Source organism: Arachis hypogaea, chromosome 11 (genome assembly GCF_003086295.3).
Source record: "Arachis hypogaea cultivar Tifrunner chromosome 11, arahy.Tifrunner.gnm2.J5K5, whole genome shotgun sequence".
In the NCBI taxonomy this organism is placed as follows: domain Eukaryota; kingdom Viridiplantae; phylum Streptophyta; class Magnoliopsida; order Fabales; family Fabaceae; genus Arachis; species Arachis hypogaea.
Window position 1 is genome coordinate 103,999,550 of NC_092046.1, and position 72,089 is coordinate 104,071,638.

The window sequence follows — 72,089 nt, forward strand, 5'->3', positions numbered from 1 at the left end:
TGTGCTTGTGGCGTGGAGGTGTCAAGTGAAAACTTGAGACTGAGCGGTTAAAGTCAAGGTCCAAGCGAAAAAAAAAAAAGAGTGTGCTTAAGAACTCTGGACACCTCTAATTGGGACTTTAGCAAAGCTGAGTCACAATCTGAAAAGGTTCACCCAGTTATGTGTCTGTGGCATTTATGTATCCGGTGGTAATACTGGAAAACAAAGTGCTTAGGCCACGGCCAAGACTCATAAAGAAGCTGTGTTCAAGAATCATCACACTGAACTAAGAGAATCAATAACACTATCTGAATTCTGAGTTCCTATAGATGCCAATCACTCTGAGCTTCAATGGATAAAGTGAGATGCCAAAACTGTTCAGAAGCAAAAAGCTACTAGTCCCGCTCATCTAATTAGAATTTGAGCTTCATTCAAAACTCTGAGATATTATTGCTTCTCAACCTATTAGTCTTCTATTTTATTTGTCTAGTTGCTTGAGGACAAGCAACAGTTTAAGTTTGGTGTTGTGATGAGCGGATATTTTATACGCTTTTTGGGGATAATTTCATATAGTTTTGAGTATGTTTTAGTTAGTTTTTAGTCTATTTCTAGTAGTTTTTAGGAAAAATTCATATTTCTGGACTTTACTATGAGTTGTGTGTTTTTCTGTAATTTCAGGTATTTTTCTGGCTGAAATTGAAGGAGCTGAGCAAAAATCTGATTCAGGCTGAAAAAGGACTGCTGATGCTGTTGGATTCTGACCTCCCTGCACTCAAAGTGGATTTTCTGGAGCTACAGAACTCGAAATGGTGTGCTTCCAATTGCGTTGGAAAGTAGACATCCAGGACTTTCCAGCAATATATAATAGTCTATACTTTGCACAAGAATAGATGACGTAAACCAGCGTTCAACGCCAGTCCTCTGCCCAATTCTGGCGTCCAGCGCCAAAAAAGGATCAAAAACTGGAGTTGAACGCCCAAACTGGCACAAAAACTAGCGTTCAACTCCACAAATGGCCTCTGCACGTGGATTGCTCAAAGTCTCAGCCCCAGCACACACCAAGTGGGCCCCAGCACACCAAGTGGGCCCCAGAAGTAGATCTCTGCATCATCCATCATAGTCCACTCATATTTTGTAACCCTAGGCTACTAGTTTAGTATTTAAACAACTTTTAGAGACCTATTTTGTATCTCATAACATTTCAGATCTAAACTTTGTATTCTCTGACGGCATGAGTCTCTAAACCCCATTGTTGGGGTGAGGAGCTCTGCTGTGTCTCAATGAATTTATGCAAGTATTTCTGTTTCCCATTCAAACACGCTTGTTCCTATCTAAGATGTTCATTCGCGCTTAACTGTGATGAAGGTGATGACCCGTGACATTCATCACCTTCTTCAAACCATGAACGTGTGCCTGACAACCACCTCCGTTCTACATCCGACTGAATGAGTATCTCTTAGATTCCTTAATCAGAATCACCGTGGTATAAGCTAGAACTGCTGGCGGCATTCATGAGAATCCGGAAAGTCTAAACCTTGTCTGTGGTATTCCGAGTAGGATTCAATGATTGAATGACTGTGACGAGCTTCAAACTTCTGAAGGCTGGGCGTTAGTGACAGACGCAAAAGGATAGTAAATCCTATTCCAACCGGATCGAGAACCAACCGGTGATTAGCCGTGCTGTGACAGAGCGCGTGAGCGTAGTTTTCACTGGAAGGATGGAAGGTAGCCATTGACAACGGTGATCCACCAACACACAGCTTGCCATAGGAGGACGTGTGTGCGTGAATCAGAAGACAGAGGAAAGTAGAGATTCAGAGGACAAAGCATCTCCAAAACTCCAACATATTCTCCATTACTACACAACAAGTAACTTTTAATTTATGCTCTACTGGTTATTCACTATTCAACTGATAAACATAATTGACTTCCTGACTAAGATTTACAAGATAACCATAGATTGCTTTAAACCAACAATCTCCGTGGGATTCGACCCTTACTCACGTAAGGTATTACTTGGACGACCCAGTGCACTTGCTGGTTAGTTGTGCGAAGTTGTAAGAGAGTAATGTGAACATTAACATTACAATTTCGTGCACCAAAAAGTTAACTGAGCTCCCTTTATATTCCTTGTGTAGCGCTCCACCTTTGAGTGTGAGGTCTTGAGTTCGAACCTTCGTGGAAGCACTTTTGTGAGCCTTTTCCTTCTATTTTCTTGAGTGGGAGCCTGATAAAGCTCAGTTGGGAAAGTGAACTGATCTTTCATGGGCCTTGGCCTTCCAATTTTTTCTTTCCTTATGTCTCCCCCTTCGAGCCTTGTTGAAGCCACTTTGGTTTATTTTTTCTTGTTTTTGGTCCTTAAAGATGCCTTTCACTTGTGCCTCAATTTCATGCCAAATATGGACTATTATATATCGTTGGAAAGCTCTGAATGGCATCTTTCCAACGCAACTAAAAGCACATCAATTGAACGTATGTAGCTCAAGTTATGGTCCTTTGAAGGAGGCATGGTCATGCTGCGAGCGCCCAAGTTTAACTTAGCAAAAATTCTTGCTTCCAAGCCAAATTTTTTTTTTCATGATAAAGCTAGGTTCACTTAGTTAACCAAGCTTTGAGTGCTGATTGTCAAGCTTCCTTGATTTGGTCATGGGCCACACTTTTAAAAGCGTGGCCTAAGGCTGCAAAGTGTGCTCAAACTTCAAAGTGTGCCCCAAAACTCTTTTTTTCTCCTTTTTAGCTTATTTTGTGTTTCTTTGCTTCTTTTTCTTCTTATTTCCTACAAAGTTTATCAAATCAAAAGATCAAAAAAATATACCATTTTGAGCACCAAAGAATGCAATATTTAAGCACTAATCATCAATTTCTTGTATGAAAAAGCATAGAAAAAATGACATTGTGACATGTCATCACAACACCAAACTTGAACCTTGCTTGTCCCCAAGCAAGAAAAGAATCATGCAATTAAGATCGACAACCCAAGGTAAGAAGAATAGCAACTCAATGTTTATGGTTAGCTAGTTTTCTATGCATGTCACAATCACAAAAGAAATGTAAATGAGTGATGCTTCTATCTAGCTCAATTTATGAAATCTTTTTCTTATATTTCTTCCTTAAAGAAAGCTTTTGATTTTTTTTTTATTAACTTCTCCTTTTGGGTGATTTGCCCCATGAGTTGATAACAAAACTACGACTCTAAATGCTTTGTCTTCAAGTATTACCACTTGATACATAAGCACCACAAGCATTTAATTAGAGGACTTCATTAAGCTCATTTTTTTCTTTCCTTGACTCTCTAATCATTGATGCTCAGAGCCTTGAGCTTTAAGGGAGTGCATTTGCACTTTGAGCCTAACCTTGACTCTAAGTGTTTTGTTTTCAAGCTTTTTGCTTGATACATAAATACCACAAGTACTTAACAAATTAATTGTCATTGGTACTCAGAGCCTTCAGCTTTCTCATTCTTTCCCTTTTGCTTTTCTTGCCTTAATTGTATTTGCTTCTTCAAGGTTTTTATGATTTTCAAAAGATTTCACAAAATGTCCTAGATGAAAACTTCAATTAAATAAAATCCAATGCAATTGAGCAACAATTAACCATACTAGCCTTCTAATACTTGTATGGACATGCTAAACTCTTCTTTAATTCCTTGTTTGTTTATGATCATGATGTTTTATTGCTTTTGAACTCACAAAACTCAAGTTGGTAGTCATAATGCCACATCAAGATGTTACAAATCAAAATTTAGGCTATGCTTATTCATACACACATGTAAACAGAGAAGATAAAGACAATCATGCAATTTAAAGTGCTGGAAACAAAGGAGAGGAAAAAGAACTTTACAACCTTGTAATTCATCTTCTCTACTGTTGTCCTTTTCCTTCTATTCTTCTCCTTCCCATACCAAACTCAGAATGCTTGCTCATCCTCAAGCAACTATTAGAACCATGGCTATGGGGCTGATGAGCGGATAATTTATACGCTTTTTGACATTGTTTTTAGTATGTTTTTAGTAGGATCTAGTTACTTTTAGGGATGTTTTTAATAGATTTTGTGTTAAATTCACATTTCTGGACTTTACTATAAGTTTGTGTGTTTTTCTGTGATTTTAGGTATTTTCTGGCTGAAATTGAGGGACTTGAGCAGAAATCAGATTCAGAGGTTGAAAAAGGACTGCTGATGCTGTTGGATTCTGACCTCCCTGCACTCAAAGTGGATTTGCTGGAGCTACAGAACTCGAAATGGCGCGCTTCCAATTGCGTTGGAAAGTAGACATCCAGGGCTTTCCATCAATGTATAATAGTCCATACTTTGGCAAAGAATTGATGACGTAAATTGGCGTTTAACTCCAGCTTTCTACCCAAATCTGGCGTCCAGCGCCAGAAAAGGATCCAAAACCAGAGTTGAACGCCCAAACTGGCACAAAAACTGGCGTTCAACTCCACAAATGGCCTCTGCACGTGCCACACTTAAGCTCAGCCCAAACACACACCAAGTGGGCCCCGGAAGTGGATTTATGCATCAATTACTTACTCATGTAAACCCTAGTGACTAGTTTATTATAAATAGGACCTTTTACTATTGTATTAGGCATCTTTTGATCAGCTTAGGATCTTAGGATCATCTTTGGACGTCTGGTTCTTAGATCAGAGAGGCTGGCCATCTCGGCCATGCCTGGACCTTCACTTATGTATTTTCATACGGTAGAGTTTCTACACTCCATAGATTAAGGTGTGGAGCTCTGCTGTTCCTCAAAGATTAATGCAAAGTACTACTGTTTTCTATTCAATTCTTCTTATTTCTCTTCTAAGATATCCATTCGCACCCAAGAACGTGATGAAGGTGATGATTATGTGTGACGCTCATCATCCTTCTCCCTTATGAACGCGTGCCTGACAAACACTTCTGTTCTACATGAATTAAGCTAGAATGAGTATCTCTTAGATCTCCTAACCAGAATCTTCGTGGCGTAAGCTAGAATGATGGCGGCATTCAAGAGAATCCGGAAGGTCTAAACCTTGTCTGTGGTATTCTGAGTAGGATTCAATGATTGAATGACTGTGACGAGCTTCAAACTCGCGAGTGTTGGGCGTTAGTGACAGACGCAAAAGGAGGGTGAATCCTATTCCAGCATGATCGAGAACCGACAGATGAATAGCCGTGCCGTGACAGGGTGCGTGAGCATATGATTCACTGAGAGGAGGGGATGTAGCCACTGACAACGGTGATGCCCTTGCATACAGCCAGCCATGGAAAGGAGTAAGACTGATTGGATGAAGATAGCAGGAAAGCAGAGGTTCAGAGGAACGAAAAGCATCTCCATTCGCTTATCTGAAATCCCTACCAATGAATCTACATAAGTATCTCTATCCCTTTTATTGTTTATTTTAATCTAATAAAGTATCATGTTTAAATCCGCCTGACTGAGATTTACAAGGTGACCATAGCTTGCTTCAAGCCAACAATCTCTGTGGGATCGACCCTTACTCGCGTAAGGTTTATTACTTGGACGACCCAGTACACTTGCTGGTTAGTTGAACGGAGTTGTGTCCACACATAGTAAAGAGCCATAATAATGATTCCATACAATAACAAAGAGTACTATATTAATGTGATCACAATTTCGTGCACCAAGTTTTTGGCGCCGTTGCCGGGGATTGTTCGAGTTTTCGGCAAGCTTTTGGTCCGGTAACATCAGTGCCAAATTCTCTTTTGGTCCAGCAACAACAGTGCCCAGTTCCAAGTTTTGATCCGGCAACAACACCAAGTTTTTGGCGCCGTTGCCGGGGATTGTTCGAGTTTGGACAACTGACGGTTCATCTTGTTGCTCAGATTGGGTAACTTTCTTTTCGTTTTCTTTTCAAAAATTTTTCAAAAATCTTTCAAAAATTTTTCTTTTGTTTTCGAAAAAAAAAATTTTGTTTTCAAAAATAAATTATTCTATGGCTTCAGAATTTTTAAGAATGAATTCTAGTGTTTCATGAAGCATGATTGAAGCCTGGCTGGCTGTAAAGCCATGTCTCAATCCTTATACCCAAGAGAAGAGCTTCTTTATCTTTCTTAGCCAATTGGCTGTTGAATGTAAGGAATGTCAGGCGTGTCATGTCTGAGTTACATACTAAAGCTTGGCTGGCTATTAAGCCATGCCTGACCCTTTGATTGGAGCTTTAGAGCATAAGATTCCTGGAATTCACATTAAAAATTTTGAATCCTTATTTTTCTTTTTTTTTTAAATAATTTTCGAAAAATATAAGTTAAAAATCCAAAAAAATCATAAAATCATAAAAATAAAAAATATTTCATGTTTCTTGTTTGAGTCTTCAGTCATATCATAAGTTTGGTGTCACTTGCATATGCATCTTGCATTTTTTCGAAAATATCATGCATTCATAGTATTCTTCATGATCTTCAAGTTGTTCTTGGTAAGTCTTCTTGTTTGATCTTGATGATTTTTTGTTTTGTTTCTTTTCATGTTTATCATATGCATTCTTGAATTCTTAGTGCGTAAGCATTAAAGAATTCTAAGTTTGGTGTCTTGCATGTCTTCTTTGCATTAAAAATTTTTCAAAATTGTGTCTATGATGTTCATCTTGGCATTCAAAGTGTTCTTGGTGTTCATCTTGACATTCATAGCATTCTTACATGCATCACATGTTTTGATCTAAAAATTTCATGCATTGCATATTTTTCATGTTTTTCATAAAAATTTCAAAAATCAAAATATATATATATATATATATATATATATATATATATATATATATATATCTTTCCCTTTTTCTCTCATCAAATTCGAAAATTTGAGTTGACTTTTTCAAAAATTTTTAAAAATTAAGTTGTTGCCAATGAGGCAAATCAAATTTTCAATTTGAAAATCTTATCTTTTTCAAAATCTTTTTCAAAAATCAAATCTTTTTCAAAATCCTTAGTTATTTTCGAAAATTCTAAAAATATTTTTCAAAAATCTTTTTCTTATTTTTATATAAAATTTTCGAAAATAACTAATCAATTAATGTTTTGATTCAAAAATTTGAAGTTTGTTACTTGCTTGTTAAGAAAGATTCAAACTTTAAGTCCTAGAATCATATCTTGTGATTTCTTATGAATCAAGTCATTAATTGTGATTTTAAAAATTAAATCTTTTTCAAAAACTAATTTCTATCATATCTTTTTAAAAATATCTTCTTATCTTATCTTTTTCAAAAATATCTTTTCAAAATATCTTTTCTAACCTCCTAACTTCTTATCTTTTCAAAATTTGTTTCAACTAACTAACTAACTTTTTGTTTGTTTCTTAACTTTTTCAAAACTACCTAACTAACTCTCTCTCTCTAATTTTCAAAAATATCTCCCCTTTTTCAAAAATTTCTTTTTTATTAACTAATTATTTTTATTTTTTATTTTTATTTCAAAAATATTCGAAAAATACTAACAAATTTTCAAAAACCAATTTTCAAAAATCACTAACTCCTTTTCAAAATAATTTTCGAAAATTATACCTCCCACATCCTATTCTATTTATTCATTCATATCCTAACATCGCATCTCACATCTCTTCCATTCTCACAGTTGTGTTTCTTCCTTTACATCACATTCTTTATCTCCCCCTCTTCTTCCACTCACAAAGGGATCCCTATACTGTGGTATAAAGGATCCCTATCATTATTATCATTTTTCTGTCCATTCTTCCTTGTATTATGAGCAGGAGCAAGGATAAGAACATTCTTGTGGAAGCAGATCCAGAACCTGAAAGGACTCTAAAGAGAAAATTAAGAGAAGCTAAAATACAACAATCCAGAGATAATCTTTCAGAAATTTTCGAACAGGCAGAGGAGATGGCAGCCGAAAATAATAATAATGTAAGGAAGATGCTTGGTGACTTTACTGCACCTAATTCCAATTTACATGGAAGAAGCATCTCCATTCCTGCCATTGGAGCAAACAACTTTGAGCTGAAACCTCAATTAGTTTCTCTGATGCAGCAGAACTGCAAGTTTCATGGACTTCCATCTGAAGATCCTTTTCAGTTCTTAACTGAATTCTTGCAGATATGTGATACTGTTAAGACTAATGGAATAGATCCTGAAGTCTACAGGCTCATGCTTTTCCCTTTTGCTGTAAGAGACAGAGCTAGATTATGGTTGGATTCTCAACCTAAAGACAGCCTGAACTCTTGGGATAAGCTGGTCACGGCTTTCTTAGCCAAGTACTTTCCTCCTCAAAAGCTGAGCAAGCTTAGAGCTGATGTTCAAACCTTCAGACAGAAAGAAGGTGAATCACTCTATGAAGCTTGGGAAAGATACAAACAGTTGACCAAAAAGTGTCCTTCTGACATGCTTTCAGAATGGACCATCCTGGATATATTCTATGATGGTCTGTCTGAGTTATCTAAGATGTCATTGGACACTTCTGCAGGTGGATCCATTCACCTAAAGAAAACGCCTGCAGAAGCTCAAGAACTCATTGACATGGTTGCTAATAACCAGTTCATGTACACTTCTGAAAGGAATCCTGTGAATAATAGGACGCCTATGAAGAAGGGAGTTCTTGAAGTTGATACTCTGAATGCCATATTGGCTCAGAATAAAATATTGACTCAGCAAGTCAATATGATTTCTCAAAGTCTGCATGGAATGCAAGCTGCATCCAACAGTACTCAAGAGGCATCTTCTGAAGAAGAAGCTTATGATCCTGAGAACCCTGCAATAGCAGAGGTAAATTACTTAGGTGAACCTTATGGAAACACCTATAACTCAACATGGAGAAATCATCCAAATTTCTCATGGAAGGATCAGAAGCCCCAACAAGGCTTTAATAATGGTGGAAGAAACAGGTTTAGCAATAGCAAGCCTTTTCCATCATCAACTCAGCAACAGACAGAGAACTCTGAACAAAATGCTTCTAATTTAGCAAATCTAGTCTCTGATCTATCTAAAGCCACTGTAAGTTTCATGAATGAAACAAGATCTTCCATTAGAAATCTGGAAGCACAAGTGGGCCAGCTGAGTAAAAGGATCACTGAAATCCCTCCTAGTACTCTCCCAAGCAATACAGAAGAGAATCCAAAAGGAGAGTGCAAGGCCATTGACATAAGCGCCATGGCCGAACCTGAGAGGAGAGGAGAGGACGTGAATCCCAAGGAGGAAGACCTCCAGGGACGTCCAGTGATCAATAAGGAGCTTCCCTCTAGGGAACCAAAGGACTCTGAGGCTCATCTAGAGACCATGGAGATCCCATTGAACCTCCTTATGCCCTTCATGAGCTCTGATGAGTATTCCTCTTCTGAAGAGAATGAGGATGTTACTGAAGAGCAAACTGCCAAGTTTCTTGGTGCAATCATGAAGCTGAATGCCAAACTATTTGGCATTGATACTTGGGAAGCTGAGCCTCCCTTGTTCATCAATGAACTAAGTGATCTGGATCAACTGACATTGCCTCAGAAGAGACAGGATCCTGGAAAGTTCATAATACCCTGTACCATAGGTACCATGATCTTTAAGGCTCTATGTGACCTTGGTTCAGGAATAAACCTCATGCCCCTCTCTGTAATAGAGAAACTGGGAATCTATGGGGTGCAAGCTGCTAAAATCTCATTAGAGATGGCAGACAGCTCAAGAAGACAGGCTCATGGACAAGTAGAAGATGTATTAGTAAAGGTTGAGGGCCTTTACATACCTACTAATTTCATAGTCCTGGATACTGGAAAGGAAAAGGATGAATCCATCATCCTAGGAAGACCTTTCCTGGCCACAGCAAGAGCTGTGATTGATGTTGACAGAGGTGAAATAGTCCTTCAATGGAATGAGAACTCCCTTGTATTCAAAACTCAAGGATCTCCCTCTGCAACCATGGAGAGGAAGCTTGAAAAGCTTCTCTCAAAGCAGAGTCAACCAGAGCCCCCACAGTCAAACTCTAAGTTTGGTGTTGGGAGGCCACAACCAAACTCTAAGTTTGGTGTTGAACTCCCATTTCCAAACTCTAAGTTTGGTGTTGGAGAGTCTCAACAAAGCTCTGCACATCTGTGAGGCTCCATGAGAGCCCACTGTCAAGCTATTGACATTAAAGAAGCGCTTGTTGGGAGGCAACCCAATGTTTATCTAATTCTTATTTTTATTGTTTTTCATGTTTTCTTAGGTTCATGATCATGTGGAGTCACAAAATAAACAAAAAAATTCAAAAACGGAATCAAAAATAGCAGAAGAAAAATCACACCCTGGAGGAGCATCTGTCTGGCGCTGAACGCCCAGAATGGGAGCATCCTGGCGCTGAACGCCCAGAACAAGCATGGTTCTGGCGTTCAACGCCAGAAATGGCAGCAAAGGGGCGTTGAACGCCCAAAATGGGCACCAACCTGGCGCTGAACGCCCAGAGTTGTGTGCAAGGGCATTTTGCATGCCTAAATTGGTGCAGGGATGTAAATGCCTTGACACCTCAAGATCTGTGGACCTCACAGGATCACCCCAAGATCTGTGGACCCCACAGGATCCCCACCTACCTTCACTCACTCTCTTCTCTCTTCTCAATCATCCTCTATTCCCAATAAACACTCATCCCTTCTGTCTTCCATTTACCACTCACACCCATACACCCACTTACCTTCAAAAATTCAACATCTCTTCCCCACCCAATCCCACCCATATGGCCGAATACACACAGCCATCCATCTCCTCCATATCCTCTTCTTCTTCTATTCTTTCTTCTTTTGCTCGAGGGCGAGCAACATTCTAAGTTTGGTGTGGTAAAAAGCATAGCTTTTTGTTTTTTCCATAACCATTGATGGCACCTAAGGCCAGAGAAGCCTCTAGAAAGAGGAAAGGGAAGACAAAAGCTTCCATCAAGGGTCTATAGCTCAGTGGTAGAACATTTGACTGCAAATCAAGAGATCCCTGAGATACCTCAGGAGATACATTTGCTTCCACACAATTATTGGAAGCAACTAAAGGGTGGAACATCAAGAGCACTCCTTCATCCTTCATGAAATCAAAGCAATGAAGGAGGAGCAGCAAAGACAAGGAAGAAACATAGAAGAGCTCAAGGACATCACTAAGGTGGACTCATTCCTTGTTCTTACCTTTTCTGTTTTTTTTTCGTTTTATATGTTATATGCTTATCCATGTTTGTGTCTTCATTACATGATCATTAGTAGTTAGTAACTGTGTCTTAAAGTTATGAATGTTCTATGAATCCATCACCTCTCTTAAATAAAAACTGTTTTAATTCAAAAAGAACAAGAAGTACATGAGTTTCGAATTTATCCTTGAACTTAGCTTAATTATATTGATGTGGTGACAATGCTTCTTGTTTTCTGAATGTATGCTTGAACAGTGCATATGTCTTTTGAAGTCGTTGTTTAAGAATGTTAAATATGTTGGCTCTTGAAAGAATGATGACTAGGAGACATGTTATTTGATAATCTGAAAAATCATAAAAATGATTCTTGAAGCAAGAAAAAGCAGCAAAGAACAAAGCTTGCAGAAAAAAAAAATAGAAAAAAAATAGGCGAAAAAAAAATAAAGAAAAAGAAAAAGCAAGCAGAAAAAGCCAAAAGCTCTTAAAACCAAGAGGCAAGAGCAAAAAGCCAATAAAAAGGATCCCAAGGCTTTGAGCATCAGTGGTTAGGAGGGCCTAAAAGGAATAAAATCCTGGTCTAAGCGGCTAAACCAAGTTGTCCCTAACCATGTGCTTGTGGTGTGTAGGTGTCAAGTGAAAACTTGAGACTGAGCGGTTAAAGTCAAGGTCCAAAACAAAAAAAGAGTGTGCTTAAGAACCCTGGACACCTCTAATTGGGGACTTTAGCAAAGCTGAGTCACAATCTGAAAAGGTTCACCCAATTATGTGTCTGTGGCATTTATGTATCCGGTGGTAATACTGGAAAACAAAGTGCTTAGGGCCACGGCCAAGACTCATAAAGAAGCTGTGTTCAAGAATCATCATACTGAACTAAGAGAGTCAATAACACTATTCGAAATCTGAAGTTCCTATAGATGCCAATCATTCTGAACCTCAATGGATAAAGTGAGATGCCAAAACTATTCAAGAGGCAAAAAGCTATAAGTCCCGCTCATATGATTGAAGCTCTGTTTCATTGATAGTTTGGAATTTATAGTATATTCTATTCTTTTTATCCTATTTTGATTTTTAGTTGCTTGGGGACAAGCAACAATTTAAGTTTGGTGTTGTGATGAGCGGATAATTTATACGCTTTTTGACATTGTTTTTAGTATGTTTTTAGTAGGATCTAGTTACTTTTAGGGATGTTTTTAATAGATTTTGTGTTAAATTCACATTTCTGGACTTTACTATGAGTTTGTGTGTTTTTCTGTGATTTCAGGTATTTTCTGGCTGAAATTGAGGGACTTGAGCAGAAATCAGATTCAGAGGTTGAAAAAGGACTGCTGATGCTGTTGGATTCTGACCTCCCTGCACTCAAAGTGGATTTTCTGGAGCTACAGAACTCGAAATGGCGCGCTTCCAATTGCGTTGGAAAGTAGACATCCAGGGCTTTCCATCAATGTATAATAGTCCATATTTTGGCAAAGAATTGACGACGTAAACTGGCGTTCAACGCCAGCTTTCTACCCAAATCTGGCGTCCAGCGCCAGAAAAGGATCCAAAACCAGAGTTGAACGCCCAAACTGGCACAAAAACTGGCGTTCAACTCCACAAATGGCCTCTGCACGTGCCACACTTAAGCTCAGCCCAAACACACACCAAGTGGGCCCCGGAAGTGGATTTATGCATCAATTACTTACTCATGTAAACCCTAGTGACTAGTTTATTATAAATAGGACCTTTTACTATTGTATTAGGCATCTTTTGATCAGCTTAGGATCTTAGGATCATCTTTGGACGTCTGGTTCTTAGATCAGAGGGGCTGGCCATCTCGGCCATGCCTGGACCTTCACTTATGTATTTTCATACGGTAGAGTTTCTACACTCCATAGATTAAGGTGTGGAGCTCTGCTGTTCCTCAAAGATTAATGCAAAGTACTACTGTTTTCTATTCAATTCTTCTTATTTCTCTTCTAAGATATCCATTCGCACCCAAGAACGTGATGAAGGTGATGATTATGTGTGACGCTCATCATCCTTCTCCCTTATGAACGCGTGCCTGACAAACACTTCTGTTCTACATGAATTAAGCTAGAATGAGTATCTCTTAGATCTCCTAACCAGAATCTTCGTGGCGTAAGCTAGAATGATGGCGGCATTCAAGAGAATCCGGAAGTTCTAAACCTTGTCTGTGGTATTCTGAGTAGGATTCAATAATTGAATGACTGTGACGAGCTTCAAACTCGCGAGTGTTGGGCGTTAGTGACAGACGCAAAAGGAGGGTGAATCCTATTCCAGCATGATCGAGAACCGACAGATGAATAGCCGTGCCGTGACAGGGTGCGTGAGCATATGATTCACTGAGAGGAGGGGATGTAGCCACTGACAACGGTGATGCCCTTGCATACAGCCAGCCATGGAAAGGAGTAAGACTGATTGGATGAAGATAGCAGGAAAGCAGAGGTTCAGAGGAACGAAAAGCATCTCCATTCGCTTATCTGAAATCCCTACCAATGAATCTACATAAGTATCTCTATCCCTTTTATTGTTTATTTTAATCTAATAAAGTATCATGTTTAAATCCGCCTGACTGAGATTTACAAGGTGACCATAGCTTGCTTCAAGCCAACAATCTCTGTGGGATCGACCCTTACTCGCGTAAGGTTTATTACTTGGACGACCCAGTACACTTGCTGGTTAGTTGAACGGAGTTGTGTCCACACATAGTAAAGAGCCATAATAATGATTCCATACAATAACAAAGAGTACTACATTAATGTGATCACAATTTCGTGCACCAGGGGCTAAGATAGATCATGAGTGTCTTACACAATGAAGTGTTAGTGATACATGTGCTCTAAGCAAGCAAAATTAAAGATATGAAGGCACAGAGAAACAGAGACATTATGGTTGCAAAAATAAGAGGGTGTGCATGATACATTGCATAAAAGATAAGTGGCACACCAAACTTAGTGTGACACTTTTACTTGGAATTAATGCAAGTATCCAGTAAAGATTGGAAGAAAATTTTGTTGCATAGTAACACCAAACTTAGAATGCAATCATATGTCAATTTATTTAAATTAAAACTAAGCAAATAAAACTGTCATTTGTTAACTACAATCACCAAGTGAAGCATCTGTCATGAATAAGGATGTCTTGGTGATGTACTAACAAAAATAGTTAATGAAAGAAAGCATTAAAAACAAGTGAATTAAACAAAGAGAAAACTAAAATTATCCAACTAAGAAGAAAACTAACACTGCAAAGGGCGTTATGATTATGGAGACAAGTGGTGTTGCTGAATAAATTACATAGAAGATTAAGTGGCACACCAAACTTAGAATCTTAGTGTGACACTTTAAAATTGATGCAATCATCCAGAAGAATTGAAAACAAAGTGTTGCATGGCAACACCAAACTTAGAATGTAATCATATACCAATTTATTGAAATTTAAACAAAGCAAGGAGAAGAAATGTACCTACGGTCTACCTGTTCTTCACTTTCTTCCTCTTCTTCCAATTTGTTAAGAGGAATGACCTCAAGGGAGAAGAGGTTTTAGCTATTGTCCCCTTTCTTGGTTTCCTCTCAGCAAGCTTTCTTTTGTACATGGCTTGATTGAGCTTGCTTGCTAGTGGTCTAGGGGTTGGATTGCTTGTGGTTGACCCTCTATTCTTCATGAATATTGTCCTTGGTAGCTTGGTCACAATCCTCTTCTTGGTGCTTTTGTTAATTACCTTCACTTCCTTGAATCCAAGTCTTGGTGGTTGTGTGATTGTTGGAGTCTTCTCTTCATCAAGAGCCTCTTGTATTGGTGGTTCCCTGAGCCTTTCCTCTTTCTTCTTTGCACTCAACAACTGAGCTAACCTGACTTCCATGTTTTTGAGGGACTTTTCTTGTTCTTCCCAGTACTTCTTTGTCTCCTCCGCAAATCTTTTGAGCATGGACTCAAGTTTTGAGAGTCTTTGGCTATTGGAAGTTTGTTTTGGTTGTGAGTCTTTGGCTATTGGACAATCTCTCACGTGACTTGACTGCTCAGAATTTGTAGTTTCTTGGTAATACTCCCAGCCACCATTAGAATAATAACTTGAATCATTTTGTGATGGTGAGAAATATCCCATATGATTCTCCTGCTCATCTTGTGGTTCTGAAGCATATCTCTATAGATTTGAGTGCTCAGAATCTGTGATTTCTTGGTGATATTCCCAACCACCATTAGAGGTTTGTGATGGTGGGTAATATCCCATAAAATTTTGTTTGACCATAAGATGAGTTGAACTCCATTTGTATTTTGTAAAACCCAACATCAATGAAAATTTAAATTCATATATCAGAAAAGAATTTCTTAGTGAGGCAAAAACTCAAACACTTGGTTTCAATCTAAAACAGAAAACAAAAATAAAGAAAATGCTTGATCTAGACTTCTCACCCACTTAATCATTGTTGATCTAAATCAATCCCCAGCAACGGCGCCAAAAACTTGATGAGTTTTTGGAAAATGAATTCCAACACCTAAAACTCACCGGCAAGTGTACTGGGTCGCATCAAGTAGTAATAACTCACAAGAGTGAGGTCGATCTCACAGGGATTGATGGATCAAGCAACTTTAGTTGGTGATTAGTTTAGTCAAGCTAACATTGAAGTAAATTGAGTGAAATTGAAGCAACAGAATGTAAATGACGAGGAATTTAAATTTGCAGGAAGTAAATTGGCAGAAGCTTAAAGAGCAAGAAAAGTAAATTGCATCAAATGTAAAGGGGGTTGGGTGCTGGAAATTAAAGAAAGCAATAGATCAAAGCTTAGAACTCTTGCAGAAAGCTTAAATTGCTAGAAAGTAAATTGAGAGCAATGTAAATAGAGAAGCAAAATTGCAGTGAATCAGAATTTAGAGCAATTACAGAGGAATTTAAAATTGTGCAGGAAATGTAAATGAGAGTTGCAGCAAGCATCAAATGTAAAGTGTAGAGGAACAAGGAGATTTAAATTGCATGAAAGTAAATTGAAAGCAATGAGAACAGAAAGCAATGGGAACCAAAGGTCAAAAGCAAACTCAATGTAAATTGAATTTTAACTTACAGCAAGAGGAAATTGTAGCAAATCCCAAACAGAAAAGTAAAATTACTTGAAGAAGCAAAAAAAAATGAAACTCAGCTTTATTGCAAACTGAAGTTGAAGATCTCAGGGGATCAAAGAGACTAGAAAACAAGTCTAGATCTCAATTCCTTCCTTGATCTAACCAAGAACAATTGCAAAAGAAGTAGAAGAGTAAATTGTAGAAGAAGTAAAAGATGACAGTAAACAGAATTTGGATTCAAGTATCTCAGTTTCTAGAATTATGTAGAAAAATAAATAGAGAGATCTCAAGGTGAGATTGAAACAGAATTTCTTCAATTCTCCATCCAAGATCCAAGAAAAGAAGTTAAGAGTGCAGAAGTAAGAACAAGGAAGAAGAGAGATCACTTCTCCTTCCCAATTCCCCAATCCCAATTTCAAAGAAGAAAATTAAAAGAAAGCTCCTACTACCACTGCTCTCTAGTAGAGCTAGCCTCCTTTACAAAGATGAAAATGATGCCTTATATAGGCTTTACAAAGTGAAAATCAAAATGAAATTGAAATTAAAAACAAATTACAATTTAAAAAAATTCCTATTCTAACTTGTTCTTGTGCCTTTGAGTGATGATGTGGGCTTTGCTTGCTTTGGATTTGAAGAGTGATGGGTCCAGTTGGCCTTGGTTCACTTGGTGAAGAATTGAATCCAATTTGATTTTTAATTGAATTTTGGACCATGGGTGCTACTCCCAAGGAACGGCTCAGTTGTGAAATTTAACTGAACGCCTAAACTTGTCTTTGGCCCTTCCTTGCGCGCATAGAAGGGACCTTTCTTCGATCCTTGGTGGGAGCAATTCAGCTCCAATTTTCCTTTGAAGAAAACAAAGGTAGAGCTCAGTTGGAAAAGTTAACTGAGCTCCCTTTATATTCCTTGTGTAGCGCTCCACCTTTGAGTATGAGGTCTTGAGTTTGAACCTTGGTGGAAGCACTTTTGTGAGCCTTTTCCTTGCATTTTCTTGAGTGGGAGCCCGATAAAGCTCAGTTCGGAAAGTGAACTGAGCTTTCATGGGCCTTGGCCTTCCAATTTTTTGCTCTTCTTATGTCTCCCCCTTCGAGCCTTGGTGAAGCCATTTTGGTTTATTTTTGCTTGTTTTTAGTTCTTAAATATGCCTTTCACTTGTGCCTCAATTTCATGCCAAATATAGATTATTATATATTTTTGGAAAGCTCTGAATGTCAGCTTTCCAACGCAACTAGAAGCACATCAATTGAACATCTGTAGCTCAAGTTATGGTCCTTTAAAGGAGGCATGGTCATGCTGTTAGCGCCCAAGTCCAACACAACTGGAAGCACATCAATTCTTGCTTCCAAGCCAAATTTTTTTTCACGATAAAGCTAGGTTCACTTAGTTAACCGTGCTTTGTGTGCTGATTGTCAAGCTTCCTTGATTTGGTCATGGGCCACGCTTTTAAAAGCATGGCCTAAGGCTGCAAAGTGTGCTCCAACTTCAAAGTGTGCCCCAAAACTCTTTTTTTCTCCTTTTTAGCTTATTTTGTGCTTCTTTGCTTCTTTTTCTTCTTATTTCCTACAACGTTTATCAAATCAAAAGATCAAAGAAATATGTCATTTAAGCACCAAAGAATGCAATATTTAAGCACTAATCATCAATTTCTTGTATGAAAAAACATAGAAAAACATGACATGATGACATGTCATCACCCATTACGTCTTTCCAAGCAATCATGAGTCCTCCTTCACTATAGACATGGCTGTTCTACTCTGGTGTATCCTTACAGACCAACACCTCAATTTATCAAGACACATTCGGCATGCTATGGGACACGTACAGATTGCGGGCAACCTACCTTTTCCCGCCTTGGTTTCAGATCTAGTCTCAGCAGCCGGAGTCTCCTACAGAGCTGGGGACACCAAGACTATGATCCCACAGGATGATCAGATCATCCCTAACAGGAAGTATATCAGACCTCCAGCAGCTACTACTAGTCGGACTGCAGATTCGGCCGAAGATATTCCTTCTCCTTCCACAGCACAAGCAACTTTAACAAACCAACTGCTCCATCAGATACTTGAGAGGTTGGACCGGCTTGACCGGCAAGGAAAGCGAAGAGAGCACCGTAACAAACACCGATTTACATACCTCAAGGAGCTAAAAAAAACCCAGACACCCTGGACTCCACTTTATTTACCAGCACAGTGAGCGATGACGGTCCCGATTGTGGAGATGCTGCTACCAGCTCCCCTTTGTTCCTGACTGATGGCACCGAGGACGGTCCCAAGCTTTAAGTGTGGGGAGGTCGGTCAGTACCTGACTTTCGGAGGTAATTTCTCTTTCTTAGCACCAATAAATTCATTATTTTCTTTTGTTTAGGATAGGATAAATTTCATAGTAATAGGTATTTGCATGCAAGTTCTATTTGGTTGAAAAACAATAAGTTTCGTTTTAAGACCCTATTTTTGAAAAATTTCACTAATTTAAATCAAAATTTTTGTGTTAAACTTGTTTGAAGATTGTAATTTGGAACATAGTTTAAAGCTAAGAACACACAACCCAGTGAGAATTGAGCTTAATTACATGGTTACACTATTTAACCATAAAAATTTTATTCTTGTGTGTTTGCTTCTCTATGATTGTGATCTATATTTTGTTCCATCCTATATGTCTGGTGCACGAAATTGTAAATCAAACTTTTCACAACTCGTACCACTAACCAGCAAGTGCACTGGGTCGTCCAAGTAATACCTTACGTGAGTAAGGGTCGATCCCACGGAGATTGTTGGCTTGAAGCAAGCTATGGTTATTTTGTAACTCTTAGTCAGGAAATTAGTAATAAAAAAAATGATTGGGTTTATGAAAAGTAAATAACATAAAATAAATAATACTTGTTATGCAGTAATGGAGAACATGTTGAGGTTTTGGAGATGCTCTGTCTTCTGAATCTCTGCTTTCCTACTGTGTTCTTCTTCACGCACGTGAGGTTCCTTCCATGGCAAGCTATATGTTGGTGGATCACCGTTGTCAATGGCTACCATCCGTCCTCTCAGTGAAAATGGTCCAAATGCGCTGTCACAACAGAGCTCCTCACCCCCAACCATGGGGTTTAGAGACTCATGCCGTAGAAAATACAACTTCTGATGTAAAATGTTATGAGGTACAAAATGAATCTCTAAAAGTGGTTTTTATAATGAACCAGTGACCTAGGTTTACAGAAAATGAGTAAACTAAGATAGATAGTGCAGAAATCCACTTCCGGGGCCCACTTGGTGTGTGTTTGGACTGAGCACTGAAGCTTCCACGTGCATAGGCTATTCCTGGCATTGAACTCCAGCTTTTGTGCCAGTTTGGGCTTTTAACTCCAACTTTTTTGCCAATTCTGGCGTTTAACGTCAGAAAAGGGTAAGGAGCTGGTGTTTAAATGCCAGTTTGCGCTACCAAATCTCGGGCAAAGTATGGACTATTATATATTGCTGGAAAGCTCAGAATGTCTACTTTCCAACGCAGTTGAGAGCGCGCCAATTGAGCTTCTGTAGCTCCAGAAAATCCATTTCGAGTGCTGGGAGGTCAGAATCCAACAGCATCTGCAGTCCTTTTTCAGCCTCTGAATCAGATTTTTGCTCAGGTCCCTCAATTTCAGCCAGAAAATACCTAAAATCACAGAAAAACACACAAACTCGTAGTAAATTCCAGAAATGTGAATTTTGCTTAAAAACTAATAAAAATATACTAAAAAGTAGCTAGATCCTACTAAAAACTACCTAAAAATAATGCCAAAAAGCGTATAAATTATCCGCTCATCACAACACCAAACTTAAATTGTTGCTTGTCCCCAAGCAACTGAAAATCAAATAGGATAAAAAGAAGAGAATATACTATAAATTCCAAAATATCAATCAAACTTAGTTCTAATTAGATGAGCGGGACTAGTAGCTTTTTGCTTCTGAATAGTTTTGGCATCTCACTTTATCCTTTGAAGCTCAGAATGATTGGCATCTATAGGAACTCAGAATTTAGATAGTGTTATTGATTATCTTAGTTCAGTATGTTGATTCTTGAACATAGTTACTTCATGAGTCTTGGCCGTGACCCTAAGCACTTTGTTTTCCAGTATTACCACCGGATACATAAATGCCACAGACACATAATTTGGTGAACCTTTTCAGATTGTGACTCAGCTTTGCTAGAGTCCCCAGTTAGAGGTGTCCAGAGCTCTTAAGCACACCCTTTTTGCTTTGGACCACGACTTTAACCGCTCAGTCTCAAGTTTTTCACCTGACACCTTCACGCCACAAGCACATGGTTAGGGACAGCTTGGTTTAGCCGCTTAGGCCAGGATTTTATTCCTGTAGGCCCTCCAATCCGTTAATGCTCAAAGCCTTGGATCCTTTTTACCCTTGCCTTTTAGTTTAAAGGGCTATTGGCTTTTTCTGCTTGCTTTTTCTTTTTCTTTCTTTTATTTTTCGCTTTTTTTTTTTGCTTTTTCTTGCTTCAAGAATCAATTTTATGATTTTTCAGATTATCAATAACATTTCTTCTTTTTCATTATTCTTTCAAGAGCCAATAATTTTTAACATTCATAAACAAAAAATTCAAAAATATGCACTGTTCAAGCATTCATTCAGAAAACAAAAGGTATTGTCACCACATCAACATAAATAAACTAATTTCAAGATATAATTCGAAATCATGTACTTCTTGTTCTTTTGTAATTAAAACATTTTTTATTTAAGAAAGGAGAAGGATTCATAGGACATTCGTAGCTTTAAGGCATATATTCTAAATTTTATTAATCATGAAATAAAAATAAGACTTAAAATAAACATAAGAATAGACCAATAATAATAGAAGACAGAAAATTAAAAACATAAAAATAAATGACTCTTAAAATAGATTTCTAATAATAAAAGTTATCACAGAGTTAGGACTCAACAACATGTATTGGGGGGTGCAAGTATCTCTTCAAGTTGTGGGACGCCTGGCTCTTCAAGGGAGAGTTTCTGGCGCTTCAGCTCCTGTAGCTCACGCCCTTGCTTTTCCTGTTCCTTAAGCAGCTTGCAGAGCATGCTATTTTGGTTCTGCTGTTCTTCCTTAATTTGATCCATAGCCTCTTGCAGCTTGGTGACAAATGCTTCTAGGTGGGTCCAGTAGTCAATTTGAGGGATTTCTGGGAGGAACTCTTGCGCCCTCCTTTTGATGGAGTTATCTTGCACTTGTTGTCCTTCCATTGACTTCTTGGTGATTGGGTGCTCGACTGGGATGAACTCATCTACTCCCATCTTTACCCCAGCATCTTTATATAGCAGAGAGATTAAGCTTGGGTAAGCCAGTTTGGCTTCAGTGGAGTTCTTATTTGCAATTGTGTAGATCTCACAAGAAATCAGATGATGAATCTCCACTTCGTTTCCCAGCATAATTCAATGAATCATCATTGCTCTTTTGATAGTGACCTCAGAGCGGTTACTAGTGGGCAGTATAGAACGCCCAATGAAGTCCAACCAGCCCCTAGCGAATGGTTTGAGATCTCCTCTCTTGAGTTGGTTTGGGACACCTTTTGTGTTGGTTATCCATTTAGTTCCAGGGAGGCATATGTCCTCTAGAACTTGGTCTAACCCCTTATCTACTCTCACCATTCTCCTATTAAAGGATTCTGGATCATCTTATAGTTGAGGTAGTTTGAAGACCTCTCTTATTTTGTCCAGGTGGAAGTAAATAATCCTTCCCCTGACCATACTTCGAAAGGTATGGAAGGCAGTTCCAGTCATTCTCTGCTTATCTGTCAGCCACAGATTTGAATAGAATTCCTGAACCATGTTTCTTCCAACCTTTGTCTCAGGATTGGCTAGGATTTTCCATCCTCTGTTTTAAATCTATTCTTGGATCTCCGGATATTCGTCTTCTTTCAGATCGAACTTAACTTCCGGGATCACTGACCTCAAACCCATTATTTTGTGATAATGGTCTGCATGTTCTTTGGTTAAGAACCTCTCTTGATTCCAAAGTGGTTTTAGATTGTTCTCTTTCTTGCCTCTTGGAGTGGTTTATTTTCCTTTAGGGGCCATGATCTTGGTGAAGCTTCGCTCAGTGATCACGAAAAACACAACAAACTTAGAGGTTTGCTTGTCCTCAAGCAAAAGAAAGGAAGGGAGAAGAATAGAGGCGAGACAGATTCAAATGGTGGAGGTATGGGGATGGCCGAACGTGTTTTTAAAAGGTATTGGGTGGGGTTTCGAAAATTTTGAAAAAGATATGATAGAAAGATATGATTGGAAAAAAAAATATAAATCATTATATGAAAAAGATGAAATTTTAAAATTCAAAAGATATGAAAAAGATATAAAGAGGTGAAATCTTAAAAATTGTTGATGCATCTAAGAATTAAAAGAAAATATTATGAGTTGGAAAAGATTTGGAAAGGAATTGAAAAGATAAATGAGTTTTTGAAAAAGATTTGGAGAGGATTTGAAAGAGAATTGAATAGGGATTTAGAATATTATTAAATTTTTTAAAATTGAGTGTGATTGATGAAGATTTGTAACATGTTTATGCAGAAAATTATGAATTAAAACATGAAAGTTTAAAAAAATTTGAAGTGGAAACAAAATCTCCTCCCCCTGCCCTTTCTGGCGTTAAACGCCCAGAATGGACACCATTCTGGCGTTTAACGCCCATATGTTGGCCATTGTGGGCATTTAACGCCCAGCCATGTACCCTGGCTGGTGTTAAATGCCAGAAATCTTTTATCACTGGGTGTTTTTCTAAACGCCCAGGATGCTGCAACTCTGGCGTTAAACGCCCAGAATGGTACCCATTCTAGCGTTTAACGCCCAAAATACCCCTTACTGGCGTTTTCGTGCCAGTGAACTCCTTTTCTCTGCTTTATGCTTTGAATTCTTCTGTAACTCTGTAAACTCCTGCAATTGATAATTAACCTTGAAGATAGTCTGTATCAAACTCATATAATTATTATTTAAATAACAAATAAACTTTGCTAATGGTTGGGTTGCCTCCCAGCAAGCGCTTCTTTATTGTCTTTAGCTGGACTTTACTGAGCTTTAATCTAGTCTTAGTTCTGAGCATCCTTGCTCAACATTGCTTTCAAGATAATGCTTGATTCTCTGTCCATTAATAATGAACTTTTTATCAGAGTCAATATCCTGAAGCTCTACATATCCATATGGTGACACACTTGTAATCACATATGGTCCCCTCCACCGGGATTTTAATTTCCCAGGGAATAATCTGAGCCTAGAGTTAAACAGCAGAACCTTCTATCCTGGTTCAAAGACTCTAGATGACAGTTTCTTATCATGCCACCTTTTTGCTTTCTTCTTGTAAATTTTTGCATTTTTGAAAGCATTGAGTCTGAATTTCTCTAGCTCATTTAACTGGAGTAATATCTTCTCTCCAGCTAACTTAGCATCTAGGTTTAGGAACCTGGTTGCCCAGTAGGCCTTATGCTCCAGTTCCACGGGTAGATGACAGGCCTTGCCATACACATGCTGGTATGGAGAGGTTCCTATAGGAGTCTTGAACGCTATTCTGTATGCCCACAGAGCATCGTCCAAGCTTTTTGCCCAATCCCTTCTACGGGCAATTACAGTCCGTTCCAGGATTCTTTTTAGTTCTCTATTAGAGACTTCAGCCTACCCATTTGTCTGTGGATGATATGGAGTTGCTACCTTGTTGCTAATTCCATTTCGGACCATAGCAGAGTAAAGCTGTTTATTGCAGAAATGAGTGCCCCCATCACTGATTAGTACTCTAGGGACACCAAACCTGCTGAAGATATGTTTCTGGAGGAACTTCAGCACGGTCTTAGTATCATTAATGGGTGTTGCAATTGCCTCTACCCATTTAGATACATAGTCTACTGCCACCAGAATATACGTGTTTGAGTATGATGGTGGGAAAGGCCCCATAAAGTCAATACCCCATACATCAAATAACTCAATCTCCAAGATCCCTTGTTGAGGCATGGCGTAACCATGAGGTAGATTACCAGCTCTCTGGCAACTGTCACAGTTACGCACAAACTCTCGGGAATCTCTATAGAGAGTAGGCCAGTAGAAGCCACATTGGAGGACCTTAGTAGCTGTTCGCTCACCTCCGAAATGTCCTCCATATTGTGATCCATGGCATTGCCATAGGATCTTCTGCGCCTCTTCTCTAGGTACACATCTACGGATCATTCCGTCTGCACATCTCTTAAATAGATATGGCTCATCCCACAAGTAGTACTTGGCATCAGAAATTAATTTTTTTGTTTGCTGTCTACTGTACTCTTTGGGTATGAATCTCACAGCCTTATAGTTTGCAATGTCTGCAAACCATGGTACTTCCTGAATGGCAAAGAGTTGCTCATCCGGAAAGGTCTCAGAGATCTCAGTAGGAGGGAGGGATGCCCCTGCTACTGATTCTATCCAGGACAGGTGATCAGCTACCTGGTTCTCTGTCCCTTTTCTGTCTCTTATTTCTATATCAAACTCTTGCAGAAGCAACACTCATCTTATGAGCCTGGGTTTTGAATCATGCTTCGTGAGTAGATATTTAAGAACAGCATGGTTAGTGTACACAATCACTTTTGATCCTACTAAATAGGATCTAAACTTGTCAATGGCATAAGTCACTGCAAGCAGCTCCTTTTCTGTGGTTGTGTAATTCTTCTCTGTATCATTTAAAACAAGGCTGGCATAGTAAATGATGTGCAGAAGCTTGTTATGCCTATATCCCAATACTGCACCAATGGCATGGTCACTGGTATCACACATTAGTTCAAATGGTAACGTCTAGTCTGGTGCAGAGATGACTGGTGCTGTGACCAGCTTAGCTTTCAGAGTTTCAAATGCCTGCAGACACTCTGTGTCAAAGACAAATGGTGTATCAGCAGCTAGCAGATTACTCAGAGGTTTTGCGATTTTTGAAAAATCCTTTATAAACCTCCTGTAGAATCCTGCATGTCCCAGAAAGCTTCTAATTGCCTTTACATTGGCAGGTGGTGGTAATTTTTCAATTACCTCTACCTTAGCTTGATCCACCTCTATTCCTTTGTTCAAAATTTTATGCCCAATGACAATTCCTTTAGTCACCATAAAGTGACATTTTTCCCAGTTTAAAACCAGGTTAGTCTCTTAGTACCTTTTCAGAACAAGCGCTAGATGATCAAGACAGGAGTTGAATGAGTCTCCAAATACTGAGAAGTCATCCATGAAGACTTCCAGAAATTTTTCCACCATATCAGAGAAAATGGAGAGCATGCATCTCTGAAAGGTTGCAGGTGCATTGCACAGACCAAAAGGCATCCTTCTGTATGCGAATACTCCAGATGGACATGTGAACGTTGTTTTCTCTTGATCTTGAGGATCTACTGCAATTTGGTTATAACCTGAATAGCCATCCAAAAAGCAGTAATAGTCATGACCTGCTAGTCTCTCTAGCATCTGGTCTATGAATGGTAAAGGAAAATGATCCTTTCTGGTGGCTGTATTGAGCCTTCTGTAGTCAATACACAGACGCCATCCTATAACTGTTCCTGTAGGAACCAGTTCATTTTTTTCATTATGAACCACTGTCATACCTCTCTTATTTGGGACGACTTGGACAGGACTCATCCAGGGGCTATCAGAAATAGGATAAATAATCCCAGCCTCTAGTAATTTAGTAACCTCTTTCTACACCACTTCTTTCATGGCCAAATTTAACCACCTCTGTGGTTGAACCACTGGCTTAGCATCATCCTCCAATAGGATCTTGTGCATGCATCTGGCGGGGCTAATGCCCTTAAGGTCACTTATGGACCACCCAAGAGCTGTCTTGTGTGTCCTTAACACTTGAAGTAGTGCTTTCTCTTCCTGTGGCTCTAAGGCAGAGCTTATGATCACAGGAAAAGTGTCATCCTCTCCCAGAAATGCATATTTCAGGGATGGTGGTAGTAGTTTGAGCTCGGGTTTAGGAGGCTTATCCTCTTCTTGAAGAGTTTTCAGAGGCTTTTCTATTTCCTCTGGTTCCACCAGATCAGGCTGAACATCTTTAAAGATGTCCTCTAGCTCTGATTCGAGACTCTCAGTCATATTGATCTCTTCCACCAAGGAGTCAATAATATCAACGCTCATGCATTCATTTGATATGTCTGGATGCTGCATAGCTTTGACAGCATTTAACTTGAACTCATCTTCATTGACTCTCAGGGTCACTTCCCCTTTTTGTACATCAATGAGATTTCATCCAGTTGCTAGGAAGGGTCTTCCTAGAATGAGAGTTGCACTCTTGTGCTCCTCCATTTCCAGCACTACAAAGTTAGTGGGAAAGGAAAATGGCCTAACCTTGACAATCATGTCCTCAATTATGCCTGATGGATATTTAATGGAGCCATCAGCAAGTTGGAGGCATATTCGAGTTGGTTTGACTTCTTCAGTCAAGCCAAGCTTTCTGATAGTGGATGCAGGTATTAGGTTGATACTTGCTCCAAGATCACATAGAGCTATCTTGGTACAAGCACCCTCTAATGTGCATGGTATCATAAAGCTTCCAAGATCTTTAAGCTTCTCTGGTAAGCTTTTCAGAATGACTGCACTACATTCTTCGGTGAAAAAAACTTTTTCAGTTTCTCTCCAATCTTTCTTATGACTTAAGATCTCTTTTATGAACTTAGCATAAGAGGGTATTTGCTCAAGTGCCTCTGCAAACGAGATCTTTATTTCAAGAGTCCTGAGATAGTCTGCAAAGCGGGCAAATTGTTTATCCTGTTCCGCTTGGCGGAGTTTCTGAGGATAAGGCATCTTGGCTTTGTATTCCTCAACCTTAGTTGCTGCAGGTTTATTTCCTACAGAGGTGATTAGAGAAGCCTTCTTATGAGGGCTACAATCAGCACTTGCAGGTGTCTGATCCTTCATTGGCGTCTGAACGCCAGGATTAGGGGTTGGATGAGCATTTAACGCCAATTTTCCACCCTTTTCTGGCGTTTGAACGCCAGAACTGGGCATGGAATGGGCGTTTAACACCAGTTTTTACCTCTTTCTGGCGTTTGAACGCCAGTAGTGGGCATCCACTGGGTGTTTGACGCTAGTTTTTTACCCTTTTCTGGCGTTTGAACGCCAGAAGTATTCCTCTCTGGGCTCTTAATGTCCTCAGAGGGATTTTGAGCAGTGGTTTGGTCATCCTCTGTCAGTTGTTCCTTTCTTAGCTTTCTGCTACCTTGAGCTGAATTATTCAATGTCTTCCCACTCCTTAATTGAACAGCTTGGCATTCTTCTGTTATCTGTTTAGATAGCTGCTGTCTTGCCTGATCCAATTGTGCTTCCATACTCTAGTTAGCATTTTTAGTGTCTTGGAGCATCTCCTTGAATTCTGCGAACTGGTTTGTTATAATAAGCAATTGCTGGTTGAGTTCAGCAACTTGTTCTTGGGACTAAGTTCAGTGGATACTGCTTTAGCCTCTTCTTTTGGGGAGGACTCACTACTTAAGTACAGATGTTGATTTCTAGCAACTGTATCAATGAGCTCTTGAGCTTCTTCAATTGTCTTTCTCATGTGTATAGATCCACCAGCTGAGTGATCTAGAGATATTTGAGCTTTTTCTGTAAGCCCGTAGTAGAAGATGTCTAACTGCACCCACTCTGAAAATATTTCAGAGGGGCATTTCCTTAGCATCCCTTTGTACCTCTCCCAGGCATTATAAAGGGATTCATCATCCTCTTGTTTAAAGCCTTGGATGTCCAGCCTTAGCTGTGTCATCCTTTTTGGAGGGAAATATTGATTTAGTAATTTGTCTGATAATTGTTTCCAAGTTCTTATGATTGCTATGTGTTGATTATTTAACCACCTCTTAGCTTGATCTTTTACAGCAAATGGAAATAGTAATAATCTGTAGACGTCCTGGTCTACTTCCTTGTCACGTACTGTGTCAGCAATTTGCAAGAACTGTGCCAGAAACTCAGTAGGTTCTTCCTGTAGAAGATCAGAATACTAGCAATTTTGCTGCACCATGATAATGAGCTAAGGATTTAGCTCAAAACTGCTTGCTCTGATGGGAGGTATACAGATGCTATTCCCATATGCATCAGTAATGGGGTTAGCATATGACCCCAGAGTCCTTTTGGACTATTCATTTCCACTTTGGTCCATCATGAAAAAAAGGGAATTGATGTGAATTGCAAAAAAATATATATTTTTATTTTTTATTTTATTTAATTAAAAGCAACCGAATAAAATAAAATAAAATAAATAGAAAAAAAATAAAAGTTTCGAAAACTAAAATAATTGATTAATTAAGAAAATTTGAAAAACCTTGGATATGATTTTTGAAAAAGATTTGAATTTTAAAATTCCAAAACTAAGATACGATAAAATAAGAAGTTTTAAAATAAAAATCTGAATTTCTAAAGGAAGAATTCGAAAATCAATTAAATTAAAGAGAAAAGATACTATTGAATTTAATGAAGAAGGAAAAAAAATAGTAAAAACGACACCAAACTTAAAATTTTTAGATCAAAACAAGGAAAACAAACAAGGAAGCTTTGAATATCAAAATGAATACTAAGAGCAACTTTTGAAAAATTTTTAAGAAAACAGAAACACAAAGGACACCAAACTTAAAAAATTTTTATATTCTGAGCACTGATAATTCGAAAAAAATGAAAGAAAAATAAAATTATGTAATTGACACCAAACTTAAAATATGAAACTAGACTCAAACAGAAGACTAAATTATGAAGTTATTGGTTTTGAAAATTTTTGAAAATAATTAAGAAAAATAAAATAAGGATTTTAAAAAAAATTTAACCAAAAACAATAATAGGAGACTCTAAACCAAAAAGAAAAAAAATTTTCGTAATCTAAGCAACAAAATAAACCGTTAGTTGTCCAAACTCGAACAATCCCCAACAACGGCGCTAAAAACATGGTGCACAAAATTGTAAATCACACTTTTCACAACTCGTACCACTAACCAGCAAGTGCACTGGGTCGTCCAAGTAATACCTTACGTGAGTAAGGGTCGATCCCACAGAGATTGTCGGCTTGAAACAAGCTATGGTTATTTTGTAACTCTTAGTCAGGAAATTAGTAATAAAAAAATGATTGGGTTTATGAAAAGTAAATAACATAAAATAAATAATACTTGTTATGCAGTAATGGAGAATAGGTTGAGGTTTTGGAGATGCTCTGTCTTCTGAATCTCTACTTTCCCACTATCTTCTTCTTCACGCACGCAAGGTTCCTTCCATGCCAAGCTATATGTTGGTGGATCACCGTTGTCAATGGCTACCATCCGTCCTCTCAATAAAAAATGGTCCAAATGCGATGTCACCACACGGCTAATCATCTGTCGGTTCTCACTCATGTTAGAATAGGAATCATTGATCCTTTTTGCATCTGTCACTACGCCCAACACTCGCGAGTTTGAAGCTCGTCACAGTCATCCCATCCCAGATCCTACTCGGAATACCACAAACAATGTTTAGACTTTCCAGATCTCAAGAATGCTACCAATTGATACTAGCTTATACCATGAAGACTCTGATCTCACAGATTTGAATGCTCTGTTGTCAGGAGAGGCAATCAAACTCGTGAACTAGGAGCCAAAGAGATACACACTCAATCTAAGGTAGAACGGAAGTGGTTGTCAGGCACGCGTTCATAGGTTGAGAATGGTGATGAGTGTCACGGATCATCACATTCATCATGTTGAAGTGCGAGTGAATATCTTAGAATAGAAACAAGCATGATTGAATGGAAAACTGTAGTAATTGCATTAATCCATCGAGACACAACAGAGCTCCTCACCCCCAACCATGGGGTTTAGAGACTCATGCCATAGAAAATACAAGTTCTGATGTAAAATGTTATAAGGTACAAAATGAATCTCTAAAAGTGGTTTTTATAATGAACTAGTGACCTAAGTTTACAGAAAATGAGTAAACTAAGATAGATAGTGCAGAAATCCACTTCCGGGGCCCACTTGGTGTGTGTTTGGGCTGAGCACTGAAGCTTCCACGTGCATAGGCTATTCCTGGCGTTGAACTCCAGCTTTTGTGCCAGTTTGGGTGTTTAACTCCAACTTTTATGCCAGTTCTGGCGTTTAACGCCAGAAAAGGGTAAGGAGCTGGCATTTAAACGCCAATTTGCGCTACCAAATCTCGGGCAAAGCATGAACTATTATATATTGCTGGAAAGCCCAGGATATCTACTTTCCAACGCAATTGAGAGCACGCCAATTAGGCTTCTGTATCTTTAGAAAATCTATTTCGAGTGCAGGGAGGTCAGAATCCAACAGCATCTGCAGTCCTTTATCAGCCTCTGAATCAGATTTTTGCTCAGGTCCCTCAATTTCAGCCAGAAAATACCTAAAATCACAGAAAAACACACAAACTCATAGTAAAGTCCAGAAATGTGAATTTTGTTTAAAAACTAATAAAAATATACCAAAAAGTAGCTAGATCCTACTAAAAACTACCTAAAAATAATGCCAAAAAGTGTATAAATTATCCGCTCATCAATGTCCAATGTTTAATGTGTTATATGCATGCATATGATTGAGGCCATTATTTGATTATTAACTCACTTATCCCAAATAGCCTACCCTTCCATTCACCTTTGTTAGCCACTTTGAGCCTTTTAAATCCCATTTGTTCTATATTATACCACATCACTAGCCTTAAGCAGAAAAACAAGTAATACCCCGAATTGAATCTTTGGTTAGCTTAAGATAGAGATTGTGTATCAATTAAGTATGGGAAAACTGTGGGAATATGGGTTAACAAGGGAATGTATTATGTTTTTACCGTGATGAAATATTGAGAATTTGGGTACCTACTCATGTGAAACTAGAAAAATTATAAATCCATGTGCATTGATAAAAGTTATGTTTACTTTTACTTTAAAAAAAATCCAAAAATATTCAAGTAATTAAGTAATTAAATAAATGAATAAAGGGACAAAATTACCGCGATGTTGAATTTAATGAAAAATCAATGCATATGTGATACAAGTTAAGAGAAAAGTTGATGCATGAGTATGTAAAATATGTAAAAGTGAAAATTTTGGGTAGCTAGGCATGAATTTAAAAAGAATATAGAGTGTATGTATAGGTAAGATCTTAGGTTAGTCAAGGATTCAATTTATAGCTCACTTAGCCATATATATACCCTCACCTTTACCTTGGCCCCATTACAACCTTGAAAAGACCTCATGATGTTTGCATTGGGACATTAAATACTTGTTGATTGGTTAGGTGAAGAACAAAGTTTAGAAAGCATGATTAAAGAAGAGTAGAGTGATTACCCTATACATTTGAGTGATTAGAGTGCACATATACTATCACTGAGGGTTCAGTGCTTGATTCTATGATTCCCTGCTTTCATGAGTTGTCTTCTTACAAGTTTACTTATTTTTACTGTATAATTTGAATTAGTGGAATTTGAGTTATTTTTGTCTTGAAGAACTTATTTTTGTCTATGATTCCCTGCTTTCATGAGGACATGCTAATGTTTAAGTGTGGGGAGGTTGATAAACCACTATTTTATGGTTTATCTTGTGTTTAATTGAGTGGTTTCATAAAGTCTTCACCCACTTATTCATATGATTTGCATGGTATTACATTTCCCTTCCTAGTTTTATTCTATGGTTGAAAACTTGCTTCCTAGAGATCTTGAATTTGTATATTTTAATTCTCCTTTATACCATTCGATGCTGTGATCCGTGTGTTAAGTGTTGCAGGCTTTATAGGGCAGGAATGGCTTAGAAAATGGAGAGGAAGCTTGCAAAAATGGAAGGAACACAAGAAACTAAGGAGATGACCAGCGAGCATCGACGCGCACGCATGGCTTACGCGTGCGTGCGACATGGAGAAAATTACAGCGACGCGTGCGCATGCCTGACGCGTACGCATTGATTGGAGTCTGCACAAAAGACGCGCATGCGTGGACAACGCGTACGCATGACAAGGAAATTCACCAAATGACGCGCACGCGTGGATGACGCGTACGCGTGACATGCGGGATCTGCAGAATTAACAGAAAATGCTAGGGGCGATTTCGGGCCGCGTTTTGACCCAGTTTTTGGCCCAGAAACATAGACTAAAGCCAGGGAACATGCAGAGACTCAACACACATTCACACATTCTCATTAGGATAGTTTTTTAGGTTTTAGATCTGAATCTAGAGAGAAATTACTCTTCCTCTTGATGCCAGGACATCTTGGCCAGTTTCACTGACCTTTTCTTTACTGATTTTAGGTTAGTCTCATGCATTTCTTTAGGAAATAAGCTAGTTTTGGGTAGATATTCACCTATGCCTTGATTCAAGCATACATTGTGCATTTTACATAATTTCATGAGGATTTTGCATAAGTTTAGTGACAAATATTGTGTTGCATTATTCATGACTTGGACTAGAGCTTTGATACACTTTATTGCTTGATTTCAGGACCAAAAGGAAGCAAGAAAAGAGGAGGTAACTTGCAAGGTTAATGAGAAAAGTGATTGCCAATAACACTCTCAAAAAGCCATCAATGCCCACGTTAGAGAGTCACGTTAACTAAGTTAACGTGAACTCTAACATGGAGAACAAAAGTTGAGCCAACGTTAGTGACACTTAACATTGTCACTAACGTTGGCAATTACTCATAAGTGGCCACGTTAGAAGCCACATTAACCTAGTTAACGTGGGCTTTAACGTGAAGCAAGAAGGGGCACACTGGAACGTTAGTGACAATGTTGAGTATCACTAACGTTCTCGAAGGTTAACAAGGCAACGTTAAAAGCCATGTTAACCTAGTTAACGTGGGTTTTAATTTGAGGCAAAGGGGTGCATTGGAACGTTAGTGACAATGTTAAGTGTCACTAACGTTCTCGAACTTATATTCTCACTAAATATTAACACCCCTAACGTCCTGAACTAAAGTCTCTGCCCACTTCGCACTTTCTCTCTGCAAGTAAAGCCAAGCCCAAATAAAGAAAGGAAGTGCTTCAAACTCAAGATCCAAAGGCCCAAGACTTGAAGAATCACACTAGAAGCTGAGAAGAGTAGTATATATAGGAGTAGCTTTGAATTGAGAAGAAGTTCTGGAGGCTGGAAAAAGAGAACTACTCTCTGTATTTTACTTTCTTTGCAAATTCTAGTATTATGATGTATTCTCCATCTTTATTTTCATTTTCAAGAGCTATGAACAACTAAACCCCTTTCATTGGGTTAGGGAGCTCTGTTGTAATTTGATGGATCAATACTAATTTTCATTATTCTTTTTCTATCTTCCCTCTTGATTTTACTTGAAAGCTTTCGATCTTCATCCAATTGAGTAGTTATCTTGGAAGAGAAGCTATTCAAACTTGGATCTCTTTTGAACCTTGAAAGAGGAATGAGGAGATCAAGCTAGAAATGCTTTCTCATGCTGGACCAAATTGGGTTTGGATGGGTATGTGACTATAACCCTCTCAATACTTGATTTGGGAAATGCATGTGGTATAATCAGTGACCATACTTCATCTCTTCTCATGAGCAATTGACCTAGGAATTGGCTATTGATCAAGATTTGAGAGATTGAATTGCAAGAAATTGTAATTCAATCACTTAAGATTGCCAAGGAGATCAATGAGTGCATTGATTGAGGAAGAGATGAAAATGAACTTGATTCGGAGAATTGCAACATCTCCTAAGCTTAATGAACTCCCCATCTCTGATCTTACCTATTCTCTTTAATTTCTGCCATTTAATTTTATGAGCAAATCCCCCATTCCCATTTACAATTCTGCATTTTATTTTCAGTCATTTACTTCCAGTCCTTTAATTCTAGCATTTACTTTTCTGTTATTTACATTCCCACTTTTTTATTTTCTGCAATTCTCAACCCAAATTCTGGATTCGCTCAACTAGAACATTCTTCTAATTAAAGTTGCTTGATCAATCAATCCCTGTGGGATTCGACCTCACTCTATTGTGAGTTTTTACTTGACGACAAATTCGGTACACTTGCCGAAGGGAGATTTGTTGAGAGACAAGTTTTCCGTGCATCAAGTTTATGGCTCCGTTGCCGGGGATTGATTGTGCATCAACAATGATTAAATTGGAAGATCACTAGATTGAGCATTTTTATTTTGTGAATTTCATTTTTCTGTTTGAGTAATTTACTTTTTGTTTTAGTTAAACTTCTTCCCTTCCCCCTCTACTCTTTTGTTTTTCTTTGTTATTTTCAATTCTGTTTGCTAACCCACTAACTGTTTGATATATTGCATCACCCACAACTAACAGTAATTCTGACACAAATACTATCTTCATCTATTTTCTTTGCTTGTACTTGTTGGTTGTATGACAGGGAGAAGAAGCGGGGCTTCAACTTCCTTTGATTCTGAACCTGAGAGAACCTTCCTTAGACTAAGGAGGGAGGCAAAAGAAAAACGTGTAGTTGGTGCTGAAGAAGAGGAGGAACACTTTCAGGAATACTTTAAACCAAACATGGAAGAAAACATGGAAAATCATCATGAAGAAGAGACTCACAACCATGGCAGAGGAGGTGGAGCAAATCATGCTGGGGAGGATAGAAGAGGTTTGGGCTCTTACATCAATCCAAACCCAGGCAATTGTGGAAGTAGCATCCAAAAGCTAACAATCCATGCCAACAACTTTGAACTTAAACCACAGCTCATCACCCTTGTTCAGAACAACTGTTCGTTTGGAGGAGGTGTTCAAGAAGACCCTAATCAACATTTGACCACCTTCCTGAGAATATGTGACACAGTGAAATCTAATGGTGTTCATCCTGACGCCTATAGACTGCTCTTATTTCCTTTCTCACTCAGGGACAAGGCAGCCAAGTGGCTGGAATCTTTCCCAAGGGAGAGCTTGACAACTTGGGAGGATGTGGTGAACAAATTCTTAGCAAGATTTTACCCTCCTCAACGAATCAATAGGCTGAGAGCTGAGGTTCAAACTTTCAAGCAACAAGATGGTGAGACTCTGTATGAAGCATGGGAGAGGTTCAAGGACTTAACAAGGAGGTGTCCACCTGACATGTTCAACGAATGGGTCCAGCTGCACATTTTCTATGAAGGGCTCTCTTATGAGTCAAAGAAGGCCGTGGACCATTCATCTGGAGGATCCTTGAACAAAAAGAAGACCATTGAGGAAGCCATAGATGTTATTGAAACAGTAGCAGAAAATGACTACTTCTATGCTTCCGAAAGAGGGAACATAAGAGGAGTGATGGAGCTAAACAATGTAGATGCTCTGTTGGCCCAAAACAAGCTTATTACCCAGCAGCTGGCTGACCTCACCAAGAAGATGGAGAGGAACCAAGTAGCAGCAATTTCATCTTCATCAACAATCCAAGAAGGAGTGAATGAAGAAGCAGAGGGGAGTCAGGAGCAAGCCAACTACATCGGGAATTCACCAAGGAAAAACTATGATCCATACTCCAAGACTTACAACCCTGGATGGAGAAACCACCCAAACTTTGGGTGGGAAAGTGAGCAAGATCAAAACCAAGACCAGAGACGTTACAACTCCAACAACAATGCAGCTCATCAGTAAGTCACACAGAGGACGTCTCAACACCCCCACAACAACACTTCTCCACACACTTATCAAAACCAAAACAGCACATCTGCTCCGAATCACTCATCAATTGATGACAAGCTCTCTAAGATCGAAAGCTTCATTGAAGGAATATGCAGAGACATTCAAGACAGTAAAGCATTCAGAGAGGAAGTGCAGTCAAACATGCAGAATCAAAATGCTGCCATCACAAAACTGGAAACACAAATCAGCTATCTGTTTAAGCAGCTTCCTAACCACAATTTTTGCTATGATGCCCATTCAAGCAAAAGGGAGGAGTGTCAAGCTATCACACTTAGGAGTGGGAAGAAACTGAAGGAACATCCCCAAAAGCCACAAGAAGAAGGCTCAAATGAAAAGGGAGAAGAGCAAGATGGAGTGCAAACCCCCACGCCAAGTCTGCAGAAAGAAAAAAAGATACCCCAACTGAACATCTCAAGAGCTCTATACCCCCAGCTATTGAAGAAAAAGGAAGATGACAACCAGTTCTTGAGGTTTTTGGAAATCTTCAAGAAGCTACAAATCAACATACCATTTGCTGAAGCCATAGAACAAATGCCACTTTATGCCAAGTTTTTGAAGGAGCTAATGACTAAGAAGAGAAGCTGGAAGAACAATGAGACTGTGATACTAACTGAAGAGTGCAGTGCTATCATTCAGCATAAACTACCTCAGAAACTGAAGGATCCTGGGAGTTTTCAGATCCCTTGCATTATAGGAGAAATCACAGTAGAAAAGGGTCTTTGTGACTTAGGGGCCAGCATCAATTTGATGTCAGTGGCTATGATGAGAAAGATGAAAATTGAGGAGGCTAAACCAACAAAAATGGCTCTACAACTGGCAGACCGGTCGTTCAAATTCCTTCACGAGATAGTAGAGAATTTGCTAGTAAAAGTAGGAGATTTCATATTTCCAGCAGATTTTGTGGTGCTGGACATGCAGGAAGACGCCAAGACCTCCGTCATCTTGGGAAGGCCATTCTTGGCCACTGCTGGAGCTGTCATTAATGTTCAGAAGGGTGACCTCACCCTGAGATTACACAATGAAAAAATGACATTCAATGTGTTCAAGGCCATGAGTTATCCACCGGAACAATTGGGGGAATGCATGAGGTTAGATGCACTTGAGGATGAAGTGCAGGAGAATTTTGAAGAAGATGAACCTGAAGAGAACGAGAGATTGGTGGAGGAAGAATCTGAATCAAGTGAAGAGGTAGCTACAGCAGAAATACATATACCAGATGCACCAAAGGAAGGGAACGAAAAATCAGAAGCACCCAAACCTGAACTCAAAGCATTGCCACCCACTCTCAAATATGCATATCTAGGAGAAAATGAAAACTACCCAGTGATCATAAATTCATCCCTCAGTCAAGATCAAGAGGACGAGCTACTCAAGGTGCTGCGGGAGCATAAGGATGCCATTGGATGGACCCTTGCTGACTTGAAGGGAATCAGTTCAGCCATATGTATGCATAAAATACTGTTGGAAGATAACGCCAAGCCATCCATTCAATCCCAAAGAAGGCTGAACCCAATCATGAAGGAAGTGGTACAGAAAGAGGTTATGAAGCTTTGGCAAGGAGGGGTCATATACCCAATTTTGGATAGCCCTTGGGTTAGCCCCATACATGTTGTACCAAAGAAGGGAGGGATCACTGTGGTTACCAATGAGAAGAACGAGCTCATACTTACAAGGACCGTCACAGGATGGCGGATGTGCATAGACTACAGGAAACTCAATGAGGCTACACGAAAGGACCATTTTCCCCTTCCATTCATGGATCAGATGTTGGAAAGACTTGCAGGGCACGCATATTATTGTTTTCTCGACGGTTATTCAGGATATAACCAAATAGTGGTTGATCCAAGAGACCAAGAGAAAACCTCATTTACCTGTCCTTATGGAGTGTTTGCCTATAGGCGCATGCCATTTGGGTTATGTAACGCCCCTGCAACTTTCCAACGCTGCATGCTTTCTATCTTTTCAGATATGATAGAAAAATTCATTGAAGTTTTTATGGATAATTTCTCAGTATTCGGAGATTCTTTTCCTAGTTGCCTACATCACCTCGCCTTGGTATTGAAAAGGTGCCAAGAGACCAATTTGGTCTTGAATTGGGAAAAATGCCACTTCATGGTGACAGGAGGAATAGTCCTTGGTCATAAGGTCTCTCACCAAGGCATTGAGGTTGATAGAGCTAAAGTAGAACTTATTGAAAAACTACCCCCACTCAGTGATGTCAAGGCAATTAGAAGTTTTTTAGGGCATGCTGGTTTTTACAGAAGGTTCATTAAAGATTTTTCAAAGATAGCTAAGCCCTTAAGCAATCTCCTTGTATCTGATACACCATTCATCTTTGATGAAACATGCATGCTAGCATTTGCACATTTGAAAATGAGGTTATCCTCTGCTCCTATCATTTCCCCACCTGATTGGAACCTACCATTTGAATTGATGTGCGATGCATCTGATTTTGCAGTTAGGGCAGTGTTAGGACAAAGGAAAGATAACCTAGTTCATGTGATATACTATGCTAGCAAAGTCCTTAATGAAACTCAAAGAAATTATACCACTACTGAAAAGGAGTTGCTAGCAATAGTTTTTGCATTTGACAAATTTAGATCATACCTCATTGGTGCTAAAGTGATTGTTTTTACAGATCACACAGCACTTAAATATTTGTTTGCCAAGCAAGAATCAAAGCCAAGACTAATAAGGTGGATCTTACTATTGCAAGAATTCGATATTGAAATCAGAGACAAGAAAAGAGTGGAGAACAAGGTGGCAGATCACCTATCCAGAATCCCTCATGATCAAGGTGGAGAAAATGATACAAATGTGAACGAGCTCTTCCCTGATGAGCAGTTGATGACAGTTCACAAAGCACCATGGTTCGCAGATATTGCAAATTTCAAGGCAACTGGGGCATTACCCCCAGGGATCAATAAACATCAAAAGAGGAAGCTCATGAATGATGCAAAATACTTTGTCTAGGACGAGACATATATCTCTTCAAGAAATGTTCAGAGGAAATTCTTAGAAGATGTGTTTCGGAAGAAGAAGGGAGAGAAGTCCTGTGGAACTGCCACGGTTCATGCTATGGCAGGCACTTTGGAGGGGACAGAACTGCAGCAAAGGTGTTACAAAGCAGATTCTTTTGGCCCACCCTCTTCAAGGATGCCAAGGAACTAGTAAAAAGTTGCAATGAATGCCAAAGATCTGGAAACCTGTCCAAAAGAAACGCCATGCCACAAAATTTCATCTTGGAACTGGAACTGTTTGATGTGTGGGAAATTGATTTCATGGGACCATTCCCAACCTCATATGCAAACAAGTACATCCTGGTAGCAGTGGATTATGTTTCCAAGTGGGTAGAGGCTATTACAACCCTAACTAATGATAACAAGGTAGTCATGAACTTCCTCAGGAAGAATATCTTTAGCCGGTTTGGAGTCCCAAGAGCCCTCATCAGTGATGGAGGGAGCCACTTTTGTAAGAAACTACTAGAAACTCTCCTCTTACGATATGGGGTAAAACACAAAGTAGCCACACCTTACCATCTTTAAATAAGTGGGAAACTGAGATATCCAACAGAGAGCTGAAGAGGATCCTGGAAAAGACTGTGGGCGCATCTAGAAAGGATTGGTCGAAGAAGTTGGATGATGCTCTGTGGGCATACAGAACAGCATTCAAAACTCCACTTGGAATGTCTCCATATCAACTAGTCTATGGGAAGGCTTGTCATTTACCACTGGAGCTGGAACACAAAGCTCTTTGGGCTATCAAGATACTAAATTTTGACAGCATTGCTGCTGGTGCAAAAAGGATCTTGCAGCTGCAAGAGATGGAGGAATTCAGGTCACAAGCCTATGAAAACACTAAGATGTATAAAGAGAAGGCAAAGAGAAAACATGACATACATCTGGCACCCAGGAGTTTCGAAAAAGGGCAGCAAGTACTCCTTTACAATTCTAAATTAAGGCTGTTCCCAGGAAAACTCAAGTCAAGGTGGTCCGGACCTTTCTTGGTTACAAAAGTATCACCATATGGCCACATCGAAATCACGGATGAAGGTTCAGAGAGGACTTTTACAGTGAATGGACAAAGACTCAAGCATTATCTGGGCAACATGGGGGAAAACCCCAGAGTAAAGTACCATCTCATGTAATTAAGGACTCGTCGAACTAGCGACGATAAAAGAGCGCTCTGTTGGGAGGCAACCCAACCTCAGGTAGTTTCACTTTCATCTTTATTTCAATAAAAATCACAAGTTGTTTCCCCTGTATTGTAAGGAGCTAAGTTTGGTGTTCCACACCAGAACAATCCAAGAGTGATAGTGTAGTTCTAAGTTTGGTGTTCCACTAAAGGACATTGGTTAGAATTACACTCCACTCCAAAAGAACATTGCTAGCTCCATCCAATCAAGAGAAACCACTTAGATGTAGTTAGACTATAGGTGATCATTGCTTTGTTGATAACAAGATATGAGGGTCTCTGCATATATGCAATGTTTTGTACTGGGCAAAGAACTAAGTTTGGTGTTCACACACCAAATTGAGTTCAAGAGGCACAAGCATACATGTAAGCTAACTATATCTCAAGTGCTTTGGGAACAAGCAACTTCCAGTAACCTTGCAGGAATCTTATAAGGAAATGGTGCACCTTCACCCAAAGAAGCGAGGCAACAAAAAACTAGGGTGATGACAAAGAGAGAGGGGGACCAGAGATCATCACCCGAAGGTTGTATTGTTACCTAATTCCATTGTACTCAGAATTGTTGAAAGTTGGAAGTCCGAATGCACTTTTGAATTGTAGTTACTCGTAGTTGAACCCTTTTTAAATTCTGTCTTTTTTCTGAATAGGTCCATGATTTTTGGTTTAAATGTCACTGCATCCTTACTTAACTTACTTGTATGCTTGTTCCTTTTGAATCAAATGAAGAAGAGAAGGTTTATGTTTTTAAAAGACCAGAGTGGAGTTCATATTGTGGAAGTGCATTCATGAATCTTTGGGGTAGTCATAAGTTAGCTAAGTTGGTTCAACCACAAGGCTGGGATGACAATTATATGGCCTGAATACTTTGCTTTGGATACACTCATGAGACTAAGTTAATAACAAGATCCTAAGAAGAGAAAAGGGAAAGAACAATGGAAGTGAAAAACAAAAGAAAAAGAGTAAGCAATAAGGCTAGGCATCAATGGTTTTAATCTTGAGGCAAGTGTCTGTGGTGCTCCTGTGTGAGGGATCTACTTGGATGAATAAGCTCTTAGGGGTGCCTTATCACCTGGTAACTTGGGTTAACTAACTCGGGATTATTAGCTGAAAGTCCACTATCAAGAGTAACCTTCACTACAGAGCATTTAGTAACCCAAAGAGGTGCTGGACACCAAGGTCTCAAGAAAAGAAAATAAACAAACTATATGCATGTGGTGTGTATGTATGGGGGATAGGCTTGAGGGAGTAAGTCCTTAGGGGTGTCTCAACACCTAGCACCTTGAACCAACTGGTTCGGGAGTGTTGGCTGAAAGCTTATCTTAAAGAGTTGCCCCTTTACAGAGCACTTAGCCTAAATAACACAAACAACCCTTGAAATAACAATAAAAGGATCAATGAATAAAAGTCTCATGGGATATAAACAAAGTGGGTGTTTTAGGACATGATAAAGGTCTGAAAGCCAGTAATGCAATGAACCTAAGTTGCTATGCATGAAACCACCATAAAATCAGTAACATAACTTCCACAAGAATGACTCATTCCTCTGGACATTCCATTCATCATTCTCTTGTTCCAGTACTTGCTTAGGGACAAGCAAGTTTTAAGTTTGGTGTTGTGATGCCAGGGCATCTTGGCCAGTTTCACTGACCTTTTCTTTACTGTTTTTAGGTTAGTTTCATGCATTTCTTTAGGAAATAAGCTAGTTTTGGGTAGATATTCACCTATGCCTTGATTCAAGCATACATTGTGCATTTTACATAATTTCATGAGGATTTTGCATAAGTTTAGTGACAAATATTACGTTGCATTACTCATGACTTGGACTAGAGCTTTGATGCACTTTATTGCTTGATTTCAGGACCAAAAGGAAGCAAGAAAAGGGGAGGTAACTTGCAAGGTTAATGAGAAAAGTGATTGCCAATAACACTCTCAAAAAGCCATCAATGCCCACGTTAGAGAGTCACGTTAACTAAGTTAACGTGAACTCTAACGTGGAGAAGAGAAGTTGAGCCAACGCTAGTGACACTTAACATTGTCACTAACGTTGGCAATTACTCATAAGTGGCCACGTTAGAAGCCACGTTAACCTAGTTAACGTGGCCTCTAACGTTAAGGGGGGAAGAGAAGCCAACATTAGTGACACTCAATATTGTCACTAACGTTGGCCTATGATGCAAAGTACCACATTAACTCCCACATTAACTTGGTTAACGTGGGAACTAACGTAAGGGATGAAGAGTTGTCGACAACGTTAGTGACACTCAACATTGTCAATAATGTTGAAGCAACCACACAACCCCCAAGAGTCACGTTAACTTCCACGTTAACTTGGTTAACGTGGAAGCTAACGATGAGGAATGAAGGATGAGCCAACGTTAGTGACACTCAACATTGTCACTAACGTTGGGATGGCTAAGGATGGCCACGTTAGAAGCCACATTAACCTAGTTAACGTGGACTCTAACGTGAGACCTAGGGGAACATTGGAACGTTAGTGACAATGTTGAATGTCATTAACGTTCTCAAAGGATGGCAAAGGCCACGTTAGAAGCCACATTAACCTAGTTAACGTGGGCTTTAACGTGAAGCAAGAAGGGGCACACTGGAACGTTAGTGACAATGTTGAGTGTCACTAACGTTCTCGAAGGTTAACAAGGCAACGTTAAAAGCCATGTTAACCTAGTTAACGTGGGTTTTAATTTGAGGCAAAGGGGTGCATTGGAACGTTAGTGACAATGTTAAGTGTCACTAACGTTCTCGAACTTATATTCTCACTAAATATTAACACCCCTAACGTCCTGAACTAAAGTCTCCGCCCACTTCGCACTTTCTCTCTGCAAGTAAAGCCAAGCCCAAATAAAGAAAGGAACTGCTTCAAACTCAAGATCCAAAGGCCCAAGACTTGAAGAATCACACTAGAAGCTGAGAAGAGTAGTATATATAGGAGTAGCTTTGAATTGAGAAGAAGTTCTGGAGGCTGGAAAAAGAGAACTACTCTCTGTATTTTACTTTCTTTGCAAATTCTAGTATTATGATGTATTCTCCATCTTTATTTTCATTTTCAAGAGCTATGAACAACTAAACCCCTTTCATTGGGTTAGGGAGCTCTGTTGTAATTTGATGGATCAATACTAATTTTCATTATTCTTCTTCTATCTTCCCTCTTGATTTTACTTGAAAGCTTTCGATCTTCATCCAATTGAGTAGTTATCTTGGAAGAGAAGCTATTCAAACTTGGATCTCTTTTGAACCTTGAAAGAGGAATGAAGAGATCAAGCTAGAAATGCTTTCTCATGCTGGACCAAATTGGGTTTGGATGGGTATGTGACTATAACCCTCTCAATACTTGATTTGGGAAATGCATGTGGTATAATCAGTGACCATACTTCATCTCTTCTCATGAGCAATTGACCAAGGAATTAGCTATTGATCAAGATTTGAGAGATTGAATTGCAAGAAATTGTAATTCAATCACTTAAGATTGCCAAGGAGATCAATGAGTGCATTGATTGAGGAAGAGATGAAAATGAACTTGATCCGGAGAATTGCAACATCTCCTAAGCCCAATGAACTCCCCATCTCTGATCTTATCCATTCTCTTTAATTTCTGCCATTTACTTTTATGAGCAAATTCCCCATTCCCATTTACAATTCTGCATTTTATTTTCAGTCATTTACTTCCAGTCCTTTAATTCTAGCATTTACTTTTCTGTTATTTACATTCCCGCCATTTTATTTTCTGCAACTCTCAACCCAAATTCTGGATTCGCTCAACTAGAACATTCTTCTAATTAAAGTTGCTTGATCAATCAATCCCTGTGGGATTCGACCTCACTCTATTGTGAGTTTTTACTTGACAACAAATTCGGTACACTTGCCGAAGGGAGATTTGTTGAGAGACAAGTTTTCTGTGCATCACCTCTAGGTTTTGTTTACATCATAGTTTATTAGTTTTATTGCTTTTGCTTTTGGATATTGAAGAGTCATCACCTCCGTTGAAGATACTATTCTAGTTTGTTTCCTTACTCTTTTATTTATTTATTCCATATTCTTAATTCTTGTTTAGAGTGGTAATTAGATTATTTTCATGGATTGTTAATGCAAAGGATTACTTTTACTTTTAATTAATTTTGAATCTCTATTTTATTTAAATTATTATGTTACTTTTCTATTCCAAACTCCCAATAACGAAGATGGTATCCATGTCAATAGAAAAGATTCCCTACTTGACATGGGGGTTGATTAAGAGGAGACACTTGAGTTAGAATGCTCAAGTGGTTAGTTAAATTGGAAGTTGTTGGCTAATTCTATATTTACTAATGCTAGACCTTCCCAAGGGAGAGGACTAGGATTTGCGAATAAGAGTTAGTTCAATCACTTGACTTTCCTTTATTTAGTAAGGGTTAACTAAGTGAAAATAACAACCTCTTTATACTACACTTGAGAGAATTCCAACAAGGACAGAACTTCCAATTAATCATTCCCCTAGTCAAGGCTTTTTAATTTGAATAATATAAATTCCTTTTTAATTTTCATTGCACAAAATTACAATTGTTTATTTTCTGTTATTCAACTCTCAAAACTCTCGAAAAACTCCTGATTAATAACTTAGCACCCTTTCTAGCAACTCGTTGAGAGACGACCTGGGACTCATACTCTCAGTATTTTTATTCTAATTTTTGTGACACCTTTCTAAATTGATGCGACGGATTTCATCTTGTTAAGAGCTATACTTGCAACGCTGTTCTTATATTACAATCTCTTAATTGGCCTAATTTCTGCCACGCACCATCTATTTCTGCAATTTCGTAGTAATTTGTCCTCTTATCATAACTGCACGTTTCCTCCAATTATTTGTTCCCCTGAAAATATATAAAAACTGCATATGGATATACATAAGAGAGGACAATAATAATCCATGAACTCAACCTTGATTTTTCCATAATTGGCTATCCACTTGAATTGAAATGATACTACAAATCTATCTCTACAATTTCTAATGTTACAGTTGCTATATAATATGTTAATTATTATTTTGATAAGTATGTTAATCAACCAACTTAACATAAAGACAGAAGCACCTTAAGAATAGGGATTATTGCACATCATAAACTTCTAGAGAGAACGTGCTTGAGCACATGCCTTTAGAATTAAAATAAGTAGATCCTGTTAATAATACTTTCTTTTGAAAAGAGAGATGTCTGCCTTGAAAATAAGAAGGAAAGAGAGATGCCTTTAGCCCTTTATATATAGTGTATGCTTTCCTAATTGTCTTATCACAATTCACCACAGGGATCAAATAAACAATGGAATTCAAAGCTTATTCCACAAGCTGAAAACACCAATTGATGATTTCATTTTCAGAATAGAACGAAGATTTTCAAGCAACTGAACACACACACGCACACACTGCTTAAAACAGAAAATCATAAGAACTAAAATTGAAGGTATTCACATACCAGAGTACGCAAAATGCAAGCTGAAGCAAATTTGCAGAGTAAGCACACACATGCCATTATAATAGCCATGTTCTTGAGAACACCCCTATCAAATCAAACAATGTAAGCTGATAAGAAAAAGGTGAATACATACCTTCTCAAATCAAAACTCTAAAATTGGAACCCCTGGCCCTCTTAAACTTTAGAACCAAATGAAGGTGAATACATACCTTCTCGATGACGGTGAGCGAAGAAAGGACGATGCTGAGCGCAGAGTCTTCCCGATGGTGAGCTCGCAGCGACGGTCAGAGAGCAGAAGGACGAAGAGTTGCGACGGTTCTCTAGTGGCAAAGTGGCGAGTCGTGAGTGGTGTGTAGTTAGTGGTGAGTGGGGAAGAGGAGCGACGATGAGTGGCCAAGGTGATGAGTGATGGCATGAGGAAGAGTAGCTTTCTCTAATTTGGTGAAACTCAATGACGCGAAAGAGAAAAAGGGAAAAGAGGAAAAGGCCAGGTCACGTTACTAATTAACTATATTTGGTGAAAAGGGAAAAATTTTCACTAAGTGTTGGTGCATATTTGGCCCTAGATACATAAGGCAGTATTTTTAAAGTGTACCTAAAATATAATAAATAAGTTACTCTTTAAAAGTGTTTTCTTTGGTGAAAAAAGTGTACCCATAGATATTAAAAAAAGGCTATGCTTTATAAGTGATATTTATAATATCTAAGGAGACACTTTTCAAGTGTTGCCACAACTGTGTTTTCTATTTTCCTATAAATTGGTAACAAAGAGAAAAGTGTAGCCTATTTTATAATGTAGCTTAAAAAAGTGTGGCTGAATGGGTGTTTTTCTTGTAGTGTTTACCAAACCCCAAAATCCCCTTTACCCAAATAACAAACCTTAATTTCTACTTACACCACTCTAACCTTAACACAACACAACACACACTCACCCTCACCAAATCCTAGCCCTAAGTCCCCCCCCCCCCAACGCCAGAAAAGAAAAGAAAAGAGAAAAGGGAAAGAGAGAAGAGGGGTGACCGAGGAAGATGAAGAAGGAAAGAGGGAGGCTAGGAGAAAGACGACGCTGGCGGGGCTAGGAGTCGTCGTTGTCACGTAAGAGGAAGAGATAGATGAACACGAGGAGAGAGAGTGGGAGCTCAGTGCTGCCGTCAAAGGTTCGTTGTCCGTGAAGCCAACCACGTTGTCGTCAACATCGCAGGCTGCCATTGCATGCACCATCGCTGCCGCCATTGGGTCTGTCACTGATAGAGAGGATTTATGCCAATTCGGAATTCACAAAATAACTTCCGTTGCAAGTATAGTCCAAACCAGCAATGGATCCTCTCAATCAAAGTTTAAAATAAGGAATTATCACAATTCAAATAAAATAATTGGGAGTTTTAAGTCCCAGATCGTTCTTCCTAAGAATTGTAATAGAGTACTCAATTGTTGACTATAAGGGAATGGGGGTTGATGGCAAGAGGTAAGAAATGTAATTGACAAGAAATTAAATAAGCAAACAGTAACTAAATATCAAAAGCAACTAAACTCAAGCAATTAATCAAAAGGAATGGAAATTCAAATGCTAAGGAACCTCTTGGCAAGGAGTGAGAGTTAAAGTTGCCTATCCTAGCCATTGACCACAAACATATGATGATTATGAAGAGTTAATCCTACTTAGTCAACCCTAACATCGAGGATAAGTCAAATAGGCATAATTAATCTCAATCCACAAGTCCTAGTCTACTCCCTAATTAGCTTAGTGAAAGACTAGAGTTAGTGGAAACCAAATTAATTAACTACCCTAATATATCAATCAGAAATGGACATCAATGACTCAAGGTCACCAAAGTTCTCAATTCCAAGCCAAGAGTGAGGAAAAACTAAGCAAAAACTAAGCCAAGCATTTTATCAAACACTTGGTGTGCATGAAAATAAAAGCATATTAAATTACAATAATAATAATGTCTAAAGCTACCAAATGCAAGAAAATAATAGTAACAACTCAATTAAATAACAATAAACAAAAAAACATTAAATTGCATTAATAGAAATTCAAATTAACAAGAGTTCATCAATAATAAAATAACTAAATAAAAGAAAATAACAAATGAAACTAAAAGAAGCAGAAGAAAGAACGCACAGTGGTGCACGAAATCGTGATCGTTCATTCCTTGGTAACGGCGCTAAAAACTTAATACGCACGTTCTTAATCTTAGTTCTTCTTCACAATCTCGCACAACTAACCAGCAAGTGAATTGGGTTGTCCAAGTAATAAACCTGGTGCACGAAATTGTGATCTCCAGGCTCGAACAAATCCTGGTAATGGCTCCAGAGCTTGGTGCTCTGATCTTAATTCATAATTGTCACAACTTCGATACAACTAACCAGCAAGTGCACTGGGTCGTCCAAGTAATACCTTACGTGAGTAAGGGTCGAATCCCACGGAGATTGTTGGTATGAAGCAAGCTATGGTCACCTTGTAAATCTCAGTCAGGCAGATATAAAGCGATAATGGAGTTTTCGAATATTATATAATAAAATAGGGATAGAGATACTTATGTAATTCATTGGTGAGAATTTCAGATAAGGGAATGGAGATGCTTTTCGTTCCTCTGAACCTCTGATTTCCTGCTATCTTCATCCAATCAGTCTTACTCCTTTCCATGGCTGGCTGTATGTGATACATCACCACTGTCAATGGCTACTTTCGGTCATCTCTCGGGAAAATGATCCAATGCCCTGTCACGGCACGGCTAATCGTCTGGAGGCATCACCCTTGTCAATGGCTTCATCTTATCCTCTCAGTGAATAATATGCTCACGCACCCTGTCACGGCACGGCTATTCATCTGTCGGTTCTCGATCATGCTGGAATAGGATTTACTATCCTTTTGTGTCTGTCACTAACGCCCTGCAATCGCGAGTTAGGAGCTCGTCACAGTCATTCAATCATTGAATCCTACTCGGAATACCACAGACAAGGTTTAGACTTTCCGGATTCTCTTGAATGCCGCCATCATTCTAGCTTACGCCACGAAGATTCTGGTTAGGAGATCTAAGAGATATTCATTCTAGCTTAATTCATGTAGAACAGAAGTGTTTGTCAGGCACGCGTTCATAAGGGAGAAGGATGATGAGCGTCACACATAATCATCACCTTCATCATGTTCTTGGGTGCGAATGGACATCTTAGAAGTGAAATAAGATGAATTGAATAGAAAACAGTAGTACTTTGCATTAATCTTTGAGGAACAGCAGAGCTCCACACCTTAATCTATGGAGTGTAGAAACTCTACCGTTAAAAATACATAAGTAAAGGTCCAGGCATGGCCGAGATGGCCAGCCCCTCTGATCTAAGAACCAGACGTCCAAAGATGTCAAATACAATAGTAAGAGGTCCTATTTATAATAAACTAGTCACTAGGGTTTACAGAAGTAAGTAATTGATGCATAAATCCACTTCCGGGGCCCACTTGGTGTGTGCTTGGGCTGGGCTTTAAGTGTTGCACGTGCAGAGGTCCTCCTTGGAGTTGAACGCCAGCTTTTGTGCCAGTTTGGGCGTTCAACTCTGGTTTTGGCTCCTTTTCTGGCGCTGGACGCCAGATTTGGGTAGAAAGCTGGCGTTGAACGCCAGTTTACGTCGTCTATTCTTGGCCAAAGTATAGACTATTATATATTTCTGGAAAGCCCTAGATGTCTAATTTCCAACGCAATTGAAAGTGCGCCATTTCGAGTTCTGTAGCTCCAGAAAATCCACTTTGAGTGCAGGGAGGTCAGAATCCAACAGCATCAGCAGTCCTTTTTCAACCTCTGAATCTGATTTCTGCTCAAGTTCCTCAATTTCAGCCAGAAAATACCTGAAATCACAGAAAAACACACAAACTCATAGTAAAGTCCAGAAATGTGAATTTAACATAAAATCTATTAAAAACATCCCTAAAAGTAACTAGATTCTACTAAAAACATACTAAAAACAATGCCAAAAAGCGTATAAATTATCCGCTCATCACAACACCAAACTTAAATTGTTGCTTGTCCCCAAGCAACTGAAAATCAAAATAGGATAAAAAGAATAGAACATACTATAAATTCCAAACTATCAATGAAACATAGCTCCAATCAAATGAGCGGGACTTATAGCTTTTTGCCTCTTGAATAGTTTTGGCATCTCACTTTATCCATTCAGGTTCAGAATGATTGGCATCTATAGGAACTCAGAGTTCAGATAGTGTTATTGATTCTCCTAGTTCAGTATGATGATTCTTGAACACAGCTATTTTATGAGTCTTGGCCGTGGCCCTAAGCACTTTGTTTTCCAGTATTACCACCGGATACATAAATGCCACAGACACATAATTGGGTGAACCTTTTCAGATTGTGACTCAGCTTTGCTAAAGTCCCCAATTAGAGGTGTCCAGGGTTCTTAAGCACACTCTTTTTTTGCTTTGGACCTTGACTTTAACCGCTCAGTGTCAAGTTTTCACTTGACACCTACACGCCACAAGCACATGGTTAGGGACAGCTTGGTTTAGCCGCTTAGACCAGGATTTTATTCCTTTAGACCCTCCTATCCACTGATGCTCAAAGCCTTGGGATCCTTTTTATTGCCCTCGCCTTTTGGTTTTAAGGGTTATTGGCTTTTTGCTCTTGCCTCTTGGTTTTAAGAGCTTTTGGCTTTTTCTGCTTGCTTTTTCTTTCTATATTTTTTTTTTCGCCTATTTTTTCTTTTTTTTTTTTTCTGCAAGCTTTGTTCTTTGCTGCTTTTTCTTGCTTCAAGAATCATTTTTATGATTTTTCAGATTATCAAATAACATGTCTCCTAGTCATCATTCTTTCAAGAGCCAACATATTTAACATTCTTAAACAACAACTTCAAAAGACATATGCACTGTTCAAGCATACATTCAGAAAACAAGAAGCATTGTCACCACATCAATATAATTAAACTAAGTTCAAGGATAAATTCGAAACTTATGTACTTCTTGTTTTTTTAAATTAAAACAATTTTTATTTAAGAGAGGCGATGGATTCATAGGACATTCATAACTTTAAGACAAAGTTACTACTACTAATGATCATGTAATGAAGACACAAACATAGATAAGCACATAACATAGAAAACGAAAAACAGAGAAAGTAAGAACAAGGAATGAGTCCACCTTAGTGATGTCCTTGAGCTCTTCTATGTCTCTTCCTTGTCTTTGCTGCTCCTCCTTCATTGCTTTTAGATCTTCTCTGATTTCATGAAGGATGATGGAGTGCTCTTGATGTTCCACCCTTAGTTGCTTCCAATAATTGTGTGGAAGAAAATGTATCCCCTGAGGTATCTCAGGGATCTCTTGATTTGCAGTCAAATGTTCTACCACTGAGCTATAGACCCTTGATGGAAGCTTTTGTCTTCCCTTTCCTCTTTCTAGAGGCTTCTCTGGCCTTAGGTGCCATCAATGGTTATGGAAAAAACAAAAAAGCTATGCTTTTTACCACACCAAACTTAGAATGTTGCTCGCCCTCGAGCAAAAGAAGAAGGAATAGAAGAAGAAAAAGAAGATATGGGGGAGATGGAGGGAGGTGTGTATTCGGCCATATGGGTGGGATTGGGTGGGGAAGAGATGTTGAATTTTGAAGGTAAGTAGGTGTATGGATGTGAGTGGTAAAGGGTTAATAGGGAAGAGTGTTTATTGGGAGTAGAGGATGATTGAGAAGAGAGAAGAGAGTGAGTGGAGGTATGTGGGGATCCTATGGGGTCCACAGATCCTGAGGTGTCAAGGCATTTACATCCCTGCACCAAATTAGGCATGTAAAATGCCTTTGCACACAACTCTGGGCGTTCAGCGCCAGGTTGGTGCCTATTTTGGGCGTTCAACGCCCATTTGCTGCCATTTCTGGCGTTGAACGCCAGAACCATGCTTGTTCTGGGCGTTCAGCGCCAGGATGTTGCCCATTTTGGGCGTTCAGCGCCAGAACCATGCTCTGTTCTGGCGTTTGAACGCCAGGCAGATGCTCCTCCAGGGTGTGATTTTTCTTCTGCTGTTTTTGATTCCGTTTTCAATTTTTATATTTATTTTGTGACTCCACATGATCATGAACCTACAAAGACATATAATTAAGAAAAATATAGTTAGATAAATAAAAATTGGGTTGCCTCCCAACAAGCGCTTCTTTAATGTCAATAGCTTGACAGTGGACTCTCATGGAGCCTCACAGATGTGCAGAGCTTTGTTGAGACTCTCCAACACCAAACTTAGAGTTTGGATATGGGAGTTCAACACCAAACTTAGAGTTTGGTTGTGGCCTCCCAACACCAAACTTAGAGTTTGACTGTGGGGGCTTGGGTTGACTCTGCTTTGAGAGAGGCTTTTTCTGCTTCCTCTCCATGGTTGCAGAGGGAGATCCTTGAGTTTTGAACACAAGGGAGTTCTCATTCCATTGAAGGACTATTTCACCTCTGTCAACATCAATCACAGCTCTTGCTGTGGCCAGGAAAGGTCTTCCTAGGATGATGGATTCATCCTCTTCCTTTCCAGTATCCAGGACTATGAAATTAGCAGGGATGTAAAGGCCTTCAACCTTTACTAATACGTCCTCTACTTGTCCATAAGCCTGTTTTCTTGAACTGTCAGCCATCTCTAATGAGATTTTGGCAGCTTGCACCCCATAGATTCCCAGTTTCTCTATTACAGAGAGGGGCATGAGGTTTATTCCTGAACCAAGGTCACATAGAGCCTTAAAGATCATGGTGCCTATGGTACAGGGTATTATGAACTTTCCAGGATCCTGTTTCTTCTGAGGCAATGTCAGTTGATCTAGATCACTTAGTTCATTGATGAACAAGGGAGGTTCAACTTCCCAAGCATCAATGCCAAATAATTTGGCATTCAGCTTCATGATTGCACCAAGAAACTTGGCAGTTTGCTCTTCAGTAACATCATCATTCTCTTCAGAAGAGGAATACTCATCAGAGCTCATGAAGGGCATAAGGAGGTTCAATGGGATCTCTATGGTCTCTAGATGAGCCTCAGAGTCCTTTGGTTCCTCAGAGGGAAGCTCCTTATTGACCACTGGACGTCCCAGGATGTCTTCCTCCTTGGGATTCACGTCCTCTCCTCTCCTCTCAGGTTCGGCCATGGCGCTTATGTCAATGGCCTTGCACTCTCCTTTTGGGTTCTCTTCTGTATTGCTTGGGAGAGTACTAGGAGGGATTTCAGTGATCCTTTTACTCAGCTGGCCCACTTGTGCTTCCAGATTTCTAATGGAAGATCTTGTTTCATTCATGAAGCTCACAGTGGCCTTGGATAGATCAGAGACTAGATTTGCTAAATTAGAAGCATTTTGTTCAGAGTTCTCTGTCTGTTGCTGAGTGGATGATGGGAAAGGCTTGCTATTGCTAAACCTGTTTCTTCCACCATTGTTAAAGCCTTGTTGGGGCTTTTGATCCTTCCATGAGAAATTTGGATGATTTCTCCATGTTGAGTTATAGGTGTTTCCATAAGGTTCACCTAAATAATTTACCTCTGCTATTGCAGGGTTCTCAGGATCATAAGCTTCTTCTTCATGAGAAGCCTCTTGAGTACTGTTGGATGCAGCTTGCATTCCATGCAGACTCTGAGAAATCATATTAACTTGCTGAGTCAATATTTTATTCTGAGCCCATATGGCATTCAGAGTATCAACTTCAAGAACTCCCTTCTTCATAGGCGTCCCATTACTCACAGGATTCCTTTCAGAAGTGTACATGAACTGGTTATTAGCAACCATGTCAATGAGTTCTTGAGCTTCTGCAGGCGTTTTCTTTAGGTGAATGGATCCACCTGCAGAAGTGTCCAGTGACATTTTTGATAGCTCAGATAAACCATCATAGAATATATCCAGGATGGTCCATTCTGAAAGCATGTCAGAAGGACACTTTTTGGTCAACTGTTTGTATCTTTCCCAAGCTTCATAGAGGGATTCACCTTCTTTCTGTCTGAAGGTTTGAACATCAGCTCTAAGCTTGCTCAGCTTTTGAGGAGGAAAGTACTTGGCTAAGAAAGCCGTGACTAGCTTATCCCAAGAGTTCAGGCTATCTTTAGGTTGAGAGTCCAACCATATTCTAGCTCTGTCTCTTACAGCAAAAGGGAAAAGCATGAGCCTGTAGACTTCAGGATCTACTCCATTAGTCTTAACAGTATCACATATCTGCAAGAATTCAGTTAAGAACTGAAAAGGATCTTCAGATGGAAGTCCATAAAACTTGCAGTTCTGCTGCATCAGAGAAACTAATTGAGGTTTCAGCTCAAAGTTGTTTGCTCCAATGGCAGGAATGGAGATGCTTCTTCTGTGTAAATTGGAATTAGGTGCAGTAAAGTCACCAAGCATCTTCCTTACATTATTATTATTTTCGGCTGCCATCTCCTCTGTCTGTTCGAAAATTTCTGAAAGGTTATCTCTGGATTGTTGTATTTTAGCTTTTCTTAATTTTCTCTTTAGAGTCCTTTCAGGTTCTGGATCTGCTTCCACAAGAATGTTCTTATCCTTGCTCCTGCTCATATGACAAAGAAGAGGGCACAGAAAAATAATAATAATAATAGAGATTCTCTTGACCACAGTATAGAGGTTCCCTTATGTGAGTAGAAGAAAAGAAGAAGAAATTCGAACACAGATAGAAGAGGGGGTTCGAATTTGGTGATGATGTGAGGGAGAGATGTTAGTAGATGAATAAATAAATAGAATAAGATGAGAGAGAAGGAGGGAATTTTCGAAAATTATTTTTGAAAAGGAGTTAGTGATTTTTGAAAATGGTTTTTGAAAAATGTTAGTATTTTTTTTTTCGAAAATTAAGATTTAAAAATTAAAAATTAAAATAATTAATAAATTAAAAAGAATTTTTGAAAAATGGGGAAGATATTTTCGAAAAATGAGAGTGAGAGAGTTAGTTAGGTAGTTTTGAAAAAGTTAAGAAACAAACAAAAAGTTAGTTAGTTAGTTGAAACAAATTTTGAAAAGATAAGAAGTTAGGAAGTTAGAAAAGATATTTGAAATAAAATTTTTGAAAAAGATAAGATGAGAAGATATTTTTGAAAAGATATGATAGAAATTAGTTTTTGAAAAAGATTTGATTTTTAAAATCACAATTAATGACTTGATTCACAAGAAATCACAAGATATGATTCTAGAACTTAAAGTTTGAATCTTTCTTAACAAGTAAGTAACAAACTTGAAATTTTTGAATCAAAACATTAATTGATTAGTTATTTTCGAAAATTTTATATAAAAATAAGAAAAAGATTTTTGAAAAATATTTTTGGAATTTTCGAAAATAACTAAGAATTTTGAAAAAGATTTGATTTTTGAAAAAAAAATTTTGAAAATAGATTTTCAAATTGAAAATTTGATTTGACTCATAAGAAACAACTTGATTTTAAAAATTTTTGAAAAAGTCAATCCAAATTTTCGAATTTGATGAGAGAAAAAGGGAAAGATATTTTTTTTTTTTGATTTTTGAATTTTTATGATGAGAGAGAAAAACAAGAAAAATGATGCAATGCATGGCAATTTTAGATCAAAACTATGAATGTGTGCAAGAATGCTATGAATGTCAAGATGAACACCAAGAACACCGTGAATATCATGATGAACATCAAGAACATATTTTTGAAAAAATTTTTAATGCAAAGAAAACATGCAAGACACCAAACTTAGAAATCTTTCATGTTTAGACTCTAATAAATAAAAAATGTACATGTAAAACAAGAAAAGACACAAAACAAGGAAAACATCAAGATCAAACAAGAAGACTGATAAAGAACAACTTGAAGATCATGAAGAACACTATGAATGCATGAAATTTTCGAAAAATGCAAGATGCACATGCAATTGACACCAAACTTATGATATGACTCAAGACTCAAACAAGAAACATGAAATATTTTTTATTTTTGTGATTTTCTAAATTTTTTTGGATTTTTATTTTATATTTTTTGAAAAATTATTTTGAAAAAGAAAAATAAGGATTCCAAAATTTTTAATATGAATTCCAGGAATCTTATGCTCTAAAGCTCCAATCAAAGGGTCAGGCATGGCTTAATAGCCAGCCAAGCTTTAGCATATAATTACATGGACTGGAGTGATTAGTTGAATACCAATCCCAAAGCAGTTTGGGTATGGCTTTACAGCCAGATAGGATTCAACATGTTTCATGAAACACTAGAATTCATTCTTAAAAATCTTGAAGCCATAGAATAATTTATTTTTGAAAACATTATTTTTATTATTTTATTTTATTTTATTTTTTTTTTTGAAAACAAAAGAAAAATTTTTGAAAGATTTTTGAAAAATTTTTGAAAACAAAACAAAAAGAAAATTACCTAATCTGATCAACAAGATGAACCGTCAGTTGTCCAAACTCGAACAATCCCCGGCAACGGCGCCAAAAACTTGGTGCACGAAATTGTGATCTCCAGGCTCGAACAAATCCTGGTAATGGCTCCAGAGCTTGGTGCTCTGATCTTAATTCATAATTGTCACAACTTCGATACAACTAACCAGCAAGTGCACTGGGTCGTCCAAGTAATACCTTACGTGAGTAAGGGTCGAATCCCACGGAGATTGTTGGTATGAAGCAAGCTATGGTCACCTTGTAAATCTCAGTCAGGCAGATATAAAGCGATAATGGAGTTTTCGAATATTATATAATAAAATAGGGATAGAGATACTTATGTAATTCATTGGTGAGAATTTCAGATAAGGGAATGGAGATGCTTTTCGTTCCTCTGAACCTCTGCTTTCCTGCTATCTTCATCCAATTAGTCTTACTCCTTTCCATGGCTGGCTGTATGTGATACATCACCACTGTCAATGGCTACTTTCGGTCATCTCTCGGGAAAATGATCCAATGCCCTGTCACGGCACGGCTAATCGTCTGGAGGCATCACCCTTGTCAATGGCTTCATCTTCTCCTCTCAGTGAATAATATGCTCACGCACCCTGTCACGGCACGGCTATTCATCTGTCGGTTCTCGATCATGCTGGAATAGGATTTACTATCCTTTTGCGTCTGTCACTAACGCCCTGCAATCGCGAGTTAGGAGCTCAACACAGTCATTCAATCATTGAATCCTACTCGGAATACCACAGACAAGGTTTAGACTTTCCGGATTCTCTTGAATGCCGCCATCATTCTAGCTTACGCCACGAAGATTCTGGTTAGGAGATCTAAGAGATATTCATTCTAGCTTAATTCATGTAGAACAGAAGTGTTTGTCAGGCACGCGTTCATAAGGGAGAAGGATGATGAGCGTCACACATAATCATCACCTTCATCATGTTCTTGGGTGCGAATGGACATCTTAGAAGTGAAATAAGATGAATTGAATAGAAAACAGTAGTACTTTGCATTAATCTTTGAGGAACAGCAGAGCTCCACACCTTAATCTATGGAGTGTAGAAACTCTACCGTTAAAAATACATAAGTAAAGGTCCAGGCATGGCCGAGATGGCCAGCCACTCTGATCTAAGAACCAGACATCCAAAGATGTCAAATACAATAGTAAGAGGTCCTATTTATAATAAACTAGTCACTAGGGTTTACAGAAGTAAGTAATTGATGCATAAATCCACTTCCGGGGCCCACTTGGTGTGTGCTTGGGCTGGGCTTTAAGTGTTGCACGTGCAGAGGTCCTCCTTGGAGTTGAACGCCAGCTTTTGTGCCAGTTTGGGCGTTCAACTCTGGTTTTGGCTCCTTTTCTGGCGCTGGACGCCAGATTTGGGTAGAAAGCTGGCGTTGAACGCCAGTTTACGTCATCTATTCTTGGCCAAAGTATGGACTATTATATATTGCAGGAAATCCCTGGATGTCTACTTTATAACGCAATTGGAAGTGCGCCATTTTGAGTTCTGTAGCTCCAGAAAATCCACTTTGAGTGCAGGGAGGTCAGAATCCAACAACATCAGCAGTCCTTTTTCAACCTCTGAATCTGATTTCTGCTCAAGTTCCTCAATTTCAGCCAGAAAATACCTGAAATCACAGAAAAACACACAAACTCATAGTAAAGTCCAGAAATGTGAATTTAACATAAAATCTATTAAAAACATCCCAAAAAGTAACTAGATTCTACTAAAAACATACTAAAAACAATGCCAAAAAGCGTATAAATTATCCGCTCATCAAAACCTTACGTGAGTAAGGGTCGATCCCACGGAGATTGTCGGCTTGAAGCAAGCTATGGTCATTGAAGTGTATTTTCGGAAAACGAAAAACGAATTCCAAACACACAAAACTCACCGGCAAGTGCACCGGGTCGCATCAAGTAATAAAACTCACGGGAGTGAGGTCGATCCCACAGGGATTGAAGGATTAAGCAATTTTAGTTTAGTGGTTGATTTAGTCAAGCAAATCAAGATTTGATTTGAGTGGTTTGTATTCGACAGAAGCTAAATTGCATGAAATTAAAAGGGAGAAGGACAATTGCAGAAAATTAAAGAGCAAAGAAAGTAAATAAGCTGAATCTTAAAGAACAAGTAATGTAAATTGCAAAAACTTAGAACGCAAGAAATGTAAATTGCAGAATCTTAAAGTGCAAGAAATGTAAATGGCTTGAATTGTAAAGGGAATTGGGAAGTGGATTTGCAGAATTTAAACAAGGAAAAGTAAAATTGCAACAAGCAGGGAAGTAAAAGATGGATTTAATTGCAGTAGATCTCAACCAGAAAATGTAAATCACTTGAAGAAGCGTTCAACAGAGAAATAAAAAGGGAATTTCAGATCTCAGGGCCCAAGAGACTAGATAACCAAGTCTAGATCTCAATGCCTTCCTAGATCCAATCCAGAAATCAATTGCAAGAGAATTTAATGATCAAGCAGTAAAAGAAGCAAAACCAAATTCAATTTCCAAAAGTTGCAGTAAAGTGAGACAGAGAGATCTCAAGGTGAGATTGAGACAGAATTTCCTCAATTCTTCAACCCAAGATCCAAGACAAATGTAATTGAAATTGAAAACAAGAAAACTAAGAGGAAGAGAATTCAATTCTCCTCTCCGAAACTCAAAAGCTCAAAACAATTCAAAACCAAAAGCTCTCCAAAACTACTCAGCAAAACTAAAACGGAAAGCTCTAAAAGGAAAAAACTCCCCGAAAACTTAAATCCTAAGCTATTTATACACTTTCTTCAAATGGTCTTCAAGCCTTGAATTGGGCCTTTGTTCTTGATGGAATTGGGTTGATAAAGGCCTTGGTTGATTGCTCTTGGAGTTGGAGAAAGATCCATTGTGAACCGGGTTGAAATCATAAAAGTTTGAGTAAAAGTTTGAGTAAAAGTTTGAGGCAAACTTTTACTCAAACTTTTTATACCAGATGGCTTAAGCTTGCTGCTACCAACGTTTGAGCCAAAGTTTGAGGTCAAACTTTTGCTCAAACGTTGGCCCCCTTGTAAATGTGTGTGGCGCCAACGTTTGCCAAAAAGCTTGAGGCAAACGTTGGCGCAAACTTTTCTCCTCCAGGGTGTGCAAGTGTGGCGCCAACGTTTGCCAAAAAGTTTGAGGCAAACGTTGAACCAAGCTTTTCTCCTCCAGGGTGTTGGTTTTGTGATGCCAACGTTTGCCAAAAAGTTTGAGGCAAACGTTGGCTCAAGCTTTTCTCCCAAAAGTTTGAGCTAAAGTTTGAGGCAAACTTTGGCTCAAGCTTTTTTCCTCTGGTATGTTTTCAACTCTTTTAAAAGTTTGAGCTAAAGTTTGAGGCAAACTTTGGCTCAAACTTTTTGTTCTCTCCTGCTCCTAGCCATTCCTTCTTTCTTCAACCTTCTTCAAAACTCTTTTCACTTATCATCAATCAACCAAACACATCAAAGCTTTGCTTAAAATCATGAGTTTGTTATTCTTTCATAATATATGACAATTATAGCATAAAATCTCATGAAATTGTATTAATTCATCCATAGTTGATTAAATCAAAGGAAACATGGAAATCTACCCAATTGGCTTGCTTATGGCTTAAGAAAGTGCATAAAATCAATTGAAAACAAAAGAAAAAGGCTAGTGAAACTAGGCTAAGATGACTTGTCATCACAACACCAAACTTAAAGCTTGCTTGTCCCCAAGCAAGAAGAGAATTATTGAGAAGAAAGAATGAAATGGAAGAGGATGTTCATGCTAGCAGAGTATTATTGGTAGTTCATGGGGTTTTATGTGGATATGTAAACACTCACTTCTTATTGACTTTTAGGCCTAGAGAGTCTCCTTTAAGCATCAAGCAACACACTGCTATGACCTCTCATTATTCCTTTGTCCTTGACTATTGTTTTTCTCTATAAGCTTTAGTTCAGTGTCATGTGTAACAAGTTCTTTTCTTTCTTTATACTTGACACATTATTCACTATAGACACTTGGCTCACATTCCTTCTTAAAACATTGATGCCCAGCACCTCTTTGGGTTACTAAATGCCTTGTAGTTAGGTTGCTCTTGATAGTGGACTTTCAGCTGATGATCCTGGGTTAGTTAACCCAAGTCACCGAGTGTTGATGCACTCCAAAGAACTTAATAATCCAAGCAGATCCTAGTACAAAGACACCACAGGCATATATTCTAAGGTTCAAGCTATTGGTGTCTAGCTTTGTTTATTTTTATTTTCTTTTGTTCTGTTGCCACTTTTTGGCTTTTTCTTTTCTCTTTTTGTTTTTCTTTTTAACCAAGGACTTTTATTTGATTGAGATTTATAGACAGTAGGCCACTTTCTACTTAGAAGGAGACATCCTAGTTCTCTTATTCACTAAAAGTGAGCTATCATACAATCACACATACATACCACCACTTACTTTTATTGTACTTCTATCTAACAGAGAACTATCTCACTTCACATTCAAACATTTCTTTTATTGAATTAAAGATGCAGGGGATAAAGCATGCTTTTTGTTAAGTGAAAGTAAACACACAAGCACACACTTAGGCTAGCTTACTTATTTTAAGGGAAACAAACATAATGCAAAGACTATTTTAAACAAATAAGATGCATGCTTTTTTCTTTGTAGTGATGAACAAGGAGCAAGTCCACCTTTCATTTGTCGTGCTTTTTCTTTCTTCTTTCATACACTTGGTTGCTGGTGTTCCCTGTGTCCATGTCTGTTGTCTGTTGATCCTGCCAGAACCCAGCTCTATTCATCGCCTCCTCTACTCTATCTTCAAGCTTCATAGCATTGCTTACTTCTATCTCACTTCTCCCTTTGAAGAATTCATCGAAAGTTGGAAATGCTGGATCCATGTTGTGCAGATGCTCTCCAATATAGTTCAGTTTGATTTGACTATTTATGTTGTAGTCGGCTTGGACTTCATATCTTACATCTTGGAGGGTTGTGAACTCTTTGAGAGCCCTCAAATTTTCAGCTTGCATTTGTGCCAACTTTCCAAATGATTCGTGAGATTGAAAGGCATGCTCCTCTTGCATCACGAAGAATTTTGACTCAAACTCACTTTGTTTGTTCATCATTCTTAGCTCCCGTTCTTCTTGCTCTTGTTGGTTTTTCATGTATAGTGAATGGTATTCCTCTTGCCTTTCTTGAATTCTCATGTACTGTTGTGATAATCTTCCGATTGCTTCCTGCATCTGAGTCATGTCCAGAGTGTTGTGTGATGGACTGTGTTGCTGTTCCTCTTCCTCTTGTGGCTCTTCTTCCTCTTGTAACTCTTCTTCCTCCATTGGTTCTTCTCTTTGCCTTCTTCCATGAGGTCTTCAGCCTTGATGCGCTTCAGTAACCATCATCATTCTTTCAATGGTTATAGGCATACCCGGGTTCAACCATGTTGGGTTGTCTTCCTCCATTGGCACTTTAGCTTTTGCGCACAACCTCAAAATGGTGCTTGGGTAGTATAATGACGATTGGATTTTTGACGGTTTAGAACTTCACAAATGAAATCTCGTTGCAAGTATAGTTTCTAAACCAATCACTAATCCTTTCATGCAAAAAGTTGTTTGTCACTAGTACAAACCCCTAAAATTTATAAACCGAAGTATTCAAACCTCGGGTCGTTCTCCCTAGGAATTACAATAAAGTGTCTTGTTATTGGTTGTGAGTTATTTTGGGGTTTTGGATGAGAAGCATGAAAGATAAATGGCAAGAAAGTAAACTAATGGCCAAAAGAGCTCTTGGCAAGATATGAGAACTAGAAGTCCCATCCTAGTTATCCTTCTCAATTGTGATGAGAATTGTTCATTGCTACCACTTAGTTAACCCTTACTAATTAAAGGAAAGTCAAGTGGATGAATCAATTTGATTTCTCAAGTCCTAATCAACTCCTAAAGGAATGACTAGCTTTAGAGGCTTTCAAATCAATTAGCAATCTTTCCAATTATCAATCAACAAAGGAATTAGATAACTCAAGTGTCACTAATTACTCTACCTAGACCAAGAGGATCAAAATCTACACTAAAATCCAACCAAGCATTTCATCAAACACTTGGAAGGCACAAAAGAAAAGTATAGTCAATCACAACAAGAATGAATTCTAACTACAATTGAATGTAAAGAATTAACAACAACAATCAAGGAAATCACAATTATCATGAATTACCTCAAATTGCATTATTGAAAGAGAACAAAGGAACAACAATATATCCAAAACAAAATGAAGAATTACAATTATTAAAGCACACAACTAGAAAGAGGAAGAGGAGAAGATTAAGAATTGGTAAATGAAAAGTGAATCAAAGCATGAGTTAAACCTAGATCTAAGAAGAGAGATTAACCTAATCCTAATCCTAATCCTAGAGAGAAGAGAGAGCTTCTCTCTCTAGAAACTAACTACAAGGCTAAACTAATTGGTAACTAACTTCTAAGTATGAAAAGTCCTAAGTGATAATGATGAATGATGCCTTCTCCTTAATCCTTCATCCTTTTATTCCTTTCCCTTAGCAATTTGACGCCAAAAATGGGTTCAGAAACCCTCTCAAATCGCCAGGCATGTGTTGCATTAATGAGGTCATGTGCCAGCATCGGCGCGTGCGCGTCCCTGGTCGATTCTGCTATGTGCGCGCGAGCGCCTTGTGCGCGTGCGCGTGCATGGCTGACTTTGCTTCTTTGACTTTTTATGCTTCTCTCCACTTGTATGCTTCCTTCTTTGCTTCCTTTGATCCATGCCTAGCCTATTTCAACCTGAGGTTACTAGCAAACACGTCAAGGCATCTTATGGAATCAAACAGAAACTAGAATTCACCAAAATAAGGCTTAAAAAGCATGTTTTTACACTTAAGCACAATTATGGAAGAGATAACAAAACCATGCTAATTCTTAGGCTAAATGTGACAAGAGGTTATCAAAATGTTCTAAATTCAATGCAAAACAAACCGTCAAATTGGGGTTTGTCAACCTCCCCACACTTAAGCCTTAGCATGTCCTCATGCTAAAATAAGAAGGAACTAAGGGGTATGGCATTTATTGAATGCAATTAAACTATATGAGTCCTATCTAAATGCAATTATCTAAAGCAATTGGAAATACTTAGTTCAAACAAATCAATTCCCAAGAGAGCATGTGTAAGTACAAGAGCTAAGTAATAAGGACCAAGTCCAAACCACAATTGTATTGAATTGTTAAAAAGAGTTCAAACTTGCAAGAATATAGGTAATATAGGTGAATACATGTGATTGAACTTTTGAACCCTCACCGGATGTGTATCCGCTCTATTCACTCAAGTGTTTAAGGGTTAATTCACTCAATTCTCTTCTAATCATGTTTTCCAAAATTTGATTTTCTTCTAACAATCAATACTTATTCAATGCGTGCATACATTCATCATGAGGTCTTTCATTTAGGTTGTAACGGGGTTAGGGTCAAGGTAGGATCATTTATGGTCAAGTGGACTAGGATTTGAGTCTTTGATTAGCATAGACTTTCCCACCTAACCTATTCAATGACCTATACAAATGCGAGCTATTCCAACTACCCATTCTTCACTTTTTCTTACATACTCATGCATTTTTTTCTTTTATTTGATTCACAACACCTATGCATTGATTCCTTTTTATTGACTTCACCTTGGGGAATTTTGTCCCCTTTTATTTTATTTTTTTTTTCTTTTTCTTTTATATATATATATATATTTTTTTCTCTTTTTTTTTTTCTTTCAAACTGAATACAAGAACATCAATGCATAAGGTCTCTACATTTGATTAATACATGAATATGTGCCCAATTCCTAAATACAAAAGTGTATTGCCCCTTTTTATCCCATCCAATGTTCCCATGCCTCACCAACTTGAATAATACACACTCTCACTAGCCTAGGCTAATCAAAGATCCAAACAAGGACCTTTCATTGGTTTTCCGCCTTGGGCTTGTAATGAGCTAAAATAAGAATGAGTTGGTTAAGCATAGGCTCAAAATTGGCTAACAATGGAGAGTAAAAGGTTGGCTATTTGGGTAAGTGGCAAATGAAATAATGGCCTCAATCATATAAATGCATCAACACAAGAAATAAACGGATATATAGAATCAAGCAAATTAAGGATCACAATCATGGAAAGAGAACAATTTCACACAAGAATGGAAAATAAGTGGTTATAAAATGTAACCACATCAATAGGCTCAAGTCTCACAAGCTTGTGTTCTCAATTCAATACATGCTTCACAAGGTATGAAATTCAAGCAAGTTTCAAAAATTTTCTTTCAATCAATTGGGTTAATGCCCTATATTTAAACTTCTTGAAAAACCTCAATGTTTGACTAAGCATTGTTGTGATTGAAAAATTCAAAAATTTTCTTAGTTCACCCTTTTCTTTTTCACCCAAAACCAATTTCTTATGCAAAAAGGGTGACTAAGTTTCACTTAAAACATGATTTCTACTCACAACCACAAACTAAAAGGAGAATATACAAAAGGAGATATGCAAAAGTGCAAAAATGTATAAAGAAAAATCAAACTAAAATATGGAATCTATCATCCAAAATATCTAAAAACATCCAAAAGCATCAAAATATCAAAAATCCAAAATAAGCAATAAAAGTATCCAAAGCAAACTAGAAATGCATCAAAATATATACAAAAATGTGCAAAATGAGATAACTAGGCCGAAAAAGTTCACCGGTTCCCAAATAATGCTACCGGTGCCCTCCCCACACTTAAAATGAAGCATCGTCCTCGATGCTAAACCGGAGGATCAGTGGGAGGTACAACGATAGGCTCTGGCTCTGTCTGTGGCTGTGGGACTGGCTGAGTCTCCTGTGTCTGAGGTGGTGCCTCCATGTGTGCTGGCTCTGTAGTGTCAGGGGCATCCTGCTGAGCTGGTGCCTCCGCGTCCTCCTCCTGATGATCCTGCTCATCGGAGGCCGGAGAATCGGGAAGCGGAGGTAGCTCGGCGCCCAGAGAGATAAGGGCCTGGTCCATCCGATCCAAACGGCGTCTGACATGGTGTCGCTCTCGCTCCAAGAACCGGAAGAGACGCTGGACCAGGAGATAGGTAGGCTCAGGTGCTGCTGGAGGGTCAGTAGATGGTGGAGGAGCTGCGGCTGTAGAAGAGGATGGGCCAGCTGCAGGGGCTGGTGGTGAAGGTGTCCCGATGACAGCCCTAGCCCGAGAGCGGCGGCTAGCAGGTGGCCTCTCGTGCACCCAGACACCCCAGGGGATAGTAATCTCCCTGTCATCTGCATCAGCTGGTGGTGGTCGCACATCATCATCTGACCACGGGACATCAGCCAGGGCTGCCATACTGGTGACCAGGGTAGGAAACGGAAGTAGGCCACGAATATGCGCCCGCCACATGCACTGTTGGATAAGTCTAGGGAAGGAGACATCCTTCCCTTCCATAACACACCCGATCAGCAGAAGCATCTCCATGGGGACCTCAGAAAAGTGGGTGGTAGGCAGGACGTAGTGGGCGAAGATCATCTGCCAGGTCTTGGCCTCCCTAGTCAAATGAGTGAACAACATCCCCTTGGGCTTGGTGTTGCCCGCATCCATAACCCATGAAGCCTCGGGTATCCCAATCACGCGCCGAAGCGCCTCATAATCAAAAGTCATGGTATGGATGGCTATCTCAGCCTGATGATGGGCACACTGGTCAAGTGGAATGTGTCGGCAATGTAGGGCCTCCCCAATGGCGGTCTCGGTGAGCAGAATCTCTCTACCCCTCACCTGAACTGAATCCAAGGTCGGGCAGAAAAAATTGCAGTAGAATTCCTTCACCCAAGATATATTGATGTCACCCAAATCCCGGTCAACAAAATCAATACCTAACTCAAGGATCCGACCATTAATGCGCCGTCTCACATCATTAGGTAGGAGCAATTTCTTCTCAATATTCAGCTTCGTGGTTCGATACCGAGAGAACCGAAGCTCACAGTAGAGATTGGGGAATTTGCCCGGATTGGTAGAAGGCAACTGCTGATTCTCTTTATCCTCGTCCTGCAATGGATTCCTAGCATAGTTCTTGTAGATGGAAGGAATGGAGGGGGTAGAGTGTTTTCTCTTTTTAGAGGTGGTGGCTATGGCTTTGCCTTTATCCGACATCCTGAAAAGAATTGTGATAGAATATATAAAACATTTAGCATGTAACAAAGAAGACATTTTCAGGATACCATTATCAAAGAGCAATCATGATGTTGCATTGAATATGTAAAAGTGAGCAAGTAAGCATAAGAAAATGAACCAAAACCGTAATCCTCATTAAAGGTAACACCTCATATGCAAAGGGCACTAATATCATCATATTCATGAAAGAATTGTTAAAGAGGGTTAAAAGTGAGTGTAACTAAAATGGTGAAAGAAATTAGTGAGTTAGAAAAGGGGGTTAGTGATATGATGATATAGAGGCTCAATTGAACGAGAAATTGCGGTTCATGTTCACGATGATTGTGCAAATCCGGGAAGTCAAAAAGGAAACGGAAATTTTCCCAAAACTGAAAGAAAGGTCAAAAAGGAAACTAATTTCCTTGAAAATCGGGCAGCATTTCGGCTTAAAATTGGACGTTCCCGGATAGCAGAGTGGCACAAACAGTAAGAAAGCAGCATCAATTAAGCACAGCAGCAGTGGTATAGCATGCAGGCAACAGGAAGTGCAGAAAAAGCAGTCCAAAAGCAGCATACAACAGTCAAACAGACAAACAGCAAGTAAGCACATACGGAGCACTTATCAGGCCTAGAATCCTCTATCCAGTCCTAGCTACCTAACCGCAAGTATTTCTAACTAATCCTAACATACAACATTTGAATGTAGCTAACTAACATGCAAATCTAGGAACGAATATGAATGAACAAATAAAAAGGAAAAAATTGAAAAGAATTAACAGAAATGGAGCAGGAACCTGGGAGCCGGGAAAAACTGAAAATGGACAGTGGGGACTACGATAGGGCAGGGGCAGCGGAGACAGAGCGGCACCGCCGTGAACGGTGGCGCGGTGGTTCGACCGAAGGGAGGAGAGACTGAGTGGAGGGGGAAGGGTGATGGTGAGAGGGGAGAAGAAGACGATGAGGTTGGGGGTTGGGGTGCGCGACTGCGCAGTGCTTCGCGAGCTAGGGTTATCCCAATTTTTGAATTGGCGCGCGCGCGCACCTTGCGCGTCCGCGCCCATTGAGAGAATGTGGACACTGCGCGTGCGCGTACAATGCGCTTAAGCGGGGATGAGCAGAAAGAGGAAGGGACGCGTGCGCGTACCGTGCGCGCACGCGTGCATGGAGTTGGGCCAGGGGCTTAGAGTTGGCCCAGATCAGGCCTAACTCTCTGGAAAATGGCCTGAAGGTTGCGCTACTAGAACTGCGCGCACGCGGCATGTGCGCATCCGCGTGTATTGACAGTTTATCGTAGGGCGCGCAAGCGCGATGCGTGCGCTCGCGTGTTTTCCTGCTTTTTGGCATATATGCACGCACGCGGCCTGTGCGCGTCCGCGCGAGGTGAGTTGAGCTGGGGGCTTAAAGTTGGCCCAGATTTAGCGCAACTCTCTGGATATTGACCCAGAAGTTGCACCAGCGAATCGACGCGGACGCGGCAAGTGCGCGTACGCGTGTAGTTCCCCATAGCTGTATGTGCGCGTACGCATGTAGCGCGCGTCAGCGTGGAATGAGTTGGGCTGGAGGCATAACGCTGGCCCAGGAGAGGCCCAACTCTCTGGAATGTGGCTTGTGGTTCATGCGCGTCAGGACGCGTACGCGCACGTTGCGCGCGCGCGTCCATGCCCTTTTCTTCATCTCTTTTTTTTTGGAAGAAAAACTTGCTGGGCGCTTCCCTTAGTGTTCACAACTCTTATTCACTCAACCATCATACAATTCACAAAAATGCAATTTTTGATATTATTCATCTACTACTAAACATAACATGCATGTGACTAAGCTAACAATTAAATTGTACAAACAAATTATGTGAAACATCTACCTACAATGGTAACTCAAATCACTTATTAGGCAAATTTAAAAGGGAATGGAAAGAGTTTACCATGATGGGGTGTCTCCCACCTAGCACTTTTAGTTTAAGTCCTTAAGTTGGACATTTTAGATGCTTATTGTCATGGTGGCTTATGTTTGTACTCATCCTTGAATCTCCAAGGATCTTTGCTCCTCAATTGATTGACAGAATTTCCAACCATATTCATCAAGCTTGGGCAAAGTTCAACCCAAGATATGAGTCTCCATAGTTGGTCTTCATATAGCGAACCGGGATCCCATATCTTATCTTCACACCCATCTTCGATTTGATCTTCATACTTTTTCTTTCCGGGTGGTTGACATATAGAATTCTCTTTAACATACCAAACTTTCTGTTGAGACCCATGCAATGTGATATTCTTCCAATCATCGTTCCTATGCCTTGAAATTTTGACCTTAATGAGCCTAATTCCTAACTTGCAACCACTACACAATTCTCTTTTTCCTTTAAGTCCACAAAGAGCTCTAAGTTGTCCATTATTTTCAATCAAACCATATTCAAGTGGGAAATTAAAGCTTAGAGATAGAGATTTTACCCACTTAAATGTTGTATTGGATGGTAACTTGGGAAGGGAGACCTCCCTACACTTAGACAATGCAAGGTCTACTTCCTTGTGCTCTTCTTTGTTTATTTCCACCTCTTTGCGAGTTTCCTTGATTTCAACCTTTCCCTTTTTATCACATAGCTTGGTGTTGTCTTCAAGAACTTTGATTTCTTGCCTAATGGGAGGTGGTTCAATTTTGGATAGGAATTCATTGATGAATAAATCCATTTCTTGGTCAACCTCTTCATATTCTTCAATTTCGATATACACCATGCCCTTCTCATCTTCCTTGGGAGGTTGTGCACACTCTTCTATAATTTCAACTCCATGTCCAACGGGTGAGGATTCCATTGTAGAGAGCAATTCATCTATGATTGAATCCATTTCTTGATAAGCCTCTTCCAAGTCTCCAACGATGATATGCCTTGGAGGTTGCGCACCTTCTTCAACTTCTATATCAAGCTCCTTGGAAGAGTGCTCCATAAGGCTACATTCCCTTGGACTCTCAACATCTCCTAAATCTTCAACCACTTCTTCCTTTTCTTCAATGATTATAGGTTCCTCTAGTTGCTCCAATACGAAATTTGACTCCTCCTTCTCCACCGAATTTTCCAATGTCTCCTTCATGCTTTGCTCTTCTTTTGACTTTTCACATGTGGTCACGGAAGTACCTTGAGTATTCAAGCATTGGTGGGCTAAAGTGTGCACCACCTTGGTCAAATTGGTCACAAACTCAAGTGTATCCCGCTTCATGGCTTCTTGTCCATGGAGTAACAAAGTGAGAGAATCGTCTATTGAGGCTTGTGGTGAGTAGGAAGGTTCATTATTTTGGAGAGAGGGTTCATAGTAGGAAGGTGGTTCTTCTTGGTAAGGGTATGGAGATGGTGGGTATTGAGGTGGTTTTTGGGAGTAATCTTGATATGGTTGTGGTGATTCTAGAGGTTCTTGCTCATTATGGCCATAAAAATATGGTATGGATGATTGGTTATATGATGGATATGGATCATAGGGTGCTGCTTGGTGATGAAAGGCTTGTGAGAATGGTTGAGGTTCATGTTGAGGATAAGAATCATAAGCATATGGTGGTGGTGCTTGATCATCACAAAAGGAGTCACCATAGCCATTGAATTGACATGTATTAGGATGGTAATTATACCTATAAGTATCCGGGGGTTGTTGCCAATAGGAGTGATCAATTCCTTGAGGCTCCTCCCATCTTTGTTGGTTCCATCCATAATGAGTGTCATCATTGAAGTTCATATTTCCTACAACACAATTAGAACCAAACTCATAGCCAAAGTGAGAATTCATTATGGAAAAACAAAATAAAACTAACAAAATCTAGTAAACAAGCAAATGACAAACTATTTACACTATTTACATATGTACAATAACCAATAACATAACACCATTGCTCATCCCCGGCAACGGCGCCATTTTGACGATTGGATTTTTGACGGTTTAGAATTTCACAAATGAAATCTCGTTGCAAGTATAGTTTCTAAACCAATCACTAATCCTTTCATGCAAAAAGTTGTTTGTCACTAGTACAAACCCCTAAAATTTATAAACCGAAGTATTCAAACCTCGGGTCGTTCTCCCTAGGAATTACAATAAAGTGTCTTGTTATTGGTTGTGAGTTATTTTGGGGTTTTGGATGAGAGGCATGAAAGATAAATGGCAAGAAAGTAAACTAATGGCCAAAAGAGCTCTTGGCAAGATATGAGAACTAGAAGTCTCATCCTAGTTATCCTTCTCAATTGTGATGAGAATTGTTCATGGCTACCACTTAGTTAACCCTTACTAATTAAAGGAAAGTCAAGTGGATGAATCAATTTGATTTCTCAAGTCCTAATCAACTCCTAAAGGAATGACTAGCTTTAGAGGCTTTCAAATCAATTAGCAATCTTTCCAATTATCAATCAACAAAGGAATTAGATAACTCAAGTGTCACTAATTACTCTACCTAGACCAAGAGGATCAAAATCTACACTAAAATCCAACCAAGCATTTCATCAAACACTTGGAAGGCACAAAAGAAAAGTATAGTCAATCACAACAAGAATGAATTCTAACTACAATTGAATGTAAAGAATTAACAACAACAATCAAGGAAATCACAATTATCATGAATTACCTCAAATTGCATTATTGAAAGAGAACAAAGGAACAACAATATATCCAAAACAAAATGAAGAATTACAATTATTAAAGCACACAACTAGAAAGAGGAAGAGGAGAAGATTAAGAATTGGTAAATGAAAAGTGAATCAAAGCATGAGTTAAACCTAGATCTAAGAAGAGAGATTAACCTAATCCTAATCCTAATCCTAGAGAGAAGAGAGAGCTTCTCTCTCTAGAAACTAACTACAAGGCTAAACTAATTGGTAACTAACTTCTAAGTATGAAAAGTCCTAAGTGATAATGATGAATGATGCCTTCTCCTTAATCCTTCATCCTTTTATTCCTTTCCCTTAGCAATTTGGCACCAAAAATGGGTTCAGAAACCCTCTCAAATCGCCAGGCACGTGTTGCATTAATGAGGTCATGTGCCAGCATCGGCGCGTGCGCGCATGGTACGCGTGCGTGTCCCTGGTCGATTCTGCTATGTGCGCGCGAGCGCCTTGTGCGCGTGCGCGTGCATGGCTGACTTTGCTTCTTTGACTTTTTATTCTTCTCTCCACTTGTATGCTTCCTTCTTTGCTTCCTTTGATCCATGCCTAGCCTATTTCAACCTGAGGTTACTAGCAAACACGTCAAGGCATCTTATGGAATCAAACAGAAACTAGAATTCACCAAAATAAGGCTTAAAAAGCATGTTTTTACACTTAAGCACAATTATGGAAGAGATAACAAAACCATGCTAATTCTTAGGCTAAATGTGACAAGAGGTTATCAAAATGTTCTAAATTCAATGCAAAACAAACCGTCAAATTGGGGTTTGTCATATAACCAAGACCCGGCCGAGTTTTTCTCTGCAAGTTTTTGAATGTCTTTTGCAAGGATTTCATGAACCTTCACCTCTCCTCCCACAATAATGCAATGCAACATAACAGCTCTCTTCCTGTTGACTTCTGAGGTGTTTACTGTGCCCAGAATTGATCTTTTCAATAGCTCATACCATCCCTTTGCTTCCGGGGTAAGGTTTCCTCTCCTCAGATACTTGTATTTGTTCTTGGCATCTCCTTCCCACTCTGAGTTCTCCATACAAATATCTCTAGAAATTCTATCATAATCCGGATCTCCATTTACCCTTTGGTGATATCCAGGTTCACTAAAGCGGACTGATTTTAGTCCCAAGACTTTCTTGATGGCGTCTGAGCTAAAGTCTACTTCCATCCCCCGTACATAACTCTTGTACATTGGGGCTTCACCCGTGTTAAGTCTTGGTATATTGGCATAGAACTCTCTTATGATATTTGCATTGACTCGAGTGATAGGTGAGACGAGTTCTTCCCATTTCCTCTTTCTAATCTTGTCCTTCATTTCTTGGCACCCTTCATCTGGTAGTAAGAAAGGAACCTCTGGATATATCTTCTTCTCATTCATCCATTGAAGTTGTAATTGATGGAACCAAGATCTAAATCTCCATCGGTCATATTCAGGTGTACTCTCCTCCATCATGGGATCTTTCCCTTTTCTTCGTTTGGTTCTTGAGGTAGAGGCCATGATCACTTGGTTGGTTGATCTCTTTGGGATTAAAGGGAGTGTGAAGAAAGTTGGAGATTTTGACAAGAAAAGTGATTGAGGCTGAGCTTATATGATGAAGAGTGATGATGGGAATGGAGTTTGAATGGTTGGAGTGTAGAGGTGTGCAACTATTCGGTTATGTGCATGGCTTGAAGGTGGTGTGTTACTTAAATGAACAATGGA

General features: G+C 39.0%; 2 non-coding genes across 2 annotated transcripts; one reads left to right on the forward strand and one right to left on the reverse strand.

The window, feature by feature from the left end:
* Positions 1 to 34,991: 34,991 nt before the first annotated feature.
* LOC112725859 (small nucleolar RNA R71) lies at positions 34,992 to 35,095 on the reverse strand. Its single transcript, XR_003164940.1, has one exon. It is a non-coding gene; the product is annotated as a small nucleolar RNA R71 (small nucleolar RNA).
* An 18,086-nt stretch (positions 35,096 to 53,181) lies between these two features.
* On the forward strand, positions 53,182 to 53,289 carry LOC112724637 (small nucleolar RNA R71). Its single transcript, XR_003163792.1, has one exon. It is a non-coding gene; the product is annotated as a small nucleolar RNA R71 (small nucleolar RNA).
* Positions 53,290 to 72,089: the final 18,800 nt, after the last annotated feature.